Source organism: Rhinolophus sinicus, linkage group LG04, assembly GCF_036562045.2.
Source record: "Rhinolophus sinicus isolate RSC01 linkage group LG04, ASM3656204v1, whole genome shotgun sequence".
NCBI classification, from domain to species: Eukaryota; Metazoa; Chordata; class Mammalia; order Chiroptera; family Rhinolophidae; genus Rhinolophus; species Rhinolophus sinicus.
Window position 1 is genome coordinate 30,205,278 of NC_133754.1, and position 72,089 is coordinate 30,277,366.

Here is a 72,089-nt window from a genome sequence, read left to right on the forward strand (position 1 = left end):
CCTCACTACCTATTTTTTAAGAGTTAGTGAAAATTTCATCTATCCTCAGTACACTGGTCAAATATTACCCATTTCTCTAACTATCCCAACTGACTACCATATTTCTGAAAATTTAAGCCACTGTGGATTGTAAAAGACACCAATATTTTTGAACTATGAAGAAAATGAATAAATTCATAACAAAATCCTAATGTTAGTTTGTTGACGTACATAAGTTGGTCATACCAGCTTAGCATTGTTTGGAAATTTCTCTCATCTATTTATCTACTTGTGGGTTTCTCCATTTCTTAGGTCCTCTAACGTCCTTATTTGGGTTTTGCAAAAAGAATTATATTGCAATAATTTCTCCAATAGCAAATATTTTTACTTACTATTAAATTTAAGCCCAGCAACACAATATTTAATATTGTTGCTTTTCAGGTACTTGATAAATTTTCATTTTTATGCTGTTTCATGAAGACATTTTAAAAAACAATTAAACTTAAAATGTGTAGAAACAACAATGCATATTAACTCAATTGGAGTGCGACAATATGAATAGCTATGATCAAGTTTAAGCACTGCAATGGCAAGTCTGTCATGACTGCTGCCTAGCCAATGGAAATTGTAAAACACTATTGATTGTAAGATGCACCCTAATTTAAAAGGTGCCTATATGAGAATACAAATGTTCATCTTAGAACAGAAGAACTATATTGTATCTATACAACTCGATTGATATTTATATTTGCCAAGTATTATTATTCATACCTTTTTTTCTTAGATACCTTCAGTGTACATTTAATTTCCGCTGACTTCATTCATTCATTCACTCATCAAATGCTCACTGAGTATGTCCTATATGCCAGTGCCGGGCTCTGTCCAAATGGACCAATACCACCTGCCCCCACTTTCCCCGACAAAAACAAAACAAAACTACCTCAGTTGCTAGCATTGTCATACATTCAATTAGGAAGATATCAATGTAAAGATGTAGTACTTGGGAATATGAATGAATTCCTCAAGTTCTTCTTTCTGATAATGTTCTCAAAGTAAGTTAACATTGGCTCAAACTAAAGGATACAAATCCATTAACATAGCTATTTGTTTTAGTAGAAACACTGCAAAAATCTACATGTGCACAGAAACACAGATACATGCATATATGCATGTATACATTCTCTACGGAGAAATTGTGGTTAATTGAACATACAACTATTATTGACAATATCCTTTTAACAGTTCCCTGTTAACAAGGTACTTTATTTAAAGGATAGTATCTCATTTAATTGTCAGACCACTCATGAAGTATGTATTATTACATACTTCATTACTATTTGCAGGGAACAAACTGAGCCACAGAGGGGTTAAGTAACTTGCATAAGAAGATTCATGGCCTGTGCTTCTGTGGCCAATGTTTCCCCTAATAAGCCATATGATTTTCACACCATTCATATTTTAGAGGTAAGTATCCAACAATAATAGTTTCAGACACTTCCCTTTGCAGACTTCTATCATAATTGTGGATAGTCTGACTAAGAGTCATTTTCATATGAAAAGTTTCATTACTTTACAAAGGGATTTATACTTTTGTCCTTCTTTCAAGTTTGTTTTAAAAGTGTGCTTAGATGAGTGGGAAGAAAACGGCATGTAATCAACAAAGATAGGTCTAGAAAAAAGAAGAGGGGTTTCTATAGAAGAGGGGTATAGAAACCCCTCTTCTTTTTTCTAGACTTATCTTTGTTGATTGTAAATAATACTCCAGTTTTATTGTTAAGATCTATAATCTTAACAACTCATTTTTTTAAAAACTAGGGTATTATTTACAATGATTTATACTTAACCTTTTCTCCAAGAGCTTTAAAATATCTTAATATAAAAGATAGTATACATATCACAAATTAATCAAAACTAGAATAAGCCAGCTAATAATTCATTTACAGAATCATCCTAAAGTAGGGTTTCACTTCGTGTATTGTTTTAGGAATAAAAGGATCTTGTGAATTTTATGGGACAGTTGACTTAGTTTTGCTACTTGAAGCAAATTTATGTCCATTAAGAAATGTCAGAAACAATTACAACATCAATAAATTCTAAAGATGCACATATCTTGAGTGTATGTGTATGTATGTATACACACACACACACACACACACATACATAGTCTGAAAATTAAGTTCGTGAAGTCATCCTAGAAAAAGTGCTACCTACCTCATTGCTGAATATCACTATGGTCACCTTTGAAGTACTCCCTTTGGAAAGCTATGCACCGACGCCAATGCCTAGTCCACCCTTCAAAGCAATTTTAGAGCTCTTTTTGTGGAATGGACATCAGAGCTGTCATTGTATTACCCTTGATGTCCTGAATGTCATCCAAATGTCTTCCTTTCAATATTTCCTTTATCTTCAGGTAAAGAAAGAAGTCACTGGGGGCCAGATCAGGTGAGCAGGGAGGGTGTTCCAATACAGTTATTTGTTTACTGGCTAAAAACTCCCTCACAAACAGTGCCATGTGAGCTGGTGCATTGTCATGATGCAAGAACCATAAATTGTTGGTGAAAAGTTCAGGTCATCTAGCTTTTTCGCACAGCCTTTTCAGCACTTCCATAGTAAGCTGTTAACTGTCCAGTTGGTACAAATTCATAATGAATAATCCCTCTGATATCAAAAAAGTTTAGCAATATTGTTTTGACTCTTGATTTGGACTGATGGAAGTTTTTTGGTCATGGAGAATTGGCTGACTTCCATTGTGCACTTTGTACTTTGTTTTAGGGTCGTATTTGTACACCCATGTTTCATCACCAGAGATAACACAGCCCAAAACATCATCTTGCTTCTCCTAAAGGTCTTGGCAAACTTTGACTCTCCTTTGCTTTTGTTCATTGGTGAGCTCCTTCAGGACCATTTTTGCACACATCATTCTCATGCCAAGATTTTCTGTTAAGATTTCCTAACTTTTCTCTATCGATGTTTACTTGGTCTGCTATGCTTTTCACAATCAATGATTGTGAAATGATTTTGATACAAAATTTGAGGAAATTTCACAACGAAAATCAATTCTGCTCGTTACTGGCCACCTTGACCTCTCTTCATCAGTGATGCGTTCTCTCCCCTCAGAAAAGTGTTTAATCCATTTGTACACAGCCATTTTCTTCATGGCATTATCCCCATAAACTTGGTCTAACATGTCTCTCATTTCACTTCCACTCTTGCCAAATTTAACAAGAATTTTAATGTTTGTTCATTGCTCTAATTCAAGCTCAGACATTCTCACAACAGCACACAAAAACATGCAACAACAATAATGAACATTCAGCAAAACATCCCCACACATTGACACAAACACAGCTGTGAGACACTGATACACCAAGGTAATGAAACCTTACCGAGCTGTTTGTATGTGCTGCCAATGTAAGCGCACGATGGCAAGTTTGCGAACATAATTGTTAGACCTCACATATTATTTATATATAAATACCTAATATACACATACATATATTTATTAGAAGCCAATTTTATAGAATTGAAATCTCTTATTAACATTTATTTGAGATTTATCAATCCTTTTGACTTCCTGGTAATTCTTTTTTCCTTTACATTCAAGAATGAATCCCTTTCTGTTTCACACCTGGCTGGCTGTGGACTCCTACCTACCACCAGTTTTAGAGAATCATTCCAGTCCTTTTACAGACATATTCCCACTTTGAGAAATTTCCCTGATGTGACATACCACACCCAAGATAGTTAATCGCTTCCTCTTCATATGTATTATAAGTCTGTTACCACATGTATTATACTCTGCAGTAAACATTTGTTTAGTTGTTCTTCAGAGAAGTTCTAGGGGAGCAAGAGATGTTGTCTTATATCTCCAGTATTTAACACTGTGCCTGAGGTTAAAAAAAAAAATCAATTGAAATACAAAATATTAGTAAATATTCTTTAGCACTTGCTTTGTACCAATCACAAGGGTTAATATTTCACATGTGTCTCTTCAACTTTCACAATAACCTTTGGGTCAAGAAGAAATTATCTCTCAGATGAAGACATAAGGCTTAGAGAAGTTAAATACCTTGCCTGTGGCTACACAGCTAAGATGTAACAGGGCCTTTACAGAGGGGCTTGTCTTCAAAGCTCATGAACTTAAAGTAAAACAGGAAAGTAGGTGTATACCATGTTTCCCTGAAAATAAGACCCAGCTGGACCATCAGCTCTAATGCGTCTTTTGGAGCAAAAATTAATATAAGATCCGGTATTATATTATTATGCTACGTAACATTACATTATATTATATAAAACCTGGTCTTATATTAAAATAAGATCGGATCTTATATTAATTTTTGCTCCAAAAGAAGCATTAGAGCTGATGGTCCAGCTAGGTCTTATTGTCGGGGAAGCACCGTAGATATTTATAAATGTAGGGCATTTTCCCACTAGAAGAATTTCAGAGGCTTAGCACTCAGAATAAGAATTGCAAAGTTATGGTCCTAGCAATCTCCCCATGACTTTTATCTTACTCTCTCCCACATAGTTGACAGCCTTCCTTGCCATGTGTCAAAAAGATATATTACATTCTTCCCACTACTCACCAGTCTCCTCTGTTGCAGCGTTTTTCAAACTCAGCATTATTGGCATTTTGGGCTGAATAATTCCATGTTATGGGGGACTGTCCCAGGCATTGCAGAACGTTTAGCAGCATCCCTGGCCTATACCCACTAGACGCCAATAGCTCCTCCCTCCCACCTCCAATAGTGAAACCAAAAATGTCTTCCGACCTTGCCAAATGTCCTGTTGGGGGATCAGTTGCCCAAGACAGGAAATGGGTAATGCTACAAGTAGTTCTGTATGACTTAGAATCTAAGTCCTAGATGATTAGCTTCCAAAAAGCAATGAGCATCATTTTCAGTTTGCTAGTGCAGTCACAGATATAGTGAATGCTTTTCCCCCCTTTTATTGTAACATTTTTTTACACTTAAGATAACACAATAAATATTAAATCAGTGACAAGTAAATGCACCTGAGGCCTGCAGTTTTGATTGTTCATGTGGCAGGGCAAAGACCCAGAAAACACATTCTTGAGCTATCTTGTGACTTCTCCTAGATGATTAGAATCAGACCAGAGTCTGTAAAAGAATCCATTTCCAAAGTTTAAGGTTAAAGGTATAGTGTTAATGAATGTTTGGAATTAAATCAATTAGGCTGTATCCTAATTATGTAGGTGACATCTAGACCTGAGTGCAAATGTTGACGTGGTTGCCATGCCCCTGGTCTCAGTTCCTCACTAGCAGAGTCATGTGTCAGAAACAAACATTTCTTGGGATATTCTAGGCATTAGCTTCACATTAGCAGGCACTAAACATATCCCAAGGCTCTATACAGGCTACTCTTGCCCAGATGCGTGCTAGGCCGCTTTGTCCCAAGGATTCACAATGTTTGCAGTGACCATTAGATATTCATCCTTAAAGGCTGTTCAGAATTGATAACGATGACTCTCTAACAGGAATGTCAGACAGTTTTCTGGTATGTGCAGTCCATTATTAGAGCTACTTTGTGCCTCCTTTAGAGCAGGAACGTTAGGTTTGGGACTATAAAGGGTGAGGCGATACAAAAAAGGTAACCACCAGAACCCTGCTTGACTGTAAGCCCTATTGATGCAAGTCAATAAACCAGATGTTATTTGAAGGACAACACTGTTTCAAAATGGCAGCTGTATTCCCTTAGGAGCGAAAGCTAGTCATCTAGGCTTGGAGAGCCTGTGGCCCTGACCTGCCAGGGCTCAGGCATTGTTTTTTGGCAAGGGCAGAGCTGCTCCAAAGTTCAAGCACTGCCTTTCACGTTAGCACAGACACTTTTTTCTCTCAGCTTTATTATTCCCAATCCATTCTTCATAATTGTTCATCCTACTCCACATACAGAAGCAGGTTAAAATTATGGGTTAATGACAAGAGGTGAATTCCAGCATCGGTGGAAGAGCAAGAATAGACAGATCTTTCCAATGTATTTCTTACAGATCTTAAAACTGTATTTCTTAATCCACATATTTTAGAAAAAGGTACTAGTGGATCATGAACTTACAATTAAGAATAAACATAGCAAAGTGTAACTGTTCGAATACTAATCAAACATCTTTACATTTCATTTCGGATGTAGGATATTAGCATGGTGAACAGTTTTATTTCATGAATACTGCTAGTTCGGTTGCATCTCCTTTAGCAAAAACTCTTTGGCTATTGAAACAGCTGTAACCATTGCAGAGACCTGGAGCCCAACCCTGCTATTATGAATGCATCAGGGCTTTTCCCATTTCCTGTCCTCTCAAGGGCACCTCGCGTGTGCCTCTACTATGAAAGTCCTCTTGCGCGTGACAGTTGCTAGCCCTTTCCTTTTCATTACATCGGCTAGCTCTGTGATTCGTAAGGAGTAGCCATTCAAAAAATATGTGAAATTGAAATGCCAAATTAGTTATTCTTCTCTGTATATTAGGACTAGTTTGAGAAATAAACTCCTTTCAAGTATACTGAAGCCTTACATGCCTCATCTAGCCGAGTTAGAGGCCAAGGCGACAGGCTTCCTTCTAAGCTCATTTTAAAAAATGTTAGTTGCCAAACAAGACTGGTTTCTAAAAATTCTTTACGTCAGTTAAAATGCAGTTTTAAATAAAAATGTGAAACATTTGCTAGTCATGGATAAAAGTGCTAATCTTTTCTCCTTATTTGTTCTATCTCCCTTTTCTTTTCTGATTGTAAGTTAAAGGAGTATTTTAATTTTGACCAGAGGTGCACTGTCATTACTAGTATTCACATGTTGTCTTTCATTATTCACATGGTTGTCTCTCATGACGTGAGGAGGATGGTGGTGTGGCATCCAAATAAAATACAACTATAGGACATATATGTGTATTCTGAGTTGTATCCTCCCATAAACAGCCAAACCAGCAATTAAAGATTCCAGATGTATAGCTTCATTCTAATGATCAGATCGGCCAAATCAGATTGGTCTTCAATCAGTGAACTACCCTTGGTATATTACAGACAAATGAGGCAATTGTCCTAATTAAAATAGAGATTAACGTAACTTTTGCCTTAATAAATAATGAAAACCAAACAATGGATACTGATACAATACCGATGTTACTAGTTAATGCTCTTTTTAAACTTTTTCTTTACTAAAATCATATAAAATATTCTGCACAAGGTTGTTTTTGATGTACACCAAACAATTTTCAAAGTTGAGACTTTTGCACCTACATTCTGGTCCTTTTGCACACTAAAGAGAGTAAAGCACATGGCCAATTGTGGCTACTACCGCCAAGTGAAACTCTAAACCCATTAAACCTTTGAAAATTTTGACCTATATGCTCAAAAGTTAATGAATTACGTCAAACCCATCAACTGCCTATCAAATTCGTCATTACACAGTGCAAAGAGCAAATTCATTTATCTGACATCGTCAAGATCTTAACTTACATTTCTTGGAGGCAAGCAGTCCTTGACACACAAGGATATTGGAGAAAGAAGTTTGGCAAACTTTGGTTGGGAGTGCCTGCACTCAGTTTTCACTTCTTTTAGACAATTCCTAGAACATGCTCCAACATGGCAGAAATTTGGCAAGGCCTTAAAAAAATCTCCTCAAAACACATAAACAAATGTTTTAAGTAACAACAATCAAATTGGCATTATTAAATGAATCTCAATATAGAGAAAGTACAGATTTCTAAAAAATAAAAAGGCAAGAAACCAGAAACATAGTTAAGATTTCCCTAAGTGGTTAGCAGTCAATGGACAGGTTTGCTGTATCATTATACTTTTAACCTATCACAATATTAAAATAATGGTCATTGATTATAAACATTGTATTTATGAGTTTTCATGAATTTAGTGACTAGGAAGTTGAGGTGGTTATTCCTGCATAGCTCAGTGAGATTACTCTTTAACACACTGAAGAATGAGCACCAGCTGTTTTCAATGTTTAGCTATAAAGATTTTCCATATTCTGAAAATAAATTCCATACTGGTTTATAGACAATCACTAGTGGAATGATTAAAAATGCAAATTCCTAGGTCACATGATCAGACACTGATTCAGTGACCTTGGGGAAGAGTTCATCTACCTCCTCAATAAACACCCAGTTGCACCTGATGCAATTTGTCCACAGAACACTTTGAAAACTGCTTATGCAGTGAAAAAGATTTTCTTACAATTTCTATACCAAAGTTCTATCAGTACGTATAGCACTTTTTTTTCCCATATGGCAGTTTTTGATGAATAAAATCAGTCAAAATTTTTGTGCTTTCCAAATCTTAGCAACTATCCAATTAATAAGAAACCCTACCCTATTTTCCAACATTCTAATTCCTCTTAGACTGTTTTACGGGTTAAATTTAAAAGTATTAGAATTGCAACATTCAGTATCCCAAAGTTGAAACTTAGAGTAAATCATTTCTAAATTAATTTAACCTTGTGTTTTTTGGAGGAAGTTTAGAGGAACCTGAAGGTCCTTATAGTAACGTCTTAGTTTAGGAGGCTGTAGTTCCTTGAAAGCCAATTTAAAACACACACACACACACACACACACAAAAAAACAAAACAGAAGACAACCTGCATTAAGATCTCTTTAAAAAGAGAAGGAGCCTCAGAACAGGAAACGAGAGATTAAACAATGACAGGTAAATCATTTCCTAGACTTCCGGAGAGTCTTGGCAGCAAAAGGTGTAGTGCTTTTGGAAGAAAAAAAAATCATCACCCACAAAGTGACTAATTAATCAAGTGACTTATTACAAGTAAGAAAACCTGGTATTTGTTAAGATGGGCTTGTAGCAGCTTGCTGTGTTTGCTCCCAAAAGACGACTGCAAACACACTGACATTTTGTCATACTGCATCTTTTTCCAAAGTAAAATTTAACAATTTTCTGGATAATTTGATTAAATAAGAGAGGTCCTCTCAAGTTGGCCTGCTTGGGCTAGATTAGGCTAACATAGGATGGCATTTTATGATACCTTATACCTGACTCAAAAACAAGCTATATTTTCCATGTCTTTCTTAATATAAGGAATTTGGTAACCTGGTAATAAATTTAAGAGTCTACAAACCAAATAGACTGGCAAAACATAGCCATGATCAGCTAAGCAAAGAAAACATTTCTTGCCTCAATTATAAACATTTTCATATGTATACTGAATGCCTGACACACAGAAGATATTCAATAAATGTTTGTTGAACTAAATTCATTTCTCTGGTCTTGAATTAGCCTCATGGCATTAATTCTTAATTCTGGATATAAAGAAAAAGTCTAATTTGTTCATCTTTTAGGGATGTCTCCTGAATGAATCAGTTTAAGATTTTTTTAAAACCTGCAAAACAAAGGCAAGTCAGCAAATCTACAAACACAGATGGAAGAACAGGATAATAATACAGCCAAAACAAGCTCTTATGGTTAATACAGGTGCGTCAAATGCTCAGTTATTTCTCTCCAGATTGCTAGAATTATATCTGAAAATCATCAAATCTCTACATTACTTTTAAAGCAGCAACATAAATGAAAATAATCTTATAGATAAGTGAAACAATTTCATTGAAATGCTAGCCTTAACATAAAAGGTAGTTTCTTTCACTTCAAAGAAAGAAAAGGTAAAATAAGACAACACAGCTCAGTTTAATTTCAAACGTTAATATATTTTCTATTTTATATTGAACATATGCATCTGTAACCCCTCATTTGCAGCAACTATCACATCCTCATAAAAGGGGCAAAATTTGTAAGATGCCTCTTAAAATAAATATTCTTTTTTATAAAATAATAAAACTTCAAATAAATATTCTTTACACTAAACAATATGTTGAAAAAATTAGAAAATAAAGGTTGAATTTTACTGTAACTGTACAATATACATGAAGTCCAAAGGGAAATCAGAGTCTTACAATAAAGGCTTTCTGTAAGGCAAAATACAATCTAAAAACATACTGATTGATTCACATTCTTCCGAATGTACAACATATTAGTATAATATTTTGTGACTGTGCCATATAGCATGGCACAACTTGTTTTTCACAGTTGCAAATATTATTGTATATACAAAAATATAGCACATTATCTCTGGAGAAAACAATGGAAAAAAAGTCATTTGCTAATTTACAAATTTTGAAAGGACTATTCACAAACAAAAATTTTTGCCTAGGAATGTCTGTTGCTTTAGCTTATGCAACATGTGAGTCGCCAGGTTCTATATCTCATACTTTGAGCTCCATTAGCCGAGTTCTAACAAGCATATCAGTTAAAATGGCACATGGACAAAAGCATTTCACTGCAAACAGCAAAGAATATCCCAACCCTCTATTAACAGTGCCAAGATTATAACTGTTTAGTTGGTTGCATATGTGTGTTAAAAAGAAAAAAAAGGAACAATCCTTATTATTGTAATATTCCTGATTAATGATGCTATGTTGGTTTTTCAAAGTTCCTGGGTGGGACAGTGGGAACTTTGCAGCAAACTGTGTTTGAGTTTTTACAACGGCATCCAGGCCTGTTCACCCGGTCATAACACCCCTGGCACAATTTAAGGCAACCCTTGGCTGGAAGGTAACACCATAAACAAGGCAAAAAAAGGGACATGACGCCCATGGCCGACCAACGTGTACAACAGTGAGACTGGCTGCAAGAACACGGGTTGTCAGCACAGTTGTCCTCGTCATCATTAGAACAGTGATAGAAGAGACCTTTCACACAGCACACACAAGTCCCATAGTCAATCACGTTCTGGGCTGAGCAAAGGCACTGCTTGTCGCAGATCCAGTCTGATGGCAGAGGCCTTGGGTAGGTACACTCCTTACATTTGCATTTGCCACAGTCCTCACACCTGTAGGCATGCAGGCCCAAATCTTCCTTGCTCAGGGGCTTAAGCTCACCTGGTTTGAGCTCGGATTTGGGCTGCACCCGGATTATCCCATCAGTAACCGGCCCAGAGGAGAAAGATGGTCCCAACAGTCTCTGTTCAGAGGAACTGCTGCTGGTACTTGTCCTCGTACTGCTCCGAGACCCAGAGCTGACCGTGCTGATGGACCTGGACAGAGGGGCTCTTGAAGAAGAATGGACCTGCGAGTGCTGGAGCCTGGGAGGCTGGCGGTGCTCGGGCAGACCATGGAGTCTCTCATGTTTGTGCTGAGAGGAGGGGCGAGGAGCAGGCTTGAGCCCAGGTCTCGGGACCACAGTAGGCCCCTCTGTGTACTCATTGGTGTTTCGGATGGCTCTGATCTGATCCAAGGACAACACGTGTACCTGCTGGGTGAGGGTGTCTCTGGGGTCAGGCTCCCCACGCTGCCTGCCATTGTCACGGGGTGCCTGCAGCAAGGGCTGCGACCCACTGCCACTCTGAGCTCTGGCCTCCATCAGGTCTTGAAAGTGTGGTCACTCCAGCAGGCTTAGAACACATCTGAATTCCTGTGGAAAGCAAGAGGAAAGAGTAGGTTTACACTCCAGGATACTTCCCCACTCTCCACCCACCTGAGTTAACTCTTCACTTCCCACTTCCCCTAGAGAAACAGGATTGGAAATGGAGTGGTTGTGGAGTTTATGAGAATAGCCATATATGATCAATGCCTGTAAAATAATGACTGGGTATTGACAATTCGTTAATCTTGTGATGTGTAGTGACACAAAGCTAGTCTTTGTTCCAATCACTTAAGTATCAATTCCTTATGCAAATAAACAAAATTTCCAAGGGTCAGGTTCAATGTAAAACTGGCAAGAAAGTAATGTTAGAACATAACATTGCTACCAACGTTTTCAAAAGTTGAACACCTTTTCCAAATTTGAAACAGGTTTAAGATTATGGCCATTTGTCTTAAACGTCAATGAATACAGCCTAGAAATTCCAACTTTAAGTCTGATTTTACATCAAATATCTTGAACTATGATTATGTAATATTCTGTAACTATAAAAATCCCATAGGATGAATGACATGTAAAAGGTAAATATTTCCCCACCAAAGAATACTTATAAATTTTACAACAATCATGCATTAACTGTAACTGTACAGTAGCAAAGGTATAGAATTAAAAAGCAAATCGATTCAAATCTTGTCAGGTGCCAGAAATACAATAACGCAAACTACACAACAAGCAAAACAGGAGCTTATTTTCAACTTCTCAACTTTAGAATCAAATATATAATATTTTACAGCTTGACTGTCTAGAAGACCTTAAATTCTGTAGTTGAAAGACTGTTCTGTTTTAGAAATAAATTATGTCAAAATCTTAAGTTGTTTGCCCGGCTCCAAAAACTTAATAGTTGAGAACATAAACCGGCTGGTGATAACAGGAAGTGTTTTAAAAATTCAAGTGCCACATCTCAAATCTATCATTCTGACAAGTAATCGTGTAAACGACAATCCGTTTATAAATTTCAAAACTATCATTCCCTTTACCACTAAGTCTACAATGAATAAAAACGGCGAAACCTGGACCTTTATCCAACCTCCGCTTTTTAGAAAAGGGACACAAGCAGGTGACACACGCCTCCCAATTCGGAACAAGGCAGAGCTGGAAACCGGATCTCACTTGCAACAGAAAAGCAGACAAGACAACGATGCTCTTTGCTTTCACTCCGTTTATCGACTCTATCTGCGCCCCAACACCGTCTCCAGCAGGTGGGACACAGTCGGGGCCCCGAGGGACTTTATTCCGGGCGGACTGCTGCAACCTCGAGTCCAGGCTGGACCCCTGCGCACAATTCCAAGACCGACAGACAGGAGGGGGGCGCGGGCACCTTGGAAGGGAACGTGCTGTGAAACGCTCGAGCACTTCCCCCTCCCCTCCTTTTCCAGCTAAAATCTACCCCGCTCCAGATAACCGCCTCCCATCTCTAAGAGGGAGCCACTCTATTCTCAGGCTGAGGTCACGTAGCCCACCACAGGGCGTTCCCGAGAAGGATCTCGAACATCAGGCACAGGTTTCCAGCCCCGAGGCCAAGACGAAAGCCGGACACAGAGCCGGGACACCGAGGCACCCACGCACACTGGGCGACTCCACTGTGCACTGACCAAAGGGACACTGCCTGCAACGTGTTCACGCCTATGTATTAAAATATACATACACACACCTGTATTTCTTAAAATAAAACAAGAATTGTTTAAGGAGAGAGCATTTTTCTGGGCCCCACCCCATTGCACACGTCTGGCAGGCAGGAACCAGATCCCTGGACTGGGAACTTTCCGCGCAGATTTGCTTGCAGTGGAAAGGAGCATCTTTGGGAGTCTTTTTTTTTCTTTTTAAACAAAAGTGATTTCTGTCGCTTTCTGGCCTCCTTCGCAGCGCCCCTCACCCTGCGTGCTCCCTCATTCTGCCCCCACGCCCCGCGAAATCCCTATTAAGAACTGTATCATTAGAGTAAGGATTAGGGGAAAAGGGCTTCATCACAAGGGTGGGGCAAACCGACACAGAAACTGCTTTGTAAAAGACGCACAAGATTCCGAATTAAAAAACAGCAGCAACAAAAGTAGATCAGCCAAAGGAAATAAAAAACTAGCCTCTTTTGCCACCTATTTTCAGGTAATGGAAAACGATCGCGACCGCTTGATGACTTTCTTCCGGTGTTGGGTCAGCCCAATCTTCTAAAAATAAAAAAAGCATGACCCAGGCCGACCACGGAGAACGGAAAAAAGAGAGAGCTGCACTTCCGAACCGCAGAGACCCGGCGCCAGGCAGGGCGACGCTCCCACCCGCACCCGGCTTGCCTCTGTCCACACCGGACAGAGGCGGGGGCTCCCTCCACCCGGCACTCCGTCCTTTTTTCACCCACGGGGTCTCGCTGCCCCCGTGAGGCGAGCGCCTCGCGTGCCTCCGGTCCCGCCGGCGCCACTGCCCCGGGATAGCCTCTCCCAGGACTTGCCTTCCCCGGAGAGGAACAGGTTAGAAATGCGGGCGCCTGCAACGACGACCAGGAAAGCACTAAGTGTTTTCCCTCCCTCTCTCGCTCTCAGCGCCGAATTCGCGGCCAATGCAGGGCCGGGAGACGACTCGAGGCGAGCCGTCCGTCACCCCAACTGCCCACAGTGCGGGCGCGTGGGGCCGGGGACACAACAACGCGCACGCAATGCACCCCCGCCGGGAAACTGCGGGGTTAGAGAAAGGAGGCCGGAGGAGAGAGACCCCACTCCCGGTCCGGCTGCACCTACTCCATGTTGCCCACAAAGCGCCGACCACAGCGCCAAGAGTTGAGGAGCAGAACGCGTCTCACCGTGATCGCGGCTTTACACCAACCCCTCTCCGTTGGATCTCTTCTTCCTGCGATGTGCAAATAAATCCAGCCCCGATGCAAACTTTCCCCCCGCCCCCCTTCTTTCCAAACTCTGCTCCAGTCCAACTTCGGAGCAATCGGCGGGAGTAAAAAAAAAAAAAAAGGAGAGGACAATCCGGAGCCAAATCCCCGGCCGAAGAACACTCCGGGGTTCGGGGCTGGAGGCGACCCCCTTTCCAGAGCGCACGCGGAGTATTTCCTCTTTTTTTTCTCAATGAACTGGAGGCCGAAGCGCCAACGGCGAGTCTCTTCTCCTGGCAGATGAGCGAATGAGAAAAGAAAACGGCCTTACAGAGACCCCAAGGCCAGATGGCCAAGTCGTGCAGCCACCACCGCGTCGTAGCGGAGGCGGCGCGGGGCCGCGGGCCGGGCCGGGCGGGCGCGGGGGCCTGGGCGCTGCGCGCTCCGCCGGCCCCTCTCCTTCGCTCGCTCTGCGGCGTGCAGCTCTCGGCAGTGCAGACTGGGCGTTGTGGAGGCGCGGCGGCGAGGCCGAGGCGGGGGCGGTGGGTGCGAAGGAGGAGGAGAAGGAGGAGGAGGAGGAGGGTCTGGGGCCCGGCCGGGGGGGCTCGCCGTTGGCCTGCGCCCTCGCCTTTCCGGAGGAGGCAGGGAGCTCTGCGGCGGCCGCGGCAGCAGTAAATGGCGTCATGTGGATCCGAGGCGGAACAGAGCAGTTGTTGTCCCAGAGGATATATCGCATCCGGTCCCAGCTCATTGGCTCCGCGGGGCTACATTCACTCACACTCAAGCGCCCGCCAGCGCTCTGAGCCGCAGGAGGCATTCAAAAGGGCAACCACGCCGCCCCGCGCGTCCCCAGGCCGGTCCTGCCGCCCGGGCGCCGTCACGCGGGGCGCCTGCGGGGCCGGACTGGGCACGGCGGGGTCAGTTTATCTAGTTTCAAGGAAACACTGACCTTAAGGTTTCGCCAGAGCCCATGAGGACGAGCCATGAGGAACTTTCTCCTCGCCACTAGGAAACGGGAATGAACACTTAAAAAATAATCCGGGCCATGGAGTGTTAGCATTTAAAACAAGTTGTAGGTTTTAAGACTTTATTCGGAACCCATTTCAAGCCCACCTCTCCCTATTTCTGACCCCCACCCCAGGGGGCGACGAGGAGAGAAAAAGGGGGAGGGGGAGGGGAGCGGGAAGTGAGGTGGGAGGGCTATTGGTTTATTCTTTGTCTACTGGATTAACCCGATTATACACCAGGCACCAGCACAAACCGCCTCCCCCCACCTCAGAGCCTTGTACAAGAGGAACGGAATGCAGATTCGGATTTCAAGTACCTTCTGCTCTGGCCGTGATTTGCTTTTGATTTTATTGATTTGTAGATTTCGGTTTAATGCTAGGTTTTATTTTTAAAAGGGGAGTTTTTGGATCTTTCTTACTGTTTTCTTTGGCACAACACTGAAGGAAATTCTACAATCTAAACCTTTTTAAGATTAGTTAATTCAGTAATACACATATACACGATTACTAAGGGCGACATTACCGGCTTCTGAAATGGGAGGGGGTCTCACTGTTCCACTGCAGATTTCCTCCTCCACTTACCCAGAAGAGTCATCCTTCATTTCCTACTCTCCTTGTCATCTAGAACATTTCTCAACAAGATCCTGTTGTCCATTTGGAAGGTGGACCGTGTTTTCCTACGTACTTAAAAAATAGAAATTAACGCTAGAAATGCATACATACGCACTGCTCTTAACTGCCGTTCATTTACCAAGAAACGTGCTTGTACGTGGGAGCCCCAGTGAGGAATTAACACCCCCCCAGCCACACTCCTATTACTGGATTCAAATGATTTACAGAATGTTTTTACTTTACAGGGAAGTACGGTTAATACTCCCGAATAGCACCTGCAATCTTGCCCCCGTGCGAGGTTAGAGTTCTTGAAACAGTGCTAGGAAAACGTGGTGCTTGATTACTGTGGTCCAGCTCCAGTCCACCACCGTTCGCAGCTACCCTGGCACTCGCTGCCTTCTCCACAGCTTTCCCTCTAGAATGTCCCAGTGCGTACCCTGCCGCGCGGTGCTCTCGCCTTGCCTTCTCCCAAGTTTCTCCGGGGCTCACCCCCCTCGCCCGAGGTTTGGAACTTAGACATAGCAGGGGAAGTGGCATGCGTTATTTCCGGGCGCTGGCCTATGTACCCCCACCCCAGGTGAGGGTGGACCAGGCTACGTCGGTCGTCTCCGCCGCGTCCCGGGTGCTGCGGGCACTGGTCGACTCGGCCTCCGGGGTTCTCAGCCGCTAGCCCGACGCCAGAGTCCTTTGAGCCTCCGGGTGAACGCAGGCGTCGCGGCGTTTACAAAACGTCCGACCACCAGGGGGCGCCCTCCCGGCGCGAGGCTAGGGCTGTTTTCCTATTACTCGACCACGGTAGGTGAGGGTGCCTTTCAAAATGTGCATTTGGCCGGCTGGTTCAAAATGAAAAAAGGCATTTATAACACACATGCCACAGCAGGTAGCTTCCCCTACTGTTTCCTCGGACACATTCCGTTTGGAATGCGAGATCAGGTACCTAGGTTCAGAAAAACTTCAGCTCTTACAAAGAGGGAGGAGTTGGGAGCCAAACCAGGTTTGTTGCAAGGCTGATCCAGAACGCGCTGCCCGTCTGTGGTCAGCAAGTCTCAGGCAGGACAGGTGAAAGAAACGCCTTTTCTTCTCCTATTTTAACCCCCGCACCCGATGGCTGCCACTGGAGACACTTGTGTCTATGCTATTTTCCCAGCACTGCAGGAACTCTGCGAAGACAGGTAGTTTTGGATCAAAGCCTGAAATGGAATTTAAATCAGTAGCTTCCGTCTGGTTCAAGGACGTTATATTTTTATTGAGTCAATAGGGAAGAAACTAGGAATTTACATTTATCTTTCATGAGCCAGAAAGAATCCATGCAATCTAGCTCTCCCCTCCTCCCCCACAGCCTCGAGCTTGCTGGCTAGGAAAACATTTAACCTATAATTTAAGCACAAGGTGAAAACAAGAATTTGTTGGATTCTTTCTAATTTATTCCTTACTATTTATTTTACTTAGTGCAATTATTATTATTTTTCAGACGTGGTATATAAAGCAGTGTATTGTGCCTCCAAAGTTTTTTTTAGGGAGTTATAATCCCAAAGAGAAATTATGTTTATGTGTGTGCATGTGCACGCACACACAATGGAATGTTTGGTGCAGTTTTTGTAATGTGTTCCCAAACTGATTTTCGTGTTACATTCCCAAATTAAGACTGGGATTAATTTTGGAAGATTCTTCAGAATTATGAAAGAATGTCATGTAAAACTTCACGATGAAGTCCATTTTCAAATGTGTTGTGGAGTTCTAGGGAGGCAACCTGGATGTTTGAGTAGTGTTGCCATTTGCCCAATGTTGAATCCATGGACATTTGTGCTGCACCAACGCTCACCTCCAAGTTCTGGGGGACACACCAGGTGGCATGCCTTCCTAGTCCTAACCATTGAACAGGACTGTGTGTCATACAGTTGGGATCTCATCTCTACCTTCATTTTGTTTTCTGTATTCATTTATTTGGATTTGCTTAATTTTTGTACCGATAATTATTCTCAATTTCTTTTTTTAAAAGAGGCAGTGTATAAACTTACGTGAATTTTGTCTCCCCCAGTCTTTGGTAGAAGATATCAATAGGGATAATAATAGCCATGCTTCTTTACCAGTAGGTATGTGGACTGAGTTAAGTCAGATATTTTAGAGGTTGCATTAAACTCACCTAAGCTTCTGAATTATGCGTAGTAATGGGAGAATGTAGCTTTAAACAACTCTAGTTCCAGTTTCTTTGTGAGACTGACTAAACCACTTGGCCTTACTGGCTTCAGACCCAGTTTTGATACCACAGAGAAATCTTGCAATGGTAAGATGCATTCTGGAGACAAGAATTAATAGCAGTTGATTACTTGTTTATTTGGTTAGTTTTATAACCAAGGCAATTGACTTATGTATTCACATTTAAAGCTGGCCCAGAAGACACCAGTATATACTGCTTCCAAGAGTAACAATTTAGGTCTTTCAACCATTATTTCTCCTCATATCCAATTGCAGTAGTAAACTTCATTTGTGCATGAACTCTTCCAGGAGAGACCTTTCTCAATTCAAGGGCTTTGCAATAATAGACTTTTGGATTTGGGAGCCATGACTGTAGTCATTTTGCTTTTTGAATTTCTTTGATTTTTCCAAATTCTATTGATATTACCTCTAGGAGGGAATTGGGAGTGGCTGCACTAAAAGATGCAAAGGAATTCAAAATAGACCACTTGAGTTCTTAACTAGATAGCTTGGAGATCTGGGGACAGTTTATCTCTGCATCTAACCTTCTTTGGTGATGTCCTTTATCCCTAACTAAACTGAGGGAAAGATCTGGAGTTATTCCAGGGTAAGAGGAGTGGTTGTGATGAGTTGATCTTGAACTGGAGGCTCCTATGGGTCTGGTCTTTTTCAGAGTTCTAATTTTCAACCTGATGGTTTCTATTGGTCAATTAATCATCCTGCCAGATCTATGCACACTATTGCTACAACTCATGCAAAGTCAGATGTGGACTGAAGATCTACAACAAGGCAAAACAGTATTTCTGTGCTGGCCAACATTATATTTCCAATGTATTTGTGCCTTGACCTGAAGATCAAGCTTCTTCATTTGTAGGACTGATGTGCGGAGAGCAAGTGTAGTCAGTGAAAACACTGCATTGTTGCTTTGCCTTTCTGCCACATAGCCCAAGGTTTACTTGTTTTTCTGTTTAACAGTTGATTGCTTCTGTTCTGGAATCTTTTTAACACAGATGCTACAGCTTCTTATAAGTGAAAATCATAAATTGAAATAAGAATTTGGATATTAATGGCCAAGTTAGGTAGCAATAGGAAGATTTTAGCCTCTGAGTAAATAGGAAGTTTTGGTTTTATACTTCTTATTATGTAGACACTTGATCAAAAGGGCATAGGAAGTTCAAACTGTTCTCTAAGGAAGATGTAGTTACACAGATTCCACTAAAGCCATTCTTATGGTCCAGATGTCACAATATTAAGGCTGCCAGCCAGCCCCGAATCAATCTCAGTTAACAGGTCAACTTTTAAAATACTCAATTTGGTAAATGGAATAAGAGTGTATGCAGATTTAATTTGTTTGTTCCTTTGGACAGGAAGTGTTTTGAAGTTACAGTGATTTGTGAATCATTTGAGAATATTGTGGCGTTATATAAAACAGCTTTTCCATACATACTCTATGTTGGGTGTGACTCTTTAAAAAGAGTATTCCAAGTATCTGGAGAGTCTGTATCAGGCCTGCTTTAGACTTCTTTGTTATGGCCTGGAATGGAAATAGAAAGATTCTTTACCATCTCATTCTTAAAAAAGAAAACTTTCTGATCTCCATAAATATTAGACAATCAGTAAATGCTTTTTAATGAATGAAATTAATATAATTAAAATAAGTAAATATTTTGTATCTTAATTTTGTAGCGGCAAATTAAGAGATTTGGAATTTCTTAATGACAGAATTTAAGAGTCACTCTACTAGCCTGGAAATTACTATTGTGTTTTGCATATTATCAGGAAGTGACAGAAACAAGTTTGTTAAGGCTATGATTTTTGATTGCTGAATTAGTAAATATTATACATTTAAAAAAGAAATCTTTATGGAATTTTTATGTAAGGAAGGAAGATTGTAGGGAACGCCTACTCTTAAGCTATATGATAAAGAAATTAACAAACAGGCTGATGGTGGGTGGCTGGTGAATATAGGTAAAAGTAAACCCATGAATTTCTTACTTTGAAAAGTGCAAAAGTACGACTATATTATTAAAATTAAATACTAAACTGTAATTTCAAATTAAGAAGTTAGCACTTTGCTAACTTTTAAGGATGCGTTTTAAAAACAACTACAAGAAAGCCACCAACTAGTGAACGATTTTGCCTTTCATATTCTTTGTGAAAATCTCCTTGTCATTTTGAGAAATAGTCTTCTCACCCTGGTCTGACAGTGCAGAGACATACTTGTATTATACCCTAAAAGATGTTAAAATTATGCACTTCAAAATTAGAAATTAGATCTTCAAAATGATCATCTTTTATAAATTTCTTTTTAACTGTAATTCCTAAAAGAGAATAGTACTGAAGCTTGAACTCTTAAGTATATTAATACTTTCTGAAGGCTTTGGGAGTTTAAATAAGATATCTAGGTTTGGAGTCCGTCTAGGCTACTTAAGGCAAACCTGAAGCATTTAAGCGTCCTGGCTTCTGATTATTCTTAGGATAAAGATTCAAGTCCTTAACCCAACTTCAAGGTCCTACAGTACAGCCCCTATCTGTTCCCACCCTCCTGTTAGACCAGGTTCTTGTGCTTCCTTCCTGCAGCTATGATTGCTAGCTTTTAGTTGCTCTAAAGTACCTGTCTCCTGCGACAGGGACTTTGTATGTATATGCTATTCCCCACTCCCTTTTTTGGTCTTTTGCCATATTAATTCTTGTTTGCCTTCTGAATCTCTGTTGTCATTTTCTCAGGAGAGCTTTTTCTGACCTCTGTGTCTAGGCCAAATCTCCGTTTTTCGTCTCCTGACCTTCTGTGCTGCAAACATACATGTAATGAAATGAATGGTTGATTAATAACTGTCTACTTCACTGTATTCTAAGCTCTATGAGGTCTGGAATCCAAGCAGATTTTGCCTGCCATTTTATCCCCTGCCTTGAAGGGCCTGGCAGATATAAGGAACTCAAGTATTGCTTTTAAATAGGATGAATGAATGAAATCATTAACCTTAGATTCCATTTGTAAAAAAGGTTGCTTTGAGGGCTGGATGATATAAAATATCTACAAAGCCTAGCGATGTGGGAAGCTCTCAGTAAGTAGCAGTAATAATTTCAATTAAATTGGATTTGGTAGTTTATTTTGCCTCCGTATTTTCAAAAACTATTAAAATTAGTAAGCACAATTTGGTTTATTTTACGTATCTTATTGTTTGCGTGGGAATAAACATTGAGATTTACTACAAGTTTCAATGACTGTTATTAGCTATATTCATCTATTAATGGTCAGTATTTCTATAGAAACCTTAACCTTACATTGATTTTTGTTGTCATGTGTGACATTCTCAAAATAGGCAGAGCACTTTAGGGAAGAAGGGACCTCTTGGGTGATGTGGTAGTTTTGTACTGGAATATCTACTGTCTGAAGTACTTGTTCAGGAAATCTGGAGATTTAAGAAACGTGAGTTCCTTCTTCGTTGAGAGTGACTTCCACATTTGGGCTCTTCTCCAGCACTGAATTTAACTGTATGTTTTGGGGATGGAGGCTTGTGTCTGCAATGATGTTGAAGCTCCATCCCCTGTTAGGAGGACGATGTACATTCACCTACATCAAATGATGGGTGGAGAGGTATTTGGTATATACTAGAACGAAATGATATTTCATTGTCCTAAATTCTTTAGGTTACTATGGTCGTGTAAAGGTGAATGTGCACATGACTCAGAATAATAATGATCAAACACAATTCTTAGGTTTAGAGGCTCGCACTAAGTAACAAGTCCTGTTTTCTACATTCTGGGGAAAACCCATGTCAAGGACTCCAACTTATTTTACATCAACATGGTCTGGCCTTCTGGGGGCAGAATTCCTGTCTTCATGGCCTTGGCCTGGGAGTTGCCGGCTCTTATCACTTTGCTCAGTGGGTTGGAAATGAGAACTAGCTAGTTTCTGGCTGCAAGGAGCTGACAGTCTAAATGAGGAGATGAGGCAAATAGCAATGGAAATACTAGAAAGCCATTGGAGGGAATCCACTAAGACAGTTTTCAACTGAGTGCTATTTATGCTTGAGGGTTTGTTGGCCCAGCATTGTTAAGGAGGCTCATGAAAGAGGCAGCCTCTGAGCAGGGCAGGGCTGATTGTTTAATCTTTTTGGGCCCAAGTTTATAAATCTGTTATCCTCTTATTGTGGCAGGACATATTTTAAGTGGTTTATTAAGAAGCTAAAATTTTCTGAATATATACCGAGAGTGTGGGTGAAAAAGACCCTTATGTTTATAGTACTGCAACTTTATAATGGAAGTCAGCTAAGAAAGTTCTAGAGAGAAGCCAAAATACTATATTTGAATTTCACTAAAGAATCCTATCTATAAGTATGTTCAATACATCATAGGGACATTTCAACCTTAGGCAGGGCCGGTTTGTGGCAACAGACAAATGATTATCTTCCCATTTTTGCATCCTTTCCCTAAGAACTTTCTAGAATTGTTAAAATAAGTTGTTTTTATGCCCTACCTTCTTAACTACTTTTCAAATTATTCGTGGATCATGATACTTCTGAAATCTAATATAGCTTGGGCCCATGGTACCTAAGGGGCAAAAGGCATTTTCCATGGGGTGATCATTAACCTTATAGCTCAGAAGCTCTTATAAATCAAATCAGCTGCAATTTAGTGTGCGTTCACTAATAGAGTGGGGAGTTTATAAAAAATTTCTAGTATATTTTGGTGACTGCTTTCCATCAATTTATATTGAGTACTTTATGTTTCCGAATTATCTATAGATAACTGACTTTACTTTTTCCCCTATCACAGCCTCCCAAATGACAAATGAATTACTTTTATTTTTTTTCTGAATTACACGCTCACTATAAGAAAAAAAGGTCAAACAATCCAGAAAACTATACATAATAATCCTATCATGGTTAATATGTGGTGAATATTTTAAAAAGCTTTCATTAGATACCCTGTTTTTGAGGGCTTGGGGACAAGTTGTTTTGCAATAATGCTGTGATAGCATTCTTGTTCATATACAGAGGGTGCCCGAAAAATGTATGTATGTTTTAAGAAAGGAAATAACTATTAAAATTGTAATACTCAATATATACCGATAACAAAAGATGAATACAAGTCACATTTGACTTCTGCAATTACAAATGGTGCTCAAAGTGGTTACCATCAGCATAATTTAATACAGTTCTTTCTTTTCTTAAAATGTGTATACATTTTTTGGCACCCTCTGTATATTTGCACATTAGTCTTACATTCGTAGGATATGTCAAATGACAAAACTAAAGCAATTTAGTAATGAGTTTAATGTTCTTTATTCAAGGGAAAACAATTCATGGATTGGGGGAGGAATGTGCCTCATAAGCAGTGGAGTATTCTTCCCGACGGATGCATTTAAAGAACTAGAATTTGAGGCAAATTGTGCCTATTAAAATTTTGATAAATTGCTAATAAGCTCACTAAAATAATATTCCAGTTTACATTTCTAGTCCCAGTTTATGAGAGGAACTGTTTCTCCAAAACTCGCACCAATAGTGAATTTTGTCAAAAATTTTCATCTGTGCTTGTCTGAAAGGTCAATCATGATATTTCACTATTTTATTTTGTATTTCTTTGTTTACTTCTAAAGTTAAACGTATTTTCTTATATTTATTAGACATTTGTATTTTCTTTCTGTGAATTCAATTTCATATTCTTTGTCCATATTTTAATTGGGGTGTTTGTACTTTGTGTATTTTGGTCTTTCTTATTTTAAAATGCAAATATTTCCCAGTTTCCATTTATCTTTCAGACTTACTCTTAGTCTTGTTGTTGTTTTGTTTTATCTTTTGCTATGTAAGACATTTTTCATTTGTATGTAAACTCACGCCTATCAATCTTTTCGTTTATGATTTCTGGCTGTGCTTAATTGCTTAAAAGAGCTTCCTGGTATCCAAATTATATATATATAAAAAATGGACCCTTGTAGTAAATTTATAATTTAACGTTTAGGACCCAAATCATTGGGAATTAACTTGGTGTAAATAGTAAAGCCATACTGCTTATTGGCATAATCATTACGAAGAGTTTGGAGGATGTATAAGTTTGGATGGTGGGTGAGAGGTAATGAAGGTAGATTATCTTTTGAGTTTTGATTCAAAACATGAAAATTCTGACCCCAAATTAAGCTAGGTTTGCCAAATTCAACCAATAAAAATAAAGGACACTCAGTCATATTTGCATTTCAGATAAACAACAAATAATTTTTTATGAGAATGTCCCATATTATATTTTATCTGGTGACCCCAAATAAGCAAAATAAGTAAATAACAATACAGTAATATTTGAAATAAAAGCTAGTCATTTAAAAATCTATTGCTAGCTTACTTATTGAGATATTTAAGTTATTCAGAATATTTTTTTAGAAAAATTCTATCACATCCTAACGATGACCCACATTTTCATTTTATTCATCTCTACAGAGGTTTTTCCATGCATGATGTGTGCCTACACAACCAAATAGAAGTGTGAATTTTGGGTTTTATCCAAGACCTAACATATAGTTAACCACATTGAATTGGAAAGTTATTACATATTTTTTCAAATGGCAAGTATTCTTGCCTTGTTTTCTAGATTAGTGGTTCTCAACCCTGGCTTCACATTAGAACTACATAGGGAGATCTGAAAATAATCAGATGACGAGATCTTTCACACACAGTCTGATTTAGGTTGATCTGGGAGGAGGCCTTATATAAATTTCTCAATCTCCAACAGCTGTAGTGTTTTCACCCATAAGGCGGAGGTCAACATATTTCCTATATCTGAGCATCATTTTGAGCATTAAATGAATAATGCATGTAGAGCTTTAGAGGAGGTCTGACTTGTAATAAATCTTCAGTAGATGAAAGTCATTATAGTGTTATAATGAAACCATAATAGACATCCATAGCTCACTGAGAACAAGAGCAGAAAATGGAGCAGACACCAAACAATGTATGTCTTGATGAAGAGGCTAGAAGTCTCACATCTGCTTGCAAGAATTGATAGTGGAAATCTCTCCCCATCTCCACATTTTTAGTGATACTATTAGGTTTGAAAATCAGCCATGGTGAGTGTATTTACAACACAGAAATCATCAAATAGTGAAATCAAGTTATTTTTGTACCCCAGAGAACCAATTATTAACATTTACTTCCACATAAGAGGATAAAGGCAGCTGAAAAGTCTGGAGTGTAAAACAATATACACTAACTCCATGGTTTGGTCTGGGCATTTGTTTGGCCTGTCAATTACAGCATCTGTTTGTCATTCATGGAACTGGGGCCTGAGCTTTGGATCCCAAGGGGCTGGAAGATGGAAGACTGTAGTGCTTCTCACCTGCTTTTGAATCTAGAATCACCAGGATGTGACTGAACTCTCAACCAATCATTAATTCTAAGTCTTGGGCCAAGTTACTTAATGCTGTTCTCAAAAACTTAAGGATTTGAACCGCCTAGAATAAAGAGTAGAATGACGGTTACCAAAGGCTAGGGGATGGGGGAAACAGGGAAAGTTTGGTAAAAGGATACAAACTTCCAGTTATAGGATAAATAAGTTCTGAAGATCTAATGTACAGCATGGTAACTATAGTTAATAATACTGTACCGTATACTTGAAATTTGCTAAGAGAACATATCTTAAGTGTTCTTACACACACAAAAAAAGGAACTGTGTGAGGTGATGAATATGTTAATTAATTTGGTTGTGGGAATCATTTCACAATGTATTCGTATATCAAATTATCACATTGTAAACCTTAAATATATTACAATTTTATTTGTCAATTATACCTCAATAAAACTGAGGGAAAAAAACCTAAGGATTTGTGGGGATATACCAGGGGACACAGGGACCCACAAGATATACATTGTTCATCTAACTATTTCATCTATGTACAGTCTTAAAACAAGCCAGTAATAATAATAATAATAATAATAAAGAAATCCCCCTGTGAGGCCTTTAGATTAGTTTTGGAACACTCAAGGAACATGTTCACTGTCCTTTCCCTTTGTTGGGTACTCAGGTGGAAATAGATGGAATGTACTGGAATGCCTCAGTTTCCTTACTGGTCAAAACAGGATGATTGTCAGACTGAAATGAGATAATGGATTTTAATTGCATAGTGGTTGTAGTTAGCTCCTCGGTTTTTAAGAATGTTTGTGGCATCAGTTTATAACCCAGGAAAATAGAGGTAAGTCAACACCCAGCCAGAGTTTGAACTTTGACTTCAGGTCTCAGTAGTCCTAGGTGCTCCCTAAGACCAATAGTCCTAATTGATTCAACCGAGATAGAACTAGAGTCCCACTGCCTGCAAATTTATTTTTGCTGATCTTTATATAAATCAGCATTTCTTATAGTTCAATTTAACCTTTACATGATTTGCTTTAACAAGAGACATAGTAAAAGTCTTTTAATAATGAATGAAACATTCTTCACTTATGGTATCTGTTTTTAAAAAAGCAGCTTGTGTCCTTCTAATTCGCAATGGATTAAAAACGTGCAGCATTATTATTTTGGATTATTGTCTATGAATCTATGTGTAAAATCATACATTTAAAAAATCTCAATGTCATGCTTTTATTTTAGTAATTAAAAAAAACTCCAAAGCACACTTTTATTATTGTAGCAAGAAAAAGAAATCTCATAGTACTTCACTACACAGTTGAATTCAAGCAGAAATGTACATATTTATAAGTTCTCCTCCTTGGAAGCAGCAGGTATATAAAATTATTACATATTGTGTTTATGCTGTATGCACCTAAAATTGACTATAGACCCCAAAAGTAATCTCTTTGGAACCCAGACTTGGTTGTCAAGCTGAGTACCCTGGAAAACAAACTCTCTTTGTCTGAACATATGAAAGGTAGCAAAAGAGAGTGAAAACCAGTTTTACTTTTTTTTTTTTAACTTTTTTGTTTTTGTAGGAGAACCAGCAGTGGAAGAAAAGATCACTTCCTCTGTAGACACTTTATGGGTTTCGGATTCTGTAAACTCTGCCATGTAACTTGACCCCAAAGCTAATGAAATCCTGTAAGACTTTCCCTGCCCTCCTTCCTGCTTCCATCTTTTTTATTGTCTCACCTTTTTAAAACTTCGTATTTGTATACATGTATGATCCTCATATCATTGTTTGGCTTTTTACTCAGGCACTTTTCACCTACATCCTCTCCTTTTCCCATTTGGCAGCCGTTGGGCTTCTTCCTGCCTTGAATACCACACTGCCTAGTTATTCAAGCTCAGTCATTAGCACCCTGTCCCCCTACTAAAATTATGAATGAAAAGCCTTGTTGTTCTTTACAAATAACTCAGGCTTCCTCAGTCAGTCAAATTCGAATGCAAGTGACTGCCGGACAAAGGGGCGGGATGATGGACAGTCCTCACAGCAAGTCATCAATGCCCACAGGAAGTTTTTTAAGCCACAATATAGGTAGAGAGGGTTGGGCGTTCCCGGAGGACAAGCCTACACAGAAAGGGGCTGGGAGCGGAGCGCTCTTTGTGTCCATTTGGATTTTAGAAAAAAAAAAAAACACCCACAAAGCCCAGAGATAACAATGTACAGAGTCAATTTCGCCCTAGCAAGAACTTAAAAATCTTTCCATGGAGACATCTACCTTGCAGTCATTCTGGTTTAAACTGACACACACAGACAAAAGTGAAGGCACCAACCATTTACTTGGTTTTGAATGCTGAACGGTGCAGGCGTGGGTTACGTACTCCGAGCTGCACAACTCCCTGCTGAGAACTTGCATTGTCTTGGGCCCCTTTTTCACAACAGGGGAAAAGGTAATTGACAGCCCGATTGTTTAGCCGGGACCCCTGCTGTTTTAAAATCCTGGAAGGCCCCAGTCACACGTTGTCAATAATAGCCGTCGGAGGTGCGGAGTGAAGAAGGACTGTTCAGGAAACAGTTTGAGCCCTTCAAGTGGACAGGCCTCAGTGACTTTTCTTGCACTCTGGCTGCCACAAGCAGCTTATTCAAAAATAACCTTAAAGTAATAAATCAAACTTGTTTCCTGAACTATACAAGGAACAGCTGGTTATTTTTCCTCACTTTTTTTCAAAGACAAAAAAAAAAAGAGAGAGAGAAAGAGAGAGAGAGAGAGGGAGAGAGAAATTTTTACTACAGGAAATCAAGCATGTCAAAATTTGGCAAAGCAATTTGGATGATTTAACAGCTAAACACTTCTCTTTTTAATGTTATGCTTTCATCGGTCTTTTTTATGTAGGCTTTTCATTTTTGCACTCTGTTTGCTGCACAATGAGTGCCCCTTATCTGTTTTCTCCCTACTTTTGAAAGGAAAATGAGTTTAGCGTCTTGTCTTTAGAGTATTTTCGGTGTAATTTCTAATGTGTTGGTCAAGTAACTCAACTTATTGTACAGATAAAATTTGTTTTCTTCCACAGGGAGAGTTTAGATTTAGGTCTACAGCTCCACATAGCCGTTTCTCGTGAGATTCATATATTTTGGAGTTCTGATGACAAGGCAGTTTTTCTTCAGTCTGTTTTTTTAGGCACCCCAAGCTGGTGCATATGTCCTAACTGAAGTAGTCTGGTATTTTAAGAAAGTAAATTTTGGACTTCTGTCTCTTTGTGCCTGTTTTTGTGTTTTTCTTTGTGTGTGTCTTTCCCTCCTTGAAGATGTTTGCCCTCCAGTTTCTGGAAAAGTCTGCCAACCTCTGAATGACCTTATCAATAATTAGAAATATAAGTATAAATAAAGAACATAAAGCAATTCCCTTTTGCATTGATTACTGTTTCTTTTTATTTTATGGATGCCTGATATTTTAAACAGAAGTCCATTATAAATGAAAATATTTTATGATCGATCAGAGTGTATATCTTACAGATTAGCTTTTTACAACTTATTATGGACATTTAGAATTAAAAAATGTATTTGAGGATCTGTCCAATTTTAGCACCTTATATCTATTTCAATCATTTAAAATATAATAAAAAATCAGTGTTAAAATTAGATACTAAGATTATGTAAAACATCTCTTTCACAAGATATTTTGATCACTATGTAATAAATTTAAAAAATTGTTGATCATAATTTAGCATTATATGAGAAATTACAAATTATACTTTGGGATACTGTCCTATATGTATGATCTATTTATTTTCCTCCTTAATTTTGTTAAAGAGATTATCCATTTGTAATAACATACTTACAATGAAAGGTATGTTTACAGAAGGAAAATGATGAAATTCAATTTACAGTAGAATTAGGTCATTCTCAGCTTCTTTTCTATTTCTATTTTTTTCTTTTTCTTTTCCTTTGCATTTGCAGTAAATGACAATGCCATAATAGCACAAATGAATCCATCTTTTGCTATACAGCTAGACCTCTGCACTTTGTATATATACAATGTCTTGGCTGATACAACTATGAAATCAGCAGTGGGTATGGTTTCCATATAAATGTTTCTTCCATATATGGTTGATTTTCATACCTGTTTTGGTGTAACATTTCTTTACTTTCAGCGTTTAAGCTTCAAACATGTGATATGTGACTGGATAGAATTCCTTGAGAACTGTATTAAAATGTTTCAAAGAGTTGAATTCTGAGGTTAGTGTTCAGAAAAGTGTTCCTTGAAAATTTGCACAATAATTATAGGTACAGTTCATAAATGATTGTATAATTCATAAGCAAATTGTAGTATAAATATTATATTTAAAATAATATAAAAGATTTAGTTCTGCAGTGATTCCTTTCTTTCTCATGAAGTCACAGCCTTTGGCTTTGCTAAGAGATGATCAGGAATTGATGAGTTAAGTGGACTTGGGACCTGCTGCTGTCCTCACGCAGCCTCACAGCTCCTCCCCTTGGCCCTGTGGACTCTGGCCACAGTAGGGGCGAGATAGCAAGTGCAGACTGAAAGTGCTCTGTACAGACTTGCTTTCTGGCCTCCCGTTCAGCTGCCAGTCTCACAGCTTGCCCTGAGAATGGACTTCCTGTGCTGTCATTTACACTCAGTATCACACTAAGCACTCTTTGTCACTCAGCCTTTGAGACAGAAGGGGGCGAGATAACAAATCTAGACTGCTTGTGTTGACTTTGGGGATAATGTAAAGGGCTGGAGTCAAGAACCCTGGGTCTTATCCTAACTTTGCAACTGCCTTTCCTGTGACATTGAGCCAGGCTTTTTGACCTCTCCATTTCTCAGTTTTCCTCATCTATCAAATGAAGATCACTATGTAGTGCTCTCTTGTTTTATCATGAAGGTGTGGTTATTGAAAGGTATTCTAAATGCATAAAGCTCTTAGCAAAAGGAAAAAGAAATCAGATAAAAATGACCTTCTTTGGCCTTTAGGGAGATGGAAAGGAAACCACAGCTGACTAATTACTCCCCCTTTCCAGAAATAATTCTCTCTATAATCCTATAAGCAGGAAGTTTCCCCTCTTACCCTTGTCAGATTTTTCCCTCATCCTTTTCTTCTCTCTCTTTCCCTCTTTATCTCCCTTCCCCTCCACACTTGCAATGTTTCCTTCATTGTCATATGCTATGAAATCAAGGTGCATTGAAATCGGCAAAGATGAAGAACACCTCTAATAGATTGTGTACACAGTGGATTTGCAGAGGCAGAGAAAACAAGGAAGACCCTTTGAATTAAATGGATGTGGAAAGATAGTAAAGGCTTGGATGGGAATGCCAGAAGGGCTATGGAAGCTTCTGCCAATTTATTGGGCTCAGAAAGATAAACCTTCAGAGACATTCACCAGCTTGCTAGATGAGTTTCTGGGCCCTTGGACCACTTAGTATTTAGAAAGTTCTCTTTCTGAATAGATGAGGTTGGTTGGATAAGGGTAGAAACCTTTAGTGAAATTCAGGAATTCTTTCAACGGGATGGGATGGAGGGCCTCTTCTGTCCCATCTATGGCTACATCCTTTTTCTTTGTCAGTTAAGTTATACAACTGAATAGAGTGTAGCTTTGAGTGGAAAGGGAATTGGTCCCCTACTTCAATTAGGATATGTGAAATATTGTGAATTTAAAAAAAATGCATCTTAATACATTTCAGTTTTTAAAAACCTTGACTGGCTGAGTTTTATTGCTGTTATCTTGTTTTCATTTTGTTTTGTGAAGAGATCGGTAATATAAATTGCCAAACACAACTTAATTCACATAGTATTCCTCATGGCATTTTAAGAAGGGCATTGTATGTTATGGCTTGCTTATTTGTTTTTCCAGATTGACCCATTCATTAATATGTGTTTAGATTTTTTTCATTCAGAAGGCAGTGATATCATTGTGGTGTTGTATGCTTTTGATCTTCTGTATATACAAAATTTTTATATGGCCTGACATTGTGTTTATTTGATATTTCCTATTGAATCCACTATATATTCATGGATCTTTCATGCTATTTTGCTACCTATAGATAGGCTTTTTTACTATGACCTCATAAAAAATAAACAAGCAAGTAAACTACATGGGGATGTATATATTTAAAATTAAGAAAAATGTCTATATTATTATAATTTTTACTTATTTTAATAAGAAGGATATGAAAAGATACATAACAGTCTGTTTATAATACATGGAGTCTTAAGGGGGAGAGATTATTAACTTTTGAACTTTCTATTTAGTTTCACTTTGTACAACAAACATGTATTGCTTTCTTAATTAAAATATTAATAAATAAAATGTTTCAATACTGATTTAACATAAAGTTGCAGAGACTATTTAGCAGTCACACATAATATTTGTATTTTACAAGGGTTTGCCAATCTTGGTAAAGTGTCTAAAAATCCATAAAGAAAAAACAGTGCCTTTTGTTTTCAGAGCAGACAGACCAAAAAAACAATGGCTGGTGCTCCCTCTGCTGGTTTTCCTGCAACAATTAGTTGGTCAACTTGGGAAGATGAAAAGACTGCAAAGAAAATTATGATTCTTTGGTCTTTGAACACCCTTTCTACATACAAGTTTTATCTCTGATTGGCAGCAAGTATCAGTGTAGTTTGTGAAAATGTATTCTTTCCTGACATTTAATAGTGATCCTGAAGTTGTGTGAATTATAATTTTTTAAATGAATTTCTTCTTTCTCATTTCATACAGTAGGACACAAAACACAACTTTTTAAAATTTTTTTTAAAATTTTTATTGGGGAATATTGGGAGTGTGTTTCTGGAGTCTGTTTCTCCAGGGCCCGTCAGCTCCAAGTTGCTGTCCTTCAATCTAGTTGTGGAGGGTGCAGCTCAGCTCCAAGTCCAGTCCCTGTTTTCAATCTTAGTTGGAGGGGGCGCAGCCCACCGTCCCATGGAGGGAATTGAACTGGCAGCCTTGTTGTTGAGAGCTTGCACTCTAACCAACTGAGCCATCCAGCTGCCCCAAAACACAACTATTCTTAATTTACTGGGTATTTGGAAGTGAGGATTAATTTTATATAACTAAATCTCAGTATCTGGATCTGGTAGTCACTTGGCTATTGGAATATCTTCACACTAGTAAGCAAAACTGATGAGAAAGTGACATTATCAATGGACAATTACATTTTTTATTAAGCACCTTATTATATCATTTGGAAATTACTTAATTTAGTTAATATTGATGTTTAAACTATAAAGATTCTTAGAGTTCATCAGTTTTTCATGGATCAGAGCATGCTGAGACATATATATTAATACTATTCATTTATTAAATACTTGTATGAAATAATTCCTAAATCTTCATCACACACAAACTCTGTGTTATTGTACTATAATCTGTATCTTAAAGGTGTTTAATGTGAAGATTCTGCTTGTAGATATTCAGCTTCTACTACTAGCTTTTCCCTTGAGGTAAATGTCAGTTATAGTATTAGCTGATAGAAAAAAATGAAACTATTTCCCCTAGGTCCATGGGAATGGAGCAGAGCATTCAGAGAGCTCCAAGCAATAAGCAATAAAGAATGGGGAGGTGCTGTCCAGCAGGGAAGAACAGGAGCTATATTTCCTTGCTGGAGAATTGCTCTCCTCTCAAAAAGTAATCTCTGTGAGGGGTGCTCAGGAAATGGTGAAGGAAAGGAAATAACAGAGTAGAAAGGCAGATCTCATAAATCAACTTTACCCATCATTGATGAGCCAGATACCATAGTTAGATCATTCTAACACCCTGGCAAACACCTGGTAGAGATTTCTGCAAGTGACAATGTTAGGGAGACGCAGTTTCAAATGGCAGAGATCCAGCCACAGCTATTGGAGTTTAGGTAAGGGATTTCTAGGCTTTGAAAGAGTGGGGAGAGAGATGAGTGTTGGGGGTGTGGGTATATTGAGGGCCCACACATTCTGTGACTCCAGGGCTTGGAGGACCAGGAAAAGCAGGCAATGAATCAAAGTGAAGACAAGACTCGATTCCTGCAGCTGGGCTCTGAGGTCAGGAGGATTCCTGGCAGGATGCCTGTTCTGGATTGTGGGATATGAGCAATCAGGGTCAAGGCTGATTTGATACTGACCCCAATGTACTGTTACATTCTTTCATCCTTAGTCTGGAGAGAGTTTGTACACATGAGTGCAGTTCAGTTACAACCTTCAAGCCACACAGATAACTGCCTCAGAGTGGGAATTTTAGGAGATATTATTGGATGGGGGGGTCATGCCCCTTGCCACTCAAACCATGATATTAATGTATAGGTTAATGCTTACTTATCCTACTTATAAAGTCACTCTACATGAGAGGTTAAGGATTTAAGAGACCAGAACGCCCCTTCTTCAAACAATTATTGCATTTACCATCAGTCCTACATAATAGTTCTCAATTTTTTTTCTGTATTTGCGTTTCATTCTGTCTCTTCAGAGATGTATTTTAAGCTTCTTACATGTAGGCCTTTTCTTTCTTTCTTTCTTTCTTTTTCTGGATCTTTTGCAGTTCCCTAAGTGCTTAACTTAATTTTGTACCCAGATTATTGTAAATGACAGAGCTGTTAGGGGCTATTTTTCCAGTGATGCTCTGTAGAGCTGTAGCAAGTCCACTGAGTTACCATATGAGGGTGGAGGATGGAAACCAGCTTTAATTTTACTTATTTGGCTTTTGCATAGTATTTCCCTTAAAGAAAGAATTGCCCTAAATTTTTTCAGAAAACTATGACGGTGTTTTGCTGATGATCAAATTGATACTTAGGAGACACTGAATGAAGACAATTTTTCATTGAAAGCCTACATTTCTAAGATGGGTTTTTTATGAATTGGTTTCTATATGAGTAAACTATGATTTTTTTGTCCTATATGAATCAACTTAAAATTACATGTGTTTCTTTTTCTTGTTTTGCTCATGAAAGTTACCTTTAAAACTATGCTTATCTATTTTAGTCAAAATAGTGCTTAGGTGTTTATAAGTCTCATAGTCTGGAAGACGTTGTTTGAAAAGAGAAAATTCCCTTTATGTTCACCAGCAGTTCCATATGAAGTAGTTTGTATGTTTGGTGGGTGTGCATTTTCCCAACGCTTGGCACATCAAATCTGACACTAAGCAAAGCATTAATCTAAATCTAGATTAGGAAGTATATAAAGTCTGGTGGATTTATTTCAGGCCTTCTTTAACCAAAATTACCTTTTAGCTTGATTTATATTATCTGAGGAAAAAAATGTGAATTAGATATTTTCTTCCCCACCTTCTATCCTTTTCTGCTCAGGGGGATAGACTCTTTTAGACATACACTGTTAATGGTAGCCATTAGCCAGATGTGGCTATTGAGCAGTTGAAATATGTTGTAATATACACCAGCTTTCAAAGGCTTAGTACAAAAAAATAGACTGTGAAATATTTATATTTTTCATATTGATTATATGTCAAATAAAACATTACTAAAATTATTTTCTTTTAATTAATGCATTTCTTTTTACTTTTTTGCTACTCAAAAATGTCGTTACATATCTGGCTCACATTTCTATTGGCCAGAACTCCCCAAGATCAATAATTCTTAAACTTTTTTTGAATAATGACAGATTCCTTTGAGAATCAGATAAAAGCTCAATAAATCATAGAGATAGATAAATACTGTCAGTTCTGCTACATCAGTGTGTGTGTTCCTAAGACTCACTGTGCTATGCACAATCATATACTGGAAACTACTACAAACTAGTAACTAGGGCTGGGATTGGGCTAAACATGCAAACATTTTATCAGTGATACATAAAGAAAGATTGAAACGTGATAAAAATGGTAGCACAGTTTTATTTATGGTAAATGGTGACAAAATATGTCAATACTACAATAAATATGACACTTGACCTTGAAAAATGTCCCACTTGTCTGTAGGAAAAGCCACTCTTACAATTGCTCCCCAAGCGTGACCTCCCTGTTCCCATGGCCACCATCCTGTGTGCCAGAAGAAAACAGTAGGAGATAGGAAAGGAGTGAGGGAGAGAAACATGAAGAAAGAAAAAGAACAGAGAACAGAAAGGAAAAATACAAGAGAGACTGAGAGGAAAGAGGGGAAAAAGAAACAGAAGGGAAGGCATGGGGTTAAGTGGCGCATAAGGCAGGGTTGTGATGAGAGTTGTTGGAAGGTTACCTGAAATCAGATGGAAAGTTGCAACAGCAGACGTAGAAAGATGGAACAGTAAATGGAACAGCAACTGTAGAGCTCATTGTCCTCGAGAGCTGTGGGCATGCATGTGTTTTATTGATTCGTGTGCAGCTCAGTTCAGCTGGATGCTGTTTTCTGTGTTGACCTGGTGGTGAAATTGGCACAAGCAAATGTGAAATCAGTGTTGTTAGAATTTTCTCTAATTTATCAGTCATGCTGGAGCAAATTCGTGTTTTCAAAACAAGCATTATAGCCTAACTGACAGTAGATACACAGACTGAGGTAGATTGTCAAGCACAGCCCATATTGGCAAATCTCCAGAATAGAGGAGTGTCAGAGCACGCCAAGCATTAGGAATCAAAGCTGGCATACCATCGTTAGTTTTGTAAAAAATAAAATAAATAAATAAATAAAAGAATAATAATCACTTTTAAATTATAGTTGACATCCAACATTATATTAATTTTTGGTGTACAACATAGTGGTTAGCGATTTATATAACTTACAAAGTGATTCCCGGATAAGTCTAGTACCCACTTGGCCCCATACATAGCCACCATGGTATTATTGACTACACTCCCCACACGTAGGCTTTTTCAAGGTACTATTATAGTCACAAGGGATTATGAGAAGGGGAGCCTGATTAGCAATTGTGGAGCTTAGAGTGGAGCCTAGGGAATGAATGTGTTATTGGGGTGGGGCCATGGGAGTAGAGGAAACAGGTTGGATTTAGGAGGCAGAGAAGGTAGATTCCTTTTGGATACCAACTGAAAACGATTTAGTTACACAAGTCTTTTCTAATCTATGACAAAATTGTTCAGGAAAACCCATCTGTGAATAGGACTATCAAATTTGTTCCCAGAGATAATAAATACATGCTTGGTGAGTAGGGAAATTTCAACAGGTAGCAGAGAAAATAAGTAGATGCTGTTTTAATTTTTTGCTCCTGCTTAATTCTGGGATTTACTTACAATTTACAGAATTTGGTTCTTGTGAATTCACAGAAATAGGCCTAAGTACCTGTCAAAAGCAAGTGAAATGAGAGGATCCTCAAGTCACTAAGAATAGTGAAGTAATTTTGAAAATTAAATCAAACCGTTGAAGGTGCTTGCCCATTAAACATAATAATGATGATGATGATAAGCTCATATTTATTGGGCTCTTGGTATATGCTGGGAACTGTACTATGTGTTTTATTTGGATTATTTTATTTCATATTTGCAATATTTTGAAGTAGGTATTATTGTTATCTCTTTTTATGGCTAGAAATAACTCAGCCAACATCACACTAGTAGCAAGTAGCTGAGTTTGGACTCGACTGCAGGTGGTCTAAAGCCAGTGTCTGCATGGAAATCACCAGACTTTTTAGCCTTATGCGTGATTGGTAATCCTGAGGCCTTTTGTCATCTACTGTTGTATAGTCTAGTATTGTTTAAACTTGTGTAATGAATTTATATTACTCATGTTAGTTTTAAAACAGGAGAAAAATACACATGCACACAAATATTTTAAAGAGGAAGCCTACAAAAATAAATACAATAAAAATGATTTTAAAAAGTGAAAAATCAACTTTTAAATTCTACATCCAACATTTTATAACACATGTATTTGGGTTACATGACTTAAAAATGTTTTCATTTTATACATGTGTGAGCTCAACAAGGCGTTTCCTTTGTCATCAAATGTATACAGAATTGCCAACTAAATTATAGTAGCAGTGAGCAATATAATCAATTTTAAATTGCTGTTTGGTTTTATAGAAGAAATATTTAATATTAGGGTATTAAAATGTTAGCACATCCCATTTATTATTTTTCAGAAATTAATAATTTTTTTTCACATGTCCAATTAGATTTTCTTGTGTGTCTGATAAAAGATGTTAGGCTATACCAAAGGTAGCACTTTATTCTAAAACCCTAAGTTGCATGTTTGTTAAAATTATTTTCCATTTAATTATCTTTGCTCTAAATTCTAATTTATAAGAAGTGTATAGTTATTGAATCACTACATTATACACCTGAAACTATATCCAATATAAGATTTTATACCAACTATACTTAAATTAAAAAAAGAAGTATATAGTAAGATATTTCATATTTAAGCTAATCTATTTTAAATTAATTTTTTTTCTGCAAGTACCAATGGGTAATACCTCATTTTATTTCCTTTGTTTTATAAATCTATTATTTTTCCGGATACTTGGCTCTTGTTAGGGAATTAACAATGGGAACCTTCAGAAATGAAAGTAGAAGATGACCACTCCTCTCCTCCTCTTTTAATCCCTACCGTAGTTTCAGACATTGCATGACTTTGGGCATGTGGTCTCACACATTTGTTTCTCTGTCTTCTGTTACATGAGAGGAAATAAGAATACATGTTGGAAAATGAGATTTCCTTAAGGAAGTGTTTTTAAAATCCCAGTTGGAGCACGTTTTCTCCTATTATTGGATGATGAATACCCAGGGCGGCACTCTCTTCCTCAGATCCCTCTTTAGATTTCCTTAGAAAAGAGCCAAGTACTACTTGGTCTGCTCTCCGCATCGCCTTACCTGGCTCCCCAAACATTCTTGGCTGCACTTACCAGAAAGATAGTATGTCTGGGACCGCTCAGGAGAAGCTCTTAGGTGCAGCTGCTCTCCCTTCTGGTATTGGCCACCGCTTAGCTCCCCTGAAGGGAATATTCATACAGGGCTTCTCAAGTGGTGTAACTGTGCACTTCTGCCAGCAGCCTGGGCCAGGGGCCAAAAGAGAGAAAGGAGGGGTGGAGAGTCTCCTTCACCACCTCAGACATACTTTCCTGTCCTGAGGGCCTAAAGAGAACACAGTTCATCTCATAGTGTGATGAATGAAAAGTCAGAATGGCAGGTGGGAGCTGATCTTTAATGAAAGGACATGGTTTTCTAAAAAATATGATAATGATAATTTATGATAAAATTTGAGTTCTAGTTGAAATAAAGTTCATGTCCATGTATCTGTGATGTCAGATAAGTGGACATTAGGCTGGTAGTTTACCTTTGAGTCTGAGAAAGTGTTAGCATTTCTCTTAGAGGCTGAGTCATCTTTGCAGTCTTGATCATGAATAAAGGCATTTCTTGCCTGCCCTGGCATTACCATTTAGCTTGTCCAGAGGACCAGGAAAATTGTACATTACCAAATTCTTCCCTTGACAAGAGAAAACAAGCTGATTATTGCATTGGAAGACTGATTTTCATCTCTCACCTCCTGTCTTGTTCCCCTCCTGTCCTTTCTGCCTGTCCTACAGGCTCCAGTTCATGCTCACATTTAGGGTGAGTGCCCTGGGCCATGGTCCTACAGATCCCAGCATGTATTCTTAATTCTGCCCCACAAGAACCCATAACAATTCCCTTACTATGGGAATTGAATTAGTTTGCTAGGGCTGCCATAAAATAATTCCTCAGACCGTGTGGCTTAAACAACAGAAATGGGTGGTGAACACACAATGTGATTTATAGATGATGTAATACAGAATTATATACCTGAAATCTATGTAACTTTAATAACAATTGTCACCCCAATAAACTTTAATTAAAACACACACACACACAAACAAACAAACAAACAAACACCAGAGATGTATTTTCTCATAGTTCTGGAGGCTAGTAGTCCAAGATCAAGGTGTTGGCAGGTTTGGTTTCCTCTGCGGCCTCTCTCCTTGGTCTGCAGATGGCTGTCTTCTAGTTGTATTCTCATGTGATCTTTTTTCTGTGTGTATGTGCATGCACATCACTGCTGTCATTCTGTGTGTTCTAATCTCCTCTTCTTATAAGGACATCCACTGGATTAGGGTCAACTCTAATGGCCTCATTTAACTTAATTACCTCTTTATAGGAACTTTCTCCAACTACAGTCACATTCTGAGGGTTCAGGGCTTTAGCATACGAATTTGGGAGGCACACAATTCAGCACATAACAGTAATCAGAAATAATTTCCCTTTATTCTTTATTTAAAATATCCAAGCAGCAGTTGACTTAGTCTCCAGCCTTTTCTTTTGAAAGGCAGGATGGTGTTTTCGGAAGGAACATACACTTTGAAATTAGACTGCTAATGGTATAAATCCTGATTTGATATCTTACTCCTTCTTTTAGTTTGGGCTCTCTGGGCCTTAATTTTCCCATTTTTAAAATCTGTGTAATATCTCCTTGGGGATATGATGAGATAAACTGTATGAAGTTCTTGGGGCAACAATGTAAGCAGTAAGGTTAGTTCTATTCCCCTCTATTCAAGGATAGGTAAAGGTTTCTGTTACTTTCAAGGGAAGACATTCTTCTCTAGTTCCTTTAGTGGGATTCAATACTTTTCCCAAAGGGAAAGAAAATGGCCAAGGGGGTATTTGGAAGTAGTTGAAATACTTCTTTTAGGTGTACCATGTATTACTTGGGCTTTTGTGGTTGGACTAGAAATTAATAACCATTTAGAACCCTTTATTTTAAGGAAAGGTATTCAGTTTGGGAACAGAAAATAATGTGTCAATGGCTAGTGCTCGCTGTCAGGAGATGTATGAATTGGGTAGGGAATTAAGGAGGACCTAACTAAATGGTTAATGAATAAACTAATACAGAAAAGCTTGTCATTAGGATGGTACAACCATAGCAGGGGTTTGAGGAACAGCTATAGCTCAGTGGGTTTCAAAAAAAAGCAAAAAACAAACAAACAAAAATCTTTTGGGATCACAAGACAACTCTTAATTTGAACCTACTGGTGAATCTGGAGCTTATGCTATATTGCTAAGCAGAACTATCGGATGTTCACTTGCAGTTGTAAGCCTTTAGAATTTGTTATTAGAGTAAGGCTGGGAACAGTAGGATCTGGATAGTTGTCTGCCATTTGAGAGCATCTATCCAGCATTTAGTGAGCATAATTATTGCTCATATACTTTTCCCATTTTACTCATTATAGAAATAACAGACTGGATAACATATAATTTATAGTTTATCACCATGTTTCTTTGATTCTCAGATCACTTCTAGAAAATATGTCTGATGATGTCTCTTTTTCTTTCTATCATAATGATTTGCAGTGGAGCAGAATGAAGAAAAAATAAATAAAATTAAGTAGAGAACTCAAACACAGTCTACTGGTAATTTTCCATTACTTAAGAAAAAATGTCACTTTTCTCCCAAACAACTCAATCCTTACGCTTATCACCAATGTACATAACATGATTGATATTGCATATCTGCTACGTAAACATTGCTTTAATATTTTTCATTACTTTTGCCCAAATGACCCTGAGTAAATGAAGTATCTGGCACAAGGTGCTAGAGTCATGGCACTGTTTCAAAGCCAGTGGCTATGTTGCACAACATGAAACTCTCAGAACTTTGGCAGAGCTGGAGTTTGTTTTTTTTCTGAAAAACATTTTTATTGGAGATTTCACCTTTATTATCCATGAAGCTCTATTGCCTAGTAATCAGACACTAAAGGGAACAAAACAAATGGGATACTTTAAACTTTCTAATTGGGTCATGATAAATAGTTTACATGTAAAAAGCACCCAGTAGTTGGCAAAATATTTTCTTTCACAGGCACACAGACACAAAGGCACACATCTGACACAATAGATTTTCAGTAGAAATAAGAATTCATTTTAGCAGGAATAAATCTTATGTTCTAACAAAAGAGAATAATGTTATAACCTGATTATATTTTTATAAATGTCTTGATATTCACTGATATTGTTTGGAAAAACATTTTTAAATCCTCTGAGTCACAGCTGTATATTTAATCAATGAAAGGAAGCTATCTACATTCCTTCTATTAAGTCAAGCAGATTTCAAGGATGTTTAGATTTCCACGTAATACTACATGGAGCCTAAGTAGACAATTTTTTTAAATGAAAAATTAAATGGAGGAAACTTTTTATATAATCTTTAACAGTTCTATTTTAAAATAACTGTTATTTCAACTTCTCAGATGATTACATGATCCTACCTCACATAAACTAGTTGATGGAGCTTTCCTATGCCTACAAAGTACTTTATAATAATTTCTTCAAAGAATTATTTTAAAAAAAATAAAAGCTTAATGGATTATTTAAAGACACCTCTCAAATATTGATCCATAATGCTCCCAACTCAATCATCAATTCTTGGGGGAAAAATACACCAACAGTGTTTTAACCAGATTGGGCATGAATCCCTATGAGTGGAAAGCTAAACAGAATTATACACACACATTGGAAATAATTGATAGTTATTTTTATCATCATCATCATCATCATCATCATCATCATCATCATCAATCATTCTAGGTCCTGTTGAGCAGAACTCTTCAACAGAAGAGTTCTCCCTACACAAATATCCTCAAATCCTTTGGATAAAATCCAAAGCAGTCCAGTTTTCTTCATGCGTGGAGTCGAAACATATTTACTAAGAAATAATTTAAATGAGAGTCAATGTGCCAGCTGTTATAGTGGAGCTGGAATATAATATGATGAGACTAAGGAACCCCAATGCCTGGCTTCCACATCTGACTTTGCCACTTGAAAGTTGTTTGATCTCAGGTAAATCATTTTATCCCATCCCTAACCCCACCCCGGGGCCTTGGTTTTTAAATCTGTAAAATGCAAGGTTGATATTTTGTTCTGCCCACTTCATAGCATACTTCTAAGGTTAGATGAGATCATGCATATGAATTGCTTTCAATATTTTCAAATGTTATGAAAATTTAAGTCATTGTTATAATTTTTTGAGTGGGGAGTGTAAAGCTTGGAGGACTTCCTCAGAAAAGCTGGTTCCAAGTTTCCACTTTTCTACTTACTAGGTAGAAGGACTTCAGCTTATTAGTGGAACTTTTTCATACCTCTGTAAAAGGGGTAAAAATACCTATTTCGTATATATAGTATATAAAGTCTATAAAATCCAAGATAGTTTAGTTTTCTTCCTTTATGGAGACAAAGTTGTCACAAATGCAATTAGATAAAACAAGAAATTTGTGCAAGAGGTAATATACAAACTGTTATAGTGTTTTTTAAATTTTAAAAACAATAAAAAGAAATTGTTTTTGAACTGTAAAGCTCCTTGCAAATGTTCAGTCCCCTTGCAGACAGCACCTGAATTTTTCTATAGACTGAGCTAGTGGTAAGATTGGGCTAGAAAACTCATCTGCATAGGACTGTACCAGAGAATTCTTAGCCTGTATCCATTATCCTTATCAACGAACAGGAGAGAACAAGCCAGTTGATTAACTGGAGAGTGAGTCACCAAGTCCCGTTGGTGCTGCTACTGGGGCCTTCATTTGAAAGCTAAGCAGTAGGATCTAGGGTTTCTTTGTATGAAAGAGTAAAATCTAGTTCATTAAGAGTTGCTTTAGAGAACAATGAACATGTAAGTGAAAATCTTTAACTTTCATTTTTTAAAAAATTAAATCAGATTTTAAAAACTCAAATGAAAGTGACTTATATGCAATAGAATATGCAGTTTTAGGTAATAGAAATCAACATAGAAGTTTCTAACTCTCATTATTAGTATATCATTGCTAACGTCTCATTGATTCTTGACATTAGTAAATCATTGCTAATATTGCTTTTGATATGGCATCATTCAAAAGGAGAGTGTGTGGCAGATATATTGGATCAGCGCCTTACATTTGCACTGGTTTTAAACAGAGTTAGAAAACTCCAGTGCTTTTCTGGCTGTTTAGTTTTCCTCAGAAGGTAGTTCTCATAGCTCTCCAGTTCTGTAATCTTCCTACTTCAGCTCTTTAAATTAGCTTTGCTTCCAGAACTCAGCCTATCTGGCTTTTGGCATGTTTTAATAAATGTTGTGCTATTTGGCAATAGAAAGCAGGCGAAAAGTCAGAAGACCTTCCACCAGATACCCTTTTATGGTTGTGAAAGTACTAGCGCTATTGCCTTTTTTCCCCATTTTTTCTCTCTGTGCTGTTTCTGATGAAAATTACTAAAGTGAGAGAAGAATTACCAAAGAACCCAAAAGATTCAAAAGAGTTCCTATATCTGAAGTCCTATATCTGAAGGACAAAAGGCACCCAGGGTACTAGTCACAGCATACTGCCCTTCTTGCTTGCCGTAATTCAGCCAAAGCTGGTGCACCTGCATGGTGTCTGGCAGAAGCATACCCCTCTGAGCTTCTGTATTACCTTTTCTGGCAGGTAAATATGATCACAGATTAGCACCCCCAAGAAGAGGGTTCATGAACGAATGAATGAATCGAAACAACCAAGCTGGACAGCATAAATACTTCTGACTGGGAAAGACACTTCCAGATCAGTCACTAATTAAGGGTACTATCTTTAGCCGTTAAGATTCCTCAATAGCCATTGCCCCATCTATTGGTAGTGGCACTTTAACTTTTATAATTTATGTACATGATCCATTTTGAGTAATTTTTATATAAGGTGTGAAATTTAGGTCAAGTTTCATTTTTTTTTTTTTTTTAACCTACTGATAGCCAATTGTTCCAGTACCACTTGTTGAAAAAGCGACATATCCTTCACTGAATTTCTTCATGAGTAGAAGTGGAATTCATAGTGTTCCATTTTAATATGCATATTTTCTTTTTCCTTCAATGAAGGGAATTTCTTCGATTACGCTTTGAATATTTTTCTTATTCTATTTGTTGATTTTAGGGAGAAACATATTACCAAAATACTTCCTTCAATGTAGAGGTAGCTTGATTAGTGTAATTTCAGTCCTTTATTTAATCTTTCCCGGAGAGCAATCAGTGATTCATCTGAGCACTACATTTTGGACGAATAAATTATACCTGTGTGACTTGGTTTCCAATCTTTTTTTCTTGTGGGGAATAAAAGCTTGAGAGAATCAAGAACCAATTAGTAGGGTATATTCTGCTTTCCATGTAGTAATTCTTACTGGATCAATCCATCCACCTCTCATCATGAAGAGTATAGCGCTCATCAGTACTGAATAAATAAGTCTGAATAAATAAGTCAGCCTAATTCTCATGTTCAGTTAGCAGACACATTGGCTGTGAAACTAAACTGCATCCCCTAGCTTTGCCTTTATCAACTATAAAGGTGATATTTTGGTTGCCCAGCTGCTGATATGTCTTGTTTTTCAATTTTTAAATAATCTCAGCAGGAGAAAGGGGTGCTATTTATTAAGGCCTTTAAAAAGTCCTAGCATTTGGTGTATATAGGTCAGAAATATTGCCAGATATAACAGAGAATAGAATTTGCAGGTAAAAATTACACATGAAGAACCTTTTGGTCTAGCTTTGGACATTCAGTTTTAATGTGTGTGTCGATTGTTTTGACCTTGGCACTTTGTGGAAGTTTATATTGTACCACCTTTCTGTTGCTACTGTTTTTAGGCACATGGTATTTGACTTTGGTCTGTGTCTTAGTAAGCTCAGCTTGCTATAACAAAATGCCATAGACTGGGAGGCTTAAACAACAGATATTTGTTTTTCACAGTTCTGGAGGGTAGAAAGTCCAAGAACAAGATGCCATCAGAAGTAGTTCTTGGTGAGGACCTTTATTCTGCCTCACAGATGGCTCTTTATTACTATTTCCTCAGATGGCTGCCTTCTCTCTCTATCCTTATATGGCAGAGCTCTCGTGTCCCTTCCTTTTGTTAGAAGAGCTCTAATTCCATCATGAGCACTCTACCCACTAATACATCACACTGAGGGGCTGGGTTTCAGCATATGAATTTGCGGAGGGCACAAACGTTCAGGCCATGACTGTCTGTAACTGTAGTTATGGAGGCTTGATGCACAGGAAAGTGATGATTTCCATAGATTCAGGGAACATTTTAGGATTTCAAAAAACCTGCCCATGGGCTATTGGCTTCCTTATTAGGAGTGTACAGAGACATCTTAGTATAATAGGGCTATGAGACCATTGAAAAGAGCTTGTGGGAGCCAGAGTTTCTTGACAAGAGCACACAGAAGCAAACAGTGCCCTGACAAAAGTGCACAGATCCAGCAGATTGGCTGTGAAGAGTCATCATCAAATAACAACCACATAGGTGGTCAGAACCACACCTGTGATAAGGTTTTAGGAGAGTTTTTAGAGTACAGATTGATGTAGCATTTTACACAAACTTAGCTTTTCCTGAGCACATTAGCTGACATATTACCTGCACTAATTAATATATTAGTATTAACAATTCATGACAATTAATTAATAATAATTAATGAATGCATGAATTGCACTAATGGCCCCTATTTTTCATGCCATCTGTATCCATGCCTTTTGACAATACTTTCCCATACTGATTCTGGGCTTGTTCACATGACTTTCTTTGGCCAATGGAATAGTAGCAAACATGATACAAACAGAAGTTTGAAAAAGTACTTGAGTGATTCTACTGCCTCTCTTGGATTCCTGCCATTCCCATGGAAACAAACTTGTATAATTTGCCAAAAGATAAGAGACCACACATGTAACAGAAATGAGCCATCCCAATGATGCTAGCCTAGGTCACCTGGCCCCTGACCTACTCCTTTAGCTGACCAAAAATATATGGAGGAACCCAAATGAGAGCAGCTAACACCAGCCCAGGGCAACAGGACAGTCCAGGTCATATTTGGATTCATAAGAAATAATAAATTGTTGATGTCATAAGCCTCAAAGTTTTATGATGATTTGTTACACAGCAATAATTAACTGAGAGCAAGAATTGAATTTCCAAAAATGAAGAAACGAGGTTCTTTAGAGACCTCTTAAGCATTTGAGGCTATCCCTCTACTTCACAGTTGCTTCACTTGAACTGCAAGGTAGTCGAGATTTTAGTTTTTACATTCTTTCTCTCAGGCCCAAGTAGTCAGTGTTAGATAGTCAGACACAAATTCAGCTGAATCTTCTTGAGAGCAATAGAGGGAAAGAAAGATATTTGAGAAAAATACATTGGAGAAAGACATGCTTCTCAGCGTCTGGAACATTGCATGGATATCGTTCTTTGTTAGATATCTGAGGGCTCAATTTTAAGAAATATCAATAGCTGCTTCCCATTAGGCATCAGGGGATTAAAAATGATTTTTCTAGTTAAATGTGGAGACAAGATGAAACTTAATTGGGAGGTTTTTAGTTTTGTTTTTTTATTTTTGTTTTTATGCCTAAGTCATTCTATAACAAGAGATAAAACCCACTGAAGTATGGAGCTAAAAATGCCTTGTCATAAGAATTTGTGAATGCTATCTCACCAGGTAGAATTCATATTAAGTTCAATACCATAGTGAATAAAACTCAAAAAATTTTGAGTGTATTTGAAGGGAAAGCAAAGGCACTTTGATGAAGACCAAGTGACTGGGGCTGCCTCCACTGCAAATTCCTAATCTTTGCAAGAAAGCAGCGTACATGTTAGGATGTACCGACTATGCTGCAGTAACAAATAACCCTCAGATCCCAGTGGCTCTTAACACAATACAATGACACAACACAACTTTCACTTGCCATGTGTCCTGCATGGGATAGAGGACCTCTGCTCACTGCAACCTTCCAGGGACATAGGCTGATAGATGCTCCATCTCTACACATGCTTCCATAATCACCAAGGCAAAAAAGTAAAATAGGGAATATTGTCAGTTGCATACTGGCCCTTAATACTGCCACATGGAAGAAACATATGGAACTTCTATTCACATTTTACTGGTCTAAACAAGTCACATAGGAGAGGGAAATACAATCCATCTGTTTGCCAGGAAGGAGAAGGGAAACAGAACATACCCTAATATCTTCCACAGTTGTTCTGTGCAAAAAAAATATTTGGTTCAGTCTCTTTTTTATGTGCAAAATACACTTACTCCCACCACAAAGAAAACAACCAAAAAGCCCTGTGGAGTAATGACACCAAAAGCAAAGTCTAGGACATGTAGTAATGTGCTGTAGTCTCGCAGGTCTAGAAATGGTGCTTTTTCATTCAGAGACTTTAGGGCCAATGTGGTAAGTTTTCTCTTCTTTACACATCCAATATACACTGACGGTATCGGGACAGGGTAATTGCAGTAAAAATTCCCCCTCAAAAAGGGGACAATTGGGAGACACACAGTAGAACAATTGTAAAATCCCATTAGACTGACTATACGAGAACCCTTTAACTGAGAGCAAGCACTCGACTCTCTCGTAACGTCTGCTTAATTAGTGTAACTCATAGCCTCTGTCCACCTCCTCACTCACTCTATCCCAAGAAGTTAGAGTGACATATCATTGATAACTTTGGGAAAATAAATTGGGAATTCTTAAGTGAGTTCTACCCCTTTTCCTCATGGGAATGAGCAGTCTTTAGGGAGCAGAAATTCACCTCTGTTTCCCTTGCTCCACCAGATTAGGTTCCCTGTCCTCCTACCTCTCAGGTGACATGGTCTGCCAACTCAGCATTGCCTAACGGATAAAGTATTCATGCCAAACCTAGGGATTTAGATTGCAGATCTGTTTAGCTGCACAACTAAGCTATAAGTTAGCCGTCATCAACACCAATGGTGATATTTTGATTCGTTTTCACTGACCTACTTTATTTCTCATTTTTTTTCAGATGGGAATGATTAAACAGGTTTCTCCCAGAGAATTCAACAGTTGGGTGTTCTATTTCAGAAATTCCAGCTAGACTTATGTTGCAATGTCTTTATCGTCAGTATTTATGTTCTTCTGTCTAATTGCTTTGATCTGTTTGTTTTATTGTATTCATTAATGATTATTTTTCTCATGACTTTTCTTAATGTTGGAAATTGTATTTTCAGCATGTTTATTTTATTTCTGTTTCTATTTTTTTTAGTTCTATAATTCTGTTATTTTAGTACTACATCTTTCTGTAGACTCCTTTTATGTCATTTTGCTGATATTTGAGTATAGTCCAGATATTAAAGAGTTAGCTAATTTCTGTAGATTTTGACCAATTGAACAAGGGAGATGAGGGTGATGGGAGAGTAAAGACAACTCCTAGATATCTAGCTTGAATAATTGGGTGGCTCTGTTCACTGATAAAGAGATTTAAGCAAGAGGAAAGTATTTTGATTCCAGAAATAAATTTCTTTTGCACATTGGACCTGATTGTTTTTCCAGTAACATTTTAGACCTGATGAATTATTTTCACAGGGCAGACCTGAGCAAGTTACTTTAGTGGAAGGGAGGAAGACCTAAGAGATACGTGAATACCAAGTTTCTAAAAGAGAGGGTGTATAGAATATTTGGAAAGAGTGTTAAAAAATGATTGGAAAATTGACAAAGACTTACAATACAGTTTGAAAATTCACCTCAGTTCTTAGAACCCTGAATTTTATTATAAAGGAAATCTTCTCTTTCTTATAGCTTGTAATCTGTATATAATATGACCCCAAGCTCCCAGAATCCAGTATTCTCTTTAATAGTATAATTTATTCACCTTCTAGATTTGTGGGCTAATATTAGATCCTAGAAGCTATTTATAAAATAGGGGAAATGAGTTTCAATTTCCAAAAAGAAGACAATGTATAAGAAAGTGTTAATTAAATTGCATGTAAAGATGACACAGGAATTCAGAAAAGGATCAGACCAAGGTAAGATGGAAAAATAAGATGAAGGAAAATGGAGAAGAGAGAAGAGGGTATTACCTTCAGTCAGGGATATGTAAAGAGGACAGAGTAAAAACTGAGTGTGTGTGTGTGTGTGTGTGTGTGTGTGTGTGTGTGTGTGTAGAGGGAGAGAGAGAGAGCTATCACCAAGAATTGAAGTAGAGTGCAATAAGAATATAAGCCTAACTAGAGAAAGGTTTCGTGGGCATGGTTGGAAAATAATAAAAGGTATTAAGCCATGTTTGTCTTCAATGGATAGATTTGGCAGGAAGAGTTCAGACCTAACTTAATGGATAAATGAGAGACATTTTAAAGTGGTTTAGCAAGAGGGTAATAATAAAAAATTGCTTTTGAACAAATAAACTGATACTAGAGCAATGTGCAAAGCAGACTAAGGATGGGGAATGATTGAAGACATGAAGACAGGTATAGCGGTAACTATATTAATTTGGAGTGAAGGAGATAAGGACCTAGAAAAAGGGTAGCCATGGGAGGAAAGGATGAAGACAAGAGACATTATAAATAGAGAATCACACACCTGCCATTTAGGGTGGTAGCATTTATGGAACTCAATTGCTTGAGGGCAAGGCACAAAAAGTAGCTTAAGGAAAAATATTAAAAATTTACTGATATGTACGTATAAACCATGGGTGAAGTAGTATTGACTCTGTCTTTAGGAATGGTTAGGATAAAGTTCTCTGTTTCTCCCCTCCACATCTTACCATACTGAGTCCATCTCCATGAAGTAGACAACCTGGCCACCACCAGCTAGAGGGATGGCTTTCGGTATTATAAAAAAAAATCATGTAACAATATTAAAGAAAATTTAAAAGGAAAAGGAACTCACCAATAATCCTATCACTTTATTTTACTTTATTATTTTTTTTATTTTGTTTGTTTGTTCATTTGGTTCTTTAGATTCCACATGTAAGTGAACTCACATTATATCTGTCTTTCGCTGTCTGACTTACCTCATTCAGCACAATACTCTTCAGGCCCATCCATGCCACCGCAGGAGGCAAGAACCCATTTCCTTCCATAGCCAGGCAATATTTCATTGTATCATGTACCACTTACTCTTTATCTGTTCATCCATCGATGGACACCCAGGCTGCCTTCATTCCACATCTTGGTGATTGTAAACAATGCTGTGATGAACATATGGAGGCACATGTCCCTGAAAGTAGTATTTTGGGTTTCTTTGGCTAATTACCCAGAAGTAGCTTTATTGGGTCCTTCTTTGTCACTTGTTATAACCTTTGTTTTAAAGTCAATTTGTCTGGTATAAGTATTGCTACCACAGCTTTTTGTTGTTGTTTTCATTTTCATGAAATGTATATTTTCCCATCCCTTTACTTTCAGTCTGTGTGTGTCTTTTGATCTGAAGTGAGTCTTTTGTAGGCAGTATTTGTAAGGATGTTGTTTTCTCATCTATTCAACTACTTTATCTTTTGATTGGAGCATTTAATCCATTTATATTGAAAGTAATTGTTGATAGATATGTAGTTATTGCCATTTAATTATTCATATTTATATATATTTTTTTTCTTAAAGAAGTCCAGGTGTGTCCCTTGTGTGGGTTGTGTGTGCCTATCTATTTTAGTTGAGACTTGATTGCTGTTCACAGGTCAACTGGAGGAACTGACCTCAGGCTGATTGGTTTTGAGGACTGGCTGTGACTACAGTGGAGGAGCTGCTGTGCAGGGGCTGAGCCTACAGAGCAGGATTTGCTTTAGTGGGGCTCTGGTGTCTGCCCAGTCTGCCCTTGGGGTGTATCATCCTTGGAGGTGGCCGGGGGGAATCTCTGGTGCAGTCCAAACCTGGCCACTGGGCCTGCCAGCCCCAGGGCCTCCTGGGAGGTGACCCACTACAGGCCAAGTTCACTGCAGTCTTGTGCCCTGCCCAGGGCCACCTGGCATGAGCCACAAAGCTATCCAGAGATGGTCGCTGCCCACACTGTCCTTGGAGGTTCCTTGGAAGGCCAAGTCGCAAACCAAAGCCAGCTGCCGCTAGTGCTGGGTTTAGGGCTGCTCAATCAGAGGTTTGGGATACAATGAAGCCAGATGCTGCTTGTTTGGGTTTTGTGAACCTTTGAGAGATTTTAGGAAAATTCGCAGCACAAGCCAAGGTAGGCCGTTTATAAGGAAAAGCCACTGGAAGTGGCTTTGGTATGCTCAAAAGTTGGGTGGGGTGTGGTCTAAGGGAATAAGGGCAGGGCAGATGAAAGGTGATAGCCAATTGGATGGAGACTCAAATATGAAATCTGTAGGCCTTTGTCTGCATGTAGGGAGGGGGAGGGTTCTACAATGAAACCGTGCCTTCCCCCAACTCCACCTTCCAGGATAAATCTGCAACTCCAGCCCTCACCCTTAAGCTAGACAATTCAGTTCTTCCCCATATGTTACTGGCACCTTTTGAGCTACTGCCCCAGAGCTGGAGCTTGGAGCAAGTGAATCCATCAGTGAGTAAGTCCGTGCTTGGACCCTTTAAAAGGAGCACCTGGAAGAGCAGCTGCCCTTTGACTCACTCAGCCACAATCTCTGCCGGTTTTCACAGACAGATGATAGGGGGACTTATCTCCCCAGCACTGAAATCCTGGGCTGGAACCTTTCGTTCCTCAAGGGGCAACCTCTGGAGCCAAATTATTCCTCCCAATTTATTTATTTTTTAAACTTTTATTTATTTAAGTGTGTTTTTCCAGGATCCATCAGCTCCAAGTCAAGTAGTTATTTCAATCTAGTTGTGGAGGGCCCAGCTCACAGTGGCCCATGTGGGAATTGAACTGGCAACCTTGTTGTTAAGAGCACCATGCTTTAACCAGCTGAGCCAACTGGCTGCCCCTATCCCTCCCCATGTTTAATGGTCACATGTGGGTGTGGGACCAGCCTGTTCCGTGTCTCCACCCCTCCTACCAGTCCCAATGTGGCTTCTTCTATATGTCTGTAGTTGTAAGGCTTCTGTTCAGCAAGACTTCAGGTGATTCTCAATAATGGTTGTTCTGTGGTTTGGGTATATTTGATATGGTCTTAAGAGAAGGTGAGCAAGCATTTAACTACTCCGCCATCTTGATCAGAAAAATCAATCCTATCACTTTAATACAGTTATTGTAATTTTTTGCACAATACCTTCTTATGATTTCTTTGTAAATTTATATTTTTGTATATGGCTACAATATTAAATTAGTTGTTTTTCTTCTCATCGGTAACATAAGTATTTTTAAAAATGTTGCTTCAGAGTCTGCATTCTTACATTTTAAAATGGCTTTAAATATTCTTTTGAGGAGGTATATGTTTGAACAATAAGTTGTTTTTAACATTGTGCCATTTTAAATAATACTGTTGAGTATACAAATATAGATAGGTCCTTTTTGTCTTGTATTTTTACATACAATAAAATCCACACAAGGAGAGGTTGCTTGGTAGAATAATTAATATAATTCTTTTTACTGTGTATTGGCAAATTGCTTTCCAAAGGACTGTGTAATTTATATTGCCAACAACATTGTGTGTGTATATTTTGTCAGCATCATATTACCTAGTTTTAAAGGCAACAATTATTATTAATAATAATTGCCAATTAATAATAATAATAATTGTTTAAATAGGCAAAACTATTATATAATTTTAAAGGCAATAATTACCATTAGGCATAAAATGATATCTTATTGTTTGAAAATATTGCACTTTTTTTGCTACTAGCAAGGCCTTTAATAGTTTTATTTACTCATTGTATTTTCTTTTACGTTAATTGCTCATCCATATTTTTGGTCAGTTAACTGTATTCCTTATCATTTACTTTTGGTTGTTCCCCAAAAGTTTTATTTTTTGTGTAGGTAAATCTTGTTGTTTACCTGTGTAGGTAAATCTTGTTTATTTTGTTGTTTTTATTATATTTTAATCTTAAAAAGTCATCACCTCTCCATAGACCTAACAAATGTTAATTCATCTTTTAGTTTTCTATGATTTTGTTGGATTTATAAAAGGCAATGTACTCATTGATCCAACAAAAATTATTTTTGTGCAAATGTGATGTATATCTCTACATTTTTTTGGTCAAATGCTATGAAGGATTTTTTTCTGATTAAGATGGTGGAGTAGTTTACTAATGTTATGAAGGATTTTTTTATAATAATTAGAGCTTTCTAGAAATGAAGTGGCTTGCTGTTTCTACATGGGGGACCATATATTTGGCACCCTCCCTGTATGATTGTCATTTCAAATGGGTTGGATTGCAAGATGTCTTAAGTCTTTCAAACTTGAGGTTCAGGAAAATTATAAATGTAGGGGAAAAATTAAATGTGTTTATTTCTTATTTATGGAAGATTTCCCAAGAATAATAAACTCTTTGTTGATATCCAAATGACTAATAGCAGAGAATTGTGATGAAAAGTAATTTTTGAAAACCTGATGATTTCTTTTATTAGAAAGCACTTTAAAAAAAAAAAAAAAAAAAAAAAAAAAAAGTAATCTGCCTAAAGTTACAAGTTAAACTCCTCATACTTGATCTGATGTTTGTCCTTATAAGAGACTCTCTCTGAAATACTCATCATCACCCCCTACTGCTTGATTTGCCACAGAGAAAAGGTTAATGATGTATCTTCTGGGCATTTAGAGAGAAAGCTTCTTTGGTCCTCTAATGAATTCTTTTTCTTAGTCAGGTACAAACCTCTCTTTAGTGGAAAATAGTACTCAATTGTCCACAGTCTGAAGCAGTTCCTGTTAGAATTTTGTTACAACCACTTTAAATTCCATGATGAGTGCCGTTGCTTCTTGCCTGTATTTCCTGTATCTGGAAGCAGGATGAGGCAAAGATAAGATAATTTACTCATTGGAGACCTCTATGATGTAAGAAATACCAGTTATTATCTCTGTTTACAAACAAAGAAACTCAGCTTTGAAAGGCTGGGATCTGATTTTTGTTGTCAGTAGCAGAATAGTTTTTTCATTGAACAAATGCTTATATAGTGTTTATTATGTGCCAGATATATTACAACCCTAGGTATTATTTTTATCCTAATTTTAAGAGAAAGCTGAGGCTCAGAGAGGTTAAGGAACTAGCCTAAGTCTCACAGCTGGTAAGTGGCAGAGCCAGGAATTAAATCCAGGCTCTGGACACTGTATTGTTCAACATTCAGTAAGGCCAGAACTAGGAACAAAATCTCCTGACTTGTGATTTAGTCCTCTTTCCAGTAAACTATTTAAGTGCACATTCAGTTATCTGCTGAGTAACCAAAGCCAGATCCACATTTCTGTCCAGTGAACCTCCTCTATCAAGTTTTCATCAAGCATTCTTAGCAATCATACCCCTGGTACTTGATCTGCTGCTGGTCTTTCTTCATAAGTAACTCCAGCACAAAAGAAAAACAAAATCAATTCCCTTCTGTAAGGAGCTGAACCACTAGTACATGAAGTTATAAAGTATGGGAAATTTGTGCCGAAGTCATCTTCTTTAAAGGGTACAGGTAGGATGCCTTGCTTGGCTGGTTCAAAGAGATAAGCAGGGAAAACTACCACAAATGTGGTCAAGCTGAAAGGGATTGGAAAATCCCTGTGCTTTCTCTCCTACAGGCCTTTCGTTGAAGGACCACACCAGCTCAATTCTTATTAAGGTACTTGTTCACAAATGATATGAGGTTAACCCCTGGAGAAGCAAGAGAGATTAAAAAGAGTTTTTAACACCATGTTATTTAATAGACTCTGCACTAGGGTTCAGATAATCAGTACAGAGATTTGTCCCCCTCCTCCTTTAATCTGGATTCGATTGCTGCTACTATAAAGTTATCAACTAGCTTTGCTATGACTATCTGTAGGAGAGGGAGCCATGAGCTTATGAAACTTACCCTCTATTTCTATTCCATTGTGTTCCTCACTTCCTTCTTAAATCAAGTGCAGCTCTTAGAACATGATGTTAAAATGCATCATCAGTTTAGGTTTCTTTGAAGTATCTAATTTTTAGGTTTTTCTGATATAAAAAATAGGAGAAAATGGAACACTGCTTAAAATGTCAATGTTTGTAGCGTTCAGAGGTATCAATATTGTTATTAGTACACCTTCTTCTCATTGTAAAATATTGACTTTTATGTATAATGAACTCAAGCATTTCTTTATCCAGGACTTTGAGCTGCTTACTTAGGCGAACTTCAACATATGGTTTTCCTCTTTCACTTTTTAATATTTTGGTCTCCGGTGAATCCACATACAAAAACTTCCTTCCTCTAGCCGGAGTCCACAAATGAAAGGCTTTTCTTTTTCTGATTGTAGATTAGCCTGCCAAGAAACAAACATGAGCTGGAGAACATCACTTTAATTCATTGATGGGATACAGATGACAAGGAAGTCTGTCCTCTTCTAGGCTTTTGGGAACGCTTCAGGCTGACCCAGCACAGCCGAGTTCATACGGCAAAGACAGACTTTGCCAAAAACCGAAGCCAATAGTCATTGCAAACCTCTGAACCAAAACATTCCTTTAGTGCTTGAATTTCCCTATAATTTGTGTAGATTCCCTTTTTGTCAATGAAGCTAGCAGCGGATAACTAGCCTAGTGCAATCAGACAAAACAACTGTGCCATTCATTCAGTAATTAGATGATAGCTGTACTGCATGCTTTATGGTTTCCGTTCTTCATTCTTTCCTTTCTTTTTAAGTCCTTGGAGACAAACTCCGGGATGTTTGGCAAAGTGGAGGCCCTTGTTGAAAACTATCCTGTCTTTTTTACTGTAGTGTTGCTAATAAGTTTTATTCTCAGAAGCAAAACATTAGATGCACACAGCAGGGAGGATCAGCCAAGTTAATAAAAAAAAAAGTTTGGTTCTTCTGTATATTACCTTTTGCATCTCTTTACAGTTTTGCCTTACTCATGACCAAAGAAGGTTTTGCTCTTTCTTGTATCTAACACCACAAAATGAATTTGATACTCAAGCTAAACAGTTATAGCAGGTCTTACATAAGTTACTTTTTACATTTTCAGACAAAAAAATTACAAGACGTGAAGCAGAGACAGAAAAATAGAGAAAATAAATGGAAAATAAATTGTGTTATTAGAGTCAACTACTTCAAAGAGTACATAGCCGATTAAATTACTGCCTGGTAAATTGGGCTAGGAATTGTTGTGTTAATACTTTTCCATCTTTTTTTCAAACCCCTTTTTTTGTTGTTTCCTAAACCATTAGAAGGGAAGGGAGGGAAAGCTTCTACAAGAAAATAGGAATACAATTTCAGGTTTTGTTGCCATTGCTGTCTTTAAGATACAGTGGCATCAACATCTACAAAAATGGTGTTTGGCTGCCTTCCTTGAAAATCGTTTGGCCCTGTCAGTCAGGAGCCCAGGTTGCAAGTGATACAGCTTGAGCTGCTTGGAGGAAAAGAGGAACATTTTTTTTTTGGTTGCTCTGTCTAATCTATAGGAAGAGCAGTAGTGGAGCCATCTTTAGGGTAATGGGAATCTGGGATACAGGACCTTGGCAGGATTCTCTTTCTCCATCCCCTTCTCATCTCTGATCTCTGCTTCTCTTTTGGCTTGATCGTCTCCCCCTGCCTCCCCCACATGCCCAGAACCTTCAGGTAGGGATATAGTGTTAAAAAAATAAACTGAGGCATATTAAAACTTTTAACAGTTTATTTGAGCAAAAATCCATGCTAATTGGGCAGTGCCCAACTGTAAAGAGTTAGGAATGTTTTCTGACAGGAGCTTGGGGACAGACTTTTATAGAGAAAATGCAGAAGCAAAGAAAAATTATTGACTGGCTATAGCTTAAAACCTAGTTGGCTGTTTGTGATTGGTTGTCCTTGGGTTTCAATTTCATAACCCTGAGGTATATACGGGCTTTGATTTTGGTTTGCTTACAACATTACAGCCATCCCAGTCTAATGGCCTCCTTGATTAATTAATTTAACAATGGATAATGAAATTTTCAACCTCAATTACAGTTGTGATATCAAAGAGTTGAAAAAAACGATGTTCTTATCAAACTTCAGGTTACCCTGGAAGGTACTGTAATTTGCCTGGCTTGGGTATTTTCCTCCTCTTAGATCAGTCACTTTAGACATTGGGATGAAACATTATAAGAGGTCCAGGCTAAGTCACAAATCCATTTCTGACCCTGAGGCCAAGGGCATGAGTCTCATATCCAGAAGAAGGGAAGGAGGCCTGAGCAGACAAAAATAAGTCACTAGAAATTGCTGTCTCTGATCCTCAATTTATTTACTTGAAAATAATATTTGATATTTGGGAATGCCATGGGTTGAGATTCTCCCCTAAAGATGTAGTAGAAATGAATATATCAAATAGAAATATACCAAGTAGATCTTAGTTGTAACATTGGCTGGGTTTGTGTGGGCCAGTCAATCGTAAGGGAAATAGTGTTTATAGTCTTTGGTCTGACTTATGAGCACAAGGAGATTTCATAATTGTATTGAGGTTAAACTCCTTTTCTACTCTAAGGAAAACTTGAGGTTTTTTTTTTTTTTTTTTTTGCTAAGTATTACAAAATAGTACATTACTATTAAATGAAACTCTAATTTTTCTCATCATAGAAATGGAAAAAAAGTTGCTGAGGTGAACTCTAGTGTGTAGAGTAAGAAGGGAACTTTAAATAGTCACCTTGCTCCAGAGCAGAGATCAGCAAACATTTTCTGTACATGATTACATAATAAATATTTTTGGCTTTGCTGGGCTGGAGTCTTTACTTCAGCTAGACAACCATGCTCTTGAAGTGGAAAAGCAGCCATTGACAATATGTAAATTAATGGGTGTGGCCATGTTCCAATACAAATTTATTTACAAAAAGCAGGGTGTAGGCATTAGTAGTTTATTGACTCTTACATATACAATATATGCCTAAGAGAAGTATAAAGATAAATATTAAATAAATCCTATGCATAACTAGTACTTAGATGTGTTGTTTCAGTGACCTAAGAGTAGATTTATAGAAATAGCTTGATCAGAAGATTGGCTATTAAATATCATAAATACACATTTAAAATGGTATTTCTTGGGTAAAACATAACCACAATTAAACTATTTCCATTATTGAAAATTGCTTGCAGATTCACTGTTTATTTTATGATGTTACACAATTTTTCAAGGATGACTATAGTACTGATTGAAATTCAAATCTGGTATAAGCCCTTAAAATCAAACGTGTTTTTCACAGGATGTAGGCACACCTAACTTTTTATCTGTTTTACTTCTGGGACAAAATGGTTATTGGCAACATATGTTGTGAGCAAATGTGTTCTTTTATTTGTAATGCTTGCAGTCATGTGAGTGTGCCATTATTACTTGACATTTGAAATATGTCTCAATTGAAACATGAAACTTTTTATGAGCTGAAAAACTTGGAAATCCTTCAGGTAGAAAATTATATTTATGACATAACTTTCAATATTTCCATTATATCACTTTATTTTTAAGCATTTATTAAGTAGCTATAAAAAATCACTTTGGGACCAATCTTGATGTGTTTCCTAAATGTGGTGATTGTACCAAATAAGAAAATGTATTTTCCATATTATGTCAATTCTAAGATAGTTTTTCTTGTTTTTTTTTTTTAAACCATTTTAACATTTGTGAAGTCAGGGATCTTCTAATGATGGAAGACGTCTTACAAATTGTTACAGTCATGAAACAATAGTGATTACTTGTATGAAATTGGTCTGAAACCACTTTCTTGGAATCTTATGGTAAAATCCAGAAGGTTAGCATGAAAATTTACAGTATGAGTGTCAGTACCATGGAAGAAAATTCTTGAGACAAAGGTGGAGTGCTCTTTTAAGGCATGTGCATGACACTATCCTTGATGTCACGGTCTTATATAGAAAGTCATAGATATCAATGAGGCTCAATCAACACGTGATTTAGAAGGGCAGCCTCTGAATGCAGAGTAGTTTGGAAATACCTTTGCTGATATATTTTGCTGATACGTTACTTTTCACATATGCATAAGAGTTACACACAATAAAAATCTGTATCTAAATAAGCCTAAAAGAGCCCTTCCAATAAGTTTAAAAATTTTCAAGGGATAAAAATGCATTGTGGGTGGGGAAAGGACAAACGGTAAAAGAGATCAAATATATATATAAGGTAATGGAAGAAAACATGGCTTTAGGTAGTGAGCACACGATAGAGTATACTGATGTCATATTATAAAGTTGTACACCAGAAATTTAGATAATGTTGTTAACCAATGTTATCCCAATAAATATAAAAGAAGTATTGTGTCATAGTTTAATTGGAAACATTTTTTTCCTTAGGTATATGATAGTGTTTCTTATAATCAATTATGTGTTAGTTATAATGATACATATAGATAGATAGATAGATAGATAGATAGATAGATAGATAGATAGGTAGACCATGGGCTGGGGTGGGGTGGGGCAGTCAATTGTATATTTAAATATATGTATTTAAATTAATGGAGGACAACTTTATTTCTTATACTTGAAGTGATAATAAAAAAAGTTCTTACTGTTCCTATTAAAGAAAATGCAGAATATAACTTAAAAAGCATGACATTTTCATCATCCACTTACTCATTGAACTCTAAATCTTCTAAAACACAACTTGAAATGATCCAGCCTAGATGCTTAATTTCAGTACATTGAATTCAAGACCGAATATACATTTTACAACGTGAAGGCTCGGTTGTGATCATTATCAGCACTGTCAAACTCAGTGTCACCCTCATGCTTTCTTTTCAGTTTTGTTGATGATTTGTTAGAAATATTTTGTGATGATACCACTTTGGTGGCAATAGGATAGTTTTGGACCTAATTAATGATGGTTTAATTGGCACATTTTGAAAGGCAGATGTGGCAACACTGATGGTTTGGTAGTTGTAAGCTACTGTCTTAATTGTACTCAGAAGGATATATTTTAGAAAATAATAATTGCAGTATTTACTCCTTTAATTAAAACGGAAGTTCCTTATGGGGTTACTGTGCTTAAGCTGGGAGTAGAAGGTCTGCTAGAAATTCAACTTACTGTTAATTAAGAGACTAGTATTCATTCCTCAGAAATAGATGACTTTTGGTAAGGACTTAAACAGCATGCAGTGTAATGCAGGTAAGCACTATCTGTGACGTGAAAATCCAGGTCCTGAATATGGCTTAATTAATTACCAAGGGGTTGGATATTTTTGCTCTGAAATATCTAATAAATAATCACTTCAGAGGAGAGGTAACAGTTTCGTCAAAGTAACAATGGGTTGATTGCCAATCACATATTATCAACATTAACAGTTGTTGCCTTAGTGATGCTTGGCTACATTTTTGCATGATATGGAATGTGATTACATATTGGAAGAAATACTCCAACATTTGATTTATAATTTTTGGCTCATATTCTCTGATCACTATATTCTTCAGGATTTGTGCTATATTTGTACAAGCTTTAGCATGCTTTTGGGAGATGCCATCTTACTAGAATCTATGATAGCAAGTGATCACACTTTTTTCACTAAATCATCCACATTAATTTGTTTTTGTTATGATTTCAATGTGTTTTTTTCCATTAGTGTATTGATGAGCAAGTTATTGGCCTGCACAATGGTCCTTGCAGTGATTAGTAAATATATTTTTATTTAAAATATAAACTACTTTTTTGTGATGTAATTCTTATTTTTCATTACTTTTAGGAGATAACATATGAACTCTTTTGTAGTCATACTACTTTAATAAATTGAGGAATTTGCTTTTGCTTTGGCAACTCAGAAAACTAGCTTTAACTTCGTAAGATGTAAAATGGATTATACATTTCCAATTTTTGTATGTACATCAATAGATTTGATGTAAATGCAGGTTTACTGTACAAGTAACTAAAATGTACCAAAGAGTGGGTGGAGATTGGACAAATTTTGAAAAGCATGATAGAGAAAACCTAAATTTCCCTGAAAAGATGGTTAGTAAAAATCTGGATTTTATGACACTGCTCAGTGAAGGCTCAGAAGAAAATGAACACGTTGGAAACTGGAGGAAGGGGGATACTTGATATGTGGTGCCAGAAAGTTTAGAGAAATTGTCTCTTGAGGTTACACGCAAAGCAAAACAGTAAGTGATGAGCTTGGTTATGGAGATAAGGACATTTCCAAGAAAAGTGTTGAGGGGGCTACCTGGTTTATTTTTCCTGTTTATAGTAAAAGGTGAGAGGAAAGAGATAAATTGAGGAAGGAATTGTGAAACAAAGGCAATAGGACTTTATGGTCTTGAAAATTCTCAGCCTCCCCCATGGCAAATTACGAAATTAAGATAAGGCTTCCCAGCAGTAGAAGGAAAGCATACTTTAGAGAAAAAAGGCTGAGGGTGTGATGTTACAACCTTTTGCTAAAACTCAGAAAGATCAAAAGCAAAGAGTATTTAGTCACAGAAAGGGCCCTTTCAAGAGATTAAGGATCCGCCTCACAGATTTTCTCACTCAAACCATGGGGGCTCTAGGAAGCTTAAGAGGGTTGTCCCTCAGCTATCTGAGCAGGAGGCTAAGGGTTTATCTCATCAAGAGCTGTGGGTGTAGCTTTTCTCTAAGGGAATGAACCCCATCAAAATCCACAGGAGATCTACAAAGTTCTTGAGAAAATTATTTCAATAACACACTGCCAACTTGGACAGCAATGGACAGAGAGTGCAGCATGAAAGCTGGCAGTCAGATCCCCAAAATTCTGCAGCAGGAAGCACGCTGACGCAACTACTCAGCTGTAGACACCTTACTTTTCTTGAAAAGAAGGGGAACCAAGATCTCAGAGATGGGAATCTTATTATACACAAAATAGAAATCATGACAAAGAGAGGGAGAGAGTATTTCATACTAAATTTATTTCTAGGCCTCGAAACATAATAAAGAACTCCTGACATTTGCCCAGCTGGACTTCAGAACTGCTATGGATCAGTGATTCCTTTTTCCTTCCATTTCCCCTTTTTTGCTGTTATCCTATGCCTGTGTATAGCTTTTATCCTATGTCCGTCGCACCATTATATTTTAAATATGTTGGGGGCAGAAACTTATCTGTTGGTTTCACAGGTCTAAAAATGGAGAGAAATTGTGCCCCAAAGCTGTATTTAAAGGATTATACCCAGGAAGTTCATCTGTAACTTGATTTGATTTAGATAGTAAGATTTTGGACATCGAGCTGAATTTATAATGGGATGAGATTCTTTATATACCTTGGGAAGGGGTGGATATGTTTTATTTTTATTTATTTATTTTTAATATGGGACAGATTTGAACGATTGGGGTTCACAGGGCAGACAGCAGTGACAGAATTTAAGGTACTTCTCTCCCATCCCATGATCTTCACCTTCTGGTGTTCATGTCTTTGTTTAATGCCCTCTGCTTGTGTGTGGATGAGATCTGAGACTTATTTCTAACCAGCGGAAAGCAGCAAAGGTGATGGGTGTACAGAGTTACTTGAAAATGATTACATCACTGTATATCACCAGTCTTATTGGAGTTTCTTTCTCTTCCTGTTCCTGGCTTTGATGAAACCAGCTTCCATGAGTCTTACAGTAACAAGCTGCCAACAGCTTGAGGGAGCTTGCAAGTTGGTCCTTTCCTCAGTTGAGAGAACTTAGCCCTGGCCACAAAAGGTTCAAGGTCACTAGTTTGCTACAACTGAAATAGTCCATTAGTTAATGTATGGATGCATGTATGAATATATTTATGTATGAACCCGTCTATCATCTATCTGTCTGTCTATCTATAATCTATCATCTTCAGTTTTGTCCAGAGCTGGAAAAGCAAGATACCTATCTGCTCTCCCTCGATCTTGTGTTATAACTCAGTTTATAATTGGGCATCACTCAATTTTCATAGGAATTACTGGTATTTTGACTATGAGAAAAGAGTGTGTGTGTAATTTTCAACTGACTGCTTGTTCATTCACTGTTGCACAAAGAAGGAAGTGCTTCACTTGTAAAGAGACATATGAAGACTTTGCTTCTTTGGGTTTGTGGAAGTTCACTTATTACCTTGCAAATTGCATGATTAGACTTACTGATAGTATGTTAGGAACTCACTTACTTCCTTTAGTCCTGTAAGTGAACACTAGTTTTGTGTATTTTAGAAGAGGAATTTCTTCTGTCTGCTTAAATTCTTCCTGTCCTGGGATCTTGCATTCACCACGGATCTGAAATTGTGGCTGCTAGGAAAATGGAAGATAAATAAATTTTAAAATTATGCTTGATTCATGTGAGGTGAAGTAGACAAATTTATTATAATTTATTTTTGTATGTATGTTTCTCTGAAAAGACACTAAGATGGGGGAACTGCCATCACGTTGTGTCCCTGACCAATTTCTGCTTTTAGTCAAAATCCTCCTTGGATCCCCACGTCCATCCTAACGTACATGATGCTGATATGATATTGTACAAATCTGTGTCTCCATATACTAGTTTATTATTTTTTTCTCATTAGCCTTCATCAAACCTTATTTTTAAAAAAAGATACTTACATTGTTTTTCAACCCCACTCCTTCCTACCCTTTGAGAAAGGTTGCCGACAAGGTCTATTGCTAAAAAGAACTTCATGTGATATGAACATAACCTGGATTTGACCAATATCTTCATGTGGATTGCTTAATGGTTTCCCTTCTACTGTCCTTTCCCTCCCCTTTCTCATTTCAGAGCTCAAGAAACACTGAAGCAGAAAGAGATTAGACATATTGTACAAGTGCATCTAGCAAATCAGCACCTTGTTTGAAACCTATTCCTTGGGTCTTCGACAAATTCTATATTGTCTCTCATAATAAATTTATTCAATTTAGAAAAATTAGCAGCTCTATGCCAGGAGTCTTGCATTAACAAAATATGAGGAAAGTTACCTTAAATCCAGCCTCAGAATTAAGCATGTGCTTGCCTCTAGCACGAAATAGCTAGTCTTTGGCAAGAACCTGGTTCTAATTTTTTTCCTCAGCTATTTCTCCACACACTCAAAACGGTAGCATAGATGATGACTAGGAAGAGTGTGACAAGTCACATTGTAAAACAGGACTGAAGCCAGAGCTGCTAAAACTGGGGCTACACAGCTATAGCTTTCCTCGAGATATGACTGTGTACAGCTGGGTCTCAAAACGTTTTTATAGTCATCTGATTTTAAAAAGTTAACTGTAATTGTTTTCTGGTGATGAAAGTTTTATGTGCTATTGAAGGAAATTTTGGGGGAAAAAAAATCACCTAATGGAAACAAAACATCTATAATCTTACCACTTGCTATTTTACTTGTGAACACATTTGCTTCTATGATTTTCTCTAGCCTTTTTAAAGATATTTGAAATCAGACTATTTTTACAATGTTGTGTGCAGCTTCATTCACTTAGTATTCTATCACAAGGTTTTCCAATGTCACGAGGGAGTATTCATGCACATATTTTAATGTCTGTATTATAGGCCCTCATCCTGAAGAAATGTTCTCTTTCTTAATATGCTGTTTATTTCATTTGAAGAGTTTATTATAACCATATTTATAATTGTAAGTCTTGTCCTAATGATGGCTCACGAGGCCCTATGTAATCTGGTGTTCAAGTACCTCTCAGAGTTCATCTCTTATAACTCTGCCTCTCTTCATTCTACACTGTCCATACTGGCCTCTTCCTTGGTTGTTGAACCTGCCAATCTCTCCGGCCAGCATCCCTTTGCCAGGAATGTTCTTCCCTGGAAAGCTTCACGGTTAGTTTCCTCACTTCCTCAGGCCTTTACTTGAACTTCACCTTCTCGTTCTTTTTTCCTATCAACACTAAAATTTCAACCCACTCTCACTCACAGAATATCCCTTTTCACCTCCCTAGTTTTATTTATTTCTTTTCTTATATTCTTCTCTGTAGTATCTATCACCATCTAGCACAATGGCTCATGTATATACGAGACTTGTACGTATGTGTTTATTTCTCACCCACCCCCAACTAGAATGGAATTCCATGAGGACAGATTTTCTGTTTTGTGTACTGCTATATCCCTGATACATAGAACAGTGCCAGGTCTTTAGTCTTCAAGCAATGTGTGTTCAATAAATGAATGAAAAAAATAAACACTGGAATAAATGTGTTTGTAAATTGAACTACTAGCATTATAGGATACTTTCTTAAGACAGATTGCTAGAAATGGCATTATGAGAGTAACGTTTATGAGAATTTGTAAAAGAGTTCTTTTATAGTTTCTGTTTACTGATTTACATGTACTTTTGCTACCTATGAGAATGATAGTTATATTTTGTCAGAAGTTTTTGTTTAAAAATTCATAAATTAGAAGAAATGATCAAGCCCCATATGTTTATGGGGCTCTTTTTATATTAATTTTATATTAGAAACTATTACTTCAAACACCACATTATATACATAGGGTGCCCCAAAAATGTATGTACATTTTAAGAAAGGAAAAGAAAAACTGTATTAAAATTGTAATACTCAATATACACCAATAACAAAAGATAAATACAAGTCATGTGCATATATTTTTTGGCACCCCCAGTACACTTGCACTGTCATATGTAATATAGATTTATATGGAGAACTTGTCATACTTTGGTGCTCTGTATTGCTAATGAGAAGAAGATATTTAGCACTGCATTTAGAATAACATTATGATATAATTTACAGACAATTATTATCTATTTCTTCTATAAAGAATGTGATTTGATTTAAATATTTAATACAGAGGTTAGGCCCACAGACCAAATCTAGCCTATCTCCTGTCTCCTGTTAAATTGGAACACAGCCATTAGGTATCGTATTAGGTATCATATTGTCTATGGTGGCTTTCCCATGTAACTGCAGAGTTGAGTAGTTGTGAGGAAGAGTGTATAATCCATAAAGCCAAAAATATTTACTATATGGCCCTTCACAGAAAAGGTTTGCTGACCCCTAAAATAATAAAATAAAAACGTAAATAAAATATGCTATCAATTTAATTTGCTTATACAGGGAATTGCCAAATATGTTTTTTATGATTTCCCAAGTGCCCCCTGATCTATGATCTTTCAACTTCAAAGACTCCTTAGACATTTCTGGATTGCTCTGCAGTTAGGAACTGCAAACATTAGTTTCTGGTTTGGTTAAATAGAAAAATATTAAAGTCTGTGCTTAAGAATGAAGAATAATGCGAGCTCAGACAATTAAGTTCACAAACTCACCCTAGAAAATGTGCTACATACCTCATTGCAGAGTATCACTATGGTCACCTTCAAAATACTCCCCTTGGGAAACTATGCATTGATGCCAGTGCCTAGTCCACTCTTTAAAGCAATTTTGGAAATTTTTTTGGAGTGGCCATCAGAACTGTCATCATCTTACACTTGATGTCCTTATTGTCATCAAAATGTCTTCCTTTCAATATTTCCTTTATCTTTGGGTAAAGAAAGAAGTCATTGGGGGCCAGATCAAGTGAGTAGGGAGGATGTTCCAATACAGTTATTTGTTTACTGGCTAAAATCTCCCTCACAGACAGTGCTGTGTAAGCTGGGGCATTGTTGTGATGCAAGAGCCATGATTTATTGGCGAAAAGTTCAGGTCGTCTAACTTTCACACAGCTTTTTCAGCACTTCCAAGTAGTGAACTTTGTTAGCTGTTTGTCCAGTTGGTACAAATTCATAATGAATAATCCCTCTGATATCAAAAAAGGTTAGCAACATTGTCGCGACAAGTTTGTAAACTTAATTGTCAGACCCTGTCCATCACTATTGTACCGAGAGCTAGAATTCTGGAGTCCCTGTTTTAGGACTGATCTCTTGATTTTCGAAAAGAATAAAGACAATTATTTTTTTTCAGTTTATTCAATATGTTAAAGCCTCACATAATGCCTTAATAGCAAATAACTCCAAAGAGAGAAATGCAGAGAAAATTAATATTTACCAATTTACTAGAGGCTTATTTTTAGTATTTACAATCTTTTGATATCATAGTAAGGTTGTGCCTATATAGTTGGTTCTTTAATACATAAACAGTTCCCATAAATTCTCTTTCTTTTGGAATATCAAGTTATGGAAATAAAAACTTGTTGAATTTGTGATATGTGTGTGTTTACATATGTAATACATAAGCATATAAATGGAGAAATATAGAGTTTTTTTATGTTTATGTATGTATAAAAGATAAACAATTTAAGCCATCAAGATATTCAGTTAAAATTACCTTCATTTAGAGATAAAAATTATATTTAATATTATACTAATAAAATAATTACATATAGGCATTTATATTTAACTATATAGATAAGAATAATATTTAATAACAATTATATTTAAGAATAAAAATTTACAAACATATCTATTACTTAATACATTTTCTTTGTTATTTTGTCTTTAGATTTTAAACTTATGGTGTATTGTTTTACTTGCACATATTTAAAGACATTTGTTTTCTAAGTAATTTTTCTTAAATATGTTTTTGAATCTTTGAAAGTCTCTGAGTAAAGAAACATTAAATGAATTTTACACTTCAAAAAAAATTAATGAGATACTGTAAGGACAATTATAATGCAATAATTTGAAGAAAACACTTTTGAAAAATATTAAAGAACTGATATATTTCAATTTAATGCTTTTCTTCTTCAATTAAATTCAGGACAACTAATTGAGCCTTTTTTCTTTTGAAAGACCTAGACAATTCAGATAATTACCCAAATTAACCCCCCTTTTTTTTACCTGATAGAGCAGGTTCAAAATAACTAATGAACTCCATTAACTATTTTCTTCTCCAGCTCTCTTACAATGAGTGATGAAACTCCAGAATATTCATTTGACACTTAATATGTCCTGACCCACTATTATATTTATGTCTTTATTAAAAATAGTGTTAGCATTATAGAAGTACCAATATTCAAGATCAAATTTGGAGCCTTTGAAACATTTCTTAAGAAAAGTTGGAATAATTTCTCCTCTAAAAATATATGTTTAGAGAGGGGAGAATATTATTGATATTCTTTCAAAAGCAGAAACTAATATCAGAAATCTTATATTTCAGTACAACACACTTTGTCTCTACTTTGGTTAGTTTTAATGCCTAGACTCATAATTTCACTATAGAAAAACATTAAATATTTGAAACAGACAACTTTCAAACTACTAGATAGCCCATTATTAAGATGCTTGTTAATATATGTCTAGCAACCCACACCTACCAGTATTCTGCTGCATTTATCTGAATATTTCTGGACAAATTCTTAGAACCTGTTCTTTAAAAAAAACATTAATCAAATTACTTAACTAACAAATGTGTGACCAAGTCTGCTGTAGTTAGAAGCTAACATTATTACTTATATAAAACCATAATCCATTCATTATTTTATGTTCCATAGATTAACATTTGTATGGAATATATTCTTATTTCCCAATACTTCTAGAAATATTCAAAAAACAGCCCTGGGTTCTCTTTTCACTGAGCAAGGTTAAAGAGTCTTCTACCTCCAAGTTATGACTACTTTTCCTTCTCCTTCTTCTCTTTCTTCTCTTCCACCCTCCCCTCTCCCTCTTCTCTTACCCCTTTTCCTTCTGTACACACACACACACACACACACACACACACACACACACCTGGTACATGCATATTACAATTAGGGTAGATACCATATCAACATTGGGAACTTCTCAAGTAACTTGAGCAGAAAAGAACCCTTCATCTCACTTAATATCACAGTTATGTTAAAATTACTGTTCCTGAGTAAGCATGTTCTGAATCCTTTAAGTGAATTTGCCTTTCTGATAAGCGTTTTACGTTGCACTGTGCTACTCTTTCCTTGGATCTTGGAAGCAGTGAGGAATTCTTATTCATCTCCACTCTAGTTGTGTAGATAGGTTGACTCTCTCAATATCCATTCCAAATGCCTTCTGTCTTGACTACTTCTCCTATAAAATCTAGGGGAAAAAAGAATTTGCAAGATCCCACCTCCTGATGAGGTAACCTGGTCTTGGGTAAGGAGATGGTAAAGGAAATTCTGAGGGAGGGCCTGTCTCCTTTTCTTGATAAATGAAAAGGCAAAGCCATATAACGAAGGGGACTGTACCCTTTGTAGCACTTTTCTCTCATCTGCAATGCCTGGAGGGTTAGCAGCTGTCTTGTGACCATGAGGATGGGGTCATGTGCTACAAAATGGCTGAACAGAAATGGAAGCATCCTGATTCCTAGGGCAGCAAGATTCTTGTTATCTGAGAGACATTCACCCCTTCCTTTAGTCATGGCTTGTTGAGTTATTTGTTATTTGCAATCAAGCCCAATGATGACATAACCACAAGTCTAGGTATCGCCGCTCCTCTGCACTGTGCTGATTCTCTTCTGAGGTTGTGTTGGACTGTCATATCTTCACCTCCTACTCTTTGAAGGGCTGCCAGCCAGAGTGACTGATTCTTTTTCTATTTCCACTTCCCACTTGAGGCACACAATGTTCAAAAATCAGTGGAGTGGCAGGGATCATGGCGAGGGTACATTTTAACTTATTTTACTGTCATCTGATGTCTTTCATTTTTTTATTTTGAACTGTCGTGGCCAGAGAGTCCTTTCTGCTCTCCATTGCCCCTGTTCTCAGTCATTGAATGTCTCTCTATAGTAATATGGCATCTGTTTTTCACTTGTCATACCTAGAAGTGTATCAAAGCAACTGTTTTCATATTAACTACTGATATATAATGAAAATATCTCACGATGTAATAATGGAGGGGCAGTTTTGCTATTTAGAGCCATAGTCACGTTCCAGAGGAGCAAGATGATGTAGGATTTAATAAATTTGGATTATACAGAGGTAGGCTTATAACTAAATTTGGCCAAGAGGCCAATGAGAGTGAGGAATATCAGGGGTTACACAGAAAGGATGGATAGAGAAGAGAAAGGGCCAGAGGAGGAAGGAAAGGCCAGAGAGGTTGGAATCCTAAATTGTATAAAATCGTCCATAGGGAAAAAGGATCACAGTTATTAGGATAGCCAAAGGACTTTTTAATGTAGATGTAGTATTTAGTTAATAGATGCTCCACTTGAATGTAAAACCTCTTATATATCTTTCTGTAACTTCAGTTCAATTTGTTACATTCATAAATGATTTTGGGGAAAAAATTACAGGAAAATCTGGCAGTCACCTTTGGTTCAATATCATAATATAGATGTTGGAAAAGCATAGTGACTCAATGAATTCAACTGAAACTGCTGCTTAGAGTGCCTATTCTATGGCTTCACCGAAATCTTGTGAAGTCGAGTTTGAGGCAATGATACGTGCCTTACAGGGCCGCGTAAACCCAGATGGTATGCGAGTTAACAATTCATAAGAATGATTCAATGACATTGGTAGTTAAAAGAGTCTATCCAAATAGTAAGGTACAAAGTTTAGGTCAAATATTCTTTCAGATTTAAGAAAGTTTGGGGAGAAAATTTTTGTTTTTCCCTAAAAGTTTTTGCTTTCTCCCCCTACTGTAATGTAAACTTATGAGAGGAAGAACGATGTCTATTTTGTTTTCCAATATATTCCAAAACTCCAGGGCAGTGCTAGTCATATAATAAGTCTCAATAAATATTTTTAGTTGAATAAAATGAATTTAGAAATAACTTTAAAGATATGAAATTGGGAGAATGTAGAATTGACAAGGAGTTGTTACTTCTTTTACTTCGAGTGCTATTTGGAGATTTACTTTAAAAATTCTATTGAAACCCTAGAATAGACATTTGTATAGATACATTCAGATCTTTGATGAAACAACGTGAAACTTTCTGCAGCATCCTACTTCTACATTGGGTGAGAAACGTCACTTGTCACATTTCTTTTCTTTTTTTTGAAGGTTGCTTTGCCAAACCTCATTCCTGGTAGTGTTTTTGTTTCTTTTCTTTGCATTTATTTTGGTGCTAAAATAAAATGCTATTTTTAATGATTTAGAATACATGGTTAAATAAATTTTCATCAAGGCTAAGTAACTATAAGTCATGGGAACTTGGACATAATCTCTGTTTTAATCACCTTGATTTAAAACCAGCCCATTCTGAAATGCTCTCACAATTGCTTTTATTACATGTTCTCAGGCTTGTTACTAGGAAAGCACGATAGACATACTTACTTCAAATAAAAGATTATTAGTGTCTTAATATGGGCTACTATGTATGCAAGCATTTCTTGAAAAATCCTGTTTATTTCCGTGTATGATATAATCAGGATTTATTCGCTACAACCTTCTCCCCCTCAACTTTTCCCATATACTTCATTATCTGGAGATGACTATTTTTCCTCAAAAGCAGTAGAGGCTCTCAGAAAAACTTCCTCAACACTACTTTGTGCTTTCCCTTTCTAAATTATGAATCAATTTCATTGTCTTCAGATTGGTTTCAAAATCCAGGAGAGGTGGTGGATTATGTCAGTGTCAATATCCTGACTACTATATTCTACTATAGTTTTTAAAAATGTTACAGTTGGGGGAATTGGGTAAAGTGTCTACTGTATCTCTACTATGTTTTTACAACTGCATGTGAACCTACAATTATGTAAATGACAATTTCAATTAAAATTAAATCCAAGAGAAGTGTGTTTCCAGGCAGGACAGGTTGATATTTCAAATGTAGGCAGTAGTGATGCTTAATGTAAAATACAATCTAGATTACTCATTGGTTAACATGTTGCAATAAGAGGTATTTGTCTCCTACCTAAAGGTAATCCCTTCCACTTTACGTATGATTTATGTTTTCTTTCCATGTCAGGGTCTTCCTCCTTTGAATAATTCCTATTTTATCATACCTTCAATCTCTCCGTTTTGAATACTTGTTTCCCATATTTATTGTTTTACTGCCACTTTCCTCAGCTGCTGATTGCTGAGTTTGAGAATTCCTGTGGCTCTCAAGTGGATAAAATCAATTCTGAAGAACGTTGCTAAGGCTTGATCATTCAGCTCGTGTCATCTGCCCAGACAGAGGGATTGGTATAGTAGTAGATAGGTGACAATCACAGATCCAATAGAATTCCAGAGAATATTGTGGGAATTCAAGTTCTGTGTGGTATGAGCACAGATGTGAAGCCGGCATAGCTTTTGTTACTATAAGGGGAGCCAGCCAAGGGATGAAGTTCACTCACAGGGAGAAGCAGACCTGAGAGAGAGCCAGAGAAATGGAACCCTGGTC

General features: G+C 37.4%; 1 protein-coding gene and 1 long non-coding RNA gene across 2 annotated transcripts; both read right to left on the reverse strand.

The window, feature by feature from the left end:
- Window positions 1-9,628: 9,628 nt before the first annotated feature.
- Window positions 9,629-14,477, reverse strand: SPRY2 (sprouty RTK signaling antagonist 2). Its single transcript, XM_019742585.2, has 2 exons — window positions 14,209-14,477; window positions 9,629-11,411 (listed from the first exon to the last, which is right to left on the reverse strand). The coding sequence occupies exon 2, from the start codon at window positions 11,358-11,360 to the stop codon at window positions 10,413-10,415; it is 948 nt and encodes a 315-aa protein (XP_019598144.1). The 5' UTR covers window positions 11,361-11,411; window positions 14,209-14,477; the 3' UTR covers window positions 9,629-10,412.
- A 3,353-nt stretch (window positions 14,478-17,830) lies between these two features.
- LOC141571012 (uncharacterized) lies at window positions 17,831-38,227 on the reverse strand. The gene is made up of 3 exons (XR_012495463.1): window positions 38,124-38,227; window positions 35,528-35,687; window positions 17,831-19,578 (listed from the first exon to the last, which is right to left on the reverse strand). It is a non-coding gene; the product is annotated as an uncharacterized LOC141571012 (long non-coding RNA).
- Between the last annotated feature and the right edge of the window lie 33,862 nt (window positions 38,228-72,089).

Coding starts and splice junctions, on each gene's coding strand:
- SPRY2 (XM_019742585.2), bottom strand. CDS start 11,360: ATGGAGGCCAGAGCTCAGAGTGGCAGTGGGTCGCAGCCCTTGCTGCAG.